Here is a 65,448-nt window from a genome sequence, read left to right on the forward strand (position 1 = left end):
TGGCAAATGGGACTAATTAGTTTAGGATATCTGGTCCACATGGATGAGTTGGACCAAAGGGCCTGTTCACATCCTGTACATCTGACTCCAATATACTATTTCTGGAGTAGCCAAGTTTCCCATCATTCCTGCTGCCACTTCCCCACGCTTGATTGGATTTTCTAGCGTTCTCCTACACAGGGCGATATTACTCCTCTGTTTATTCCACAGATTACCATTCTCTTGGTTAATATTTCAGAAGGAGTGCAAATATTTGCATCTTTTGCAATTGGAGACAGACGAGCTCCCCAATCTCTCTCTATTTTAACTACTTTATCTATTCTCCCTGGTCTGAGTAAATCTTAGCCACAAAGGAGAAGTCTGTGAAAAGATCGGGGTGCTATATTACTACTTCGCGTGTGATTAGGCTGTGCACTCCCCTTCAGCTCCTAGACTTCTCTTGGGATTTCCTTCACTACCTTAACTAATCCTACTGGTTTAGCCTCTTTACCACATCCTTTCTCCCAGTGCCTTCCTTAAACCACCAGCACTGTGACTGTGTCCCACTTTATTGCAGTGAAAATACGTGAGATCTTTCACCTCATTTCCACCCTCTTTGGTTTCTTTTTCACATGTGGTATATTGTTTCTAGTAGAGAAAGTGAGGACTGCAGATACTGAAGATCAGAGTCGAGAGTGTGGCGCTGGGAAAGCACAGCAGGTCAGGCAGCATCAGAGGAGCAGGAGAATCAACGTTTCGGGCATAAACCTTTCATCAGGAATGAGACTTGCAGGCCGGGGGGCTGAGAGATAAATGGGGGGGGTGAGGCTGGAGGCAAGGTAGCTTGGAATGCAATAGGGAGATAAAGATGAGGGAGAAGGTGATATATCAGAGGGCAGGGTGGAGCAGATAGATGGGAAGGACGATGGACAAGACAAGAGGGCGGTGCTGACGAAGCTTGGGACTGGGATAAAGGGGGTGGTGGGGAAAATGAGGAAACTGGTGAAATCCACATTAATCCTATGGGGTTGCAGAGTCCCAAAGCGGAAGATGAGGCCTGGAGGAGGAATGCCTCATATTCCACCTTGGGATCTTGCGTCCTGCTCTGTTTAACTCTTTCAAACTCAGAAGTCTGACCTGGTTGCTTTCTTTTATTTCTGGACCGTTATCTATAAGCTTCTGATACCAATTCATAGGCCCTTAAAATAGCCTTTTTTACTTCATATTCTCCTGACAGCACTGCAAACACTTATTGCACTACCTACCAACTTTGTTTGGATCAGCAAAACCCACATCATTTGTTTAGCCACTTTCTCAAGTGAGATGAAAAAATCTTCTACATTGCCTCAATTTGATGAAAACAATGCTTAGATATTTTTAAACAGGTGCCCACAAAACCTTTGGCTACAATGGAGTTGCTCATCATCACTATCCTCCTCACTAAACAAACCTTCTATCTTCATACCTATCCCTTTGAGCCAACTTTCCTGTATAATTACCAACTTCTGAAGTTCAAACATTTTTTTCCCTTTCCTTATTCTCTGACTGCAGCCTTTGAAGTTCACTTTCTAACTCCAGTTGTCTCATTTGCAATTTGATTTTTTTTCTGACTCCATGGCACTTATCTGCTTCTCGGGTACGCCTAAAGCTTGGCTAACTCCGTTAGTTTTCAGCTTGCTTATTATCCCGAGTTAAACCCAATTTTAGCCCATTTGCTAATTCCACAAGTGTCATCCTTTTCTGTCTTTCAAAGCTTTCTTTGCAAATTTGGGAAGTATTTTTGATCCCCAGAACCTCTTTAGTAATGTTAAGAGCCACTTCCTCACTTCAGATTTAACCAACAACATGCATCTAAAATTAAACTGATTTTCCACTTCTCATTTAAGTTTTATTTAAAGACCTAGGACATGAGTCCCCAGGTCTGTTTAAATTAGTTTGGACCTTCCACACCCTAAATCTGTCCAAATCCTGGACCTGAGCCCTAAGTCTGTTATAAAGTGGAGGTTGACCCCCATTTCAGGAATAAAACTGAAACACCTGAAGAGGAGCACCTCTCCCTACAATCTGTTAAAAGTGACGTAACCTGCTTCTCAGCAACTTCTAGTGGTTAAACAAAATTAATCCCTAACACTCACTTTAAAATCAAGTAACAATTCATTTACCTAACTCTAACAATGAACAAATTAACTAAACCATTAACAAACCAAATAAATCCCTTGTAATTACTAACTATTCCTCAATAAAACAAGGTTCTCATGGTATGCTGTTCCAATAAATACAAGTCCCTGTTGTCTCTTTATATCTTTGTGAAACTGGGATTTGAGGTTTGTCCTCATGTCCCTGTAAACTGTTTGAATGGTAGGGTTTGGGGCCTGGCTTTGCTGCTCCTCTCCCTTGTAAAATTGCTGTCTCTTGTATGCAGCTGTAAATGTAACTGTTTGTTGTAAACTGGGGGTTTTGTCCAACTGCCCCCTTCTTTTATACCCATGATCAATATTTCTTCTGATAGGATTGGTCCTATACTGTCAAAACAATCAGATTTAAATTTAATAGGTTTTTAGTATCTAAGTGCCTGGTTCAAATTGATTGGCTAAATTCAAAAACCTGTTGTCTTGGTAAAAACTGCTGCTTGGCCTGTTCACGGTATGGCCTTTTCATACAGTTCCTACGAGGGTGAAAGGCTAGGTTGACAGGAATAGGGAACCTCGGATGATGAGATATTGAGGCTTTGACCAGAACAAAGGTGGAGGTATGGCTCAGGTACAGGCAGATGGGATCAAGGGTATCCCTGGAGGTATATAGGGAATACAGGAGTTTACTGAAGAAGGAAATTAGGAGGGCAAAAAGGGGTACAAGATAACCTTGGCTGAGAAGAGTAGGGTGAATCAGAGGTTCTTTAAGTATATTAAAGGAAAAAGAACAACTAGATAGAGAATAGGAATCCACAAAGACCAAAGTGGACATTTATGTGTGGAACCCCAGGAGATAGGCGAGGTCTTCAATGAATATTTCTCCTCTGTTTGTCATGGAGAAAGACATGAAGACATGGGAACTTGGACAATTTAGTGGTGATATCTTGGGGACAGTCCATATCACAATAGAGGAGGTGTTGGATGTATTAGAATGTATGAAGATGGATAAATCTCTTGGTCCTGACCAGATATTTCCAAGAACACTGCAAGAGGCTAGAGAAGAAATTGCAAGGGCCCTGGCTGATATTTTTGCAACATCATTAGCCATGGGTAAGGTTGCGGAAGACTGGAGGGTAACAAATATTGTGCCCTTATTCAAGAAGGGCTGAAAAGAAAAACCTGAGAACTATTGACCAGTAACATCTGTGGTAGGTAAGTTACTTGAAGATTCTGAAAAATAAAATATAAATGCATTTGGAAAGACAGGGTTTCATTAGGAATAGTCAGCAGGGCTTCGTGCGTGGGAGATCCTGCCTCCCAAATTAGTTCTTTGAAGTGACCAGGAAGGTTGATGAGGGCAGGGCAGTAGACTTAGTCTGTATGGATTTCAGTAAGGCCTTTGATAAGGTTCCACACGGTAGGCTGCTCTGGAAGGTTGGATCGCATGGAATTCAGGGGGAGCTGGCAAATTGGATACATAATTGGCTCGATGGTAGGAAGCAGAGGGTAATAGTGGAAGGATGCTTGTTGGACTGGAGGCCTGTGACTATTGGAGTGCCTCTGGGTCGGTGCTAGGCCCATTGCTGTTTGTTATCTATATCAATGATTTGGATGAGAATGTACAAGGCATGATCAGTAAGTTTGCTGATGGCACCAAAATAGGAGGTATCGTGGACAGTGAGGAAGGTATCAGAAATTGCAGCAAGACCTTGCTCACTTGAGGAAGTCGGCTAAGAAATGGCATATGGAGTTTAATTTAAATAAGTGTGAGGTCTTGCATTTTGGAAAGTCAAATGAAGGTAGTAGTTTCATGGTGAATGGTAGGTCCTTAAGGAGTGTGGTGGAACAGTGGGACCTTGGAGTTCAAGCACATGGAGTCACAGGTAGACAGAACAATGAAGAAGACTTTTGGCACACTGGCCTTCATTACTCAGGGCATTGTATACAGAAGTTGGAAAGTTCTGTTGCAGTTGTGCAGGACATTGGAGAGGCCACACTGAGTATTGTGCTCACCTTGCTATAGGAAGGAGGTAATTAAACTGAAATGAGTGCAGAAGAAATTTACAAAGATGTATCCAGGACTCAGTGGTCTGAGTTGTAGGGAGAGGTTGGACAAGCTAGGGCATTTTTCTTTGGGGGGGGTGGGTGGAGTGGATTTTTACAGAGTTTATAAGATCATGAGAGGTATGGATAGGGTTAATGCAGGGTTGGAGAATCGAGGACTAGAGGGCATCAGTTTAAGATCAGAGGGCAAAGAGTAAAAGGGAACCTGAGGGGCAACTTTTTACAGAGGGTGGTACGCATACAGAATGAGCTGCCAGCGGACGTAGTTGAGGGGGTACATTAAAAACATTTAAAAGGCATTTGGACAAATACATGGATAGGAAAGGATTAGGAGGATATGGGCCAAGTGCAAGGAAATGGGGTTGGCGTTGATGAACAGTTTGGTCGGCATGGACCAGTTGGGCCAAAGAGCCTGTCTCTGTGCTGTAGGACTCTGATTCCATGAAATGTTTCAGTTTGTGCTCTCTATGTACTTGCATTCTAAATCTCTAAGCACAGAAAAAAACACCATCTTTTAAAGGACCAGGCCATGCTTTCCCCCTGAGCATTTTACAAACACCAAATTTTAACTTCCTGCCTCCCAATCTGCAATTACTCTGTTCAGCTTCACAACAATAGCAAGAAACGACGTAGGGGCAGATGATGTAGAAACTGACGGGGTAGTGTTGAGGAACCGCAAAGGTGAAAAAAACATAATAATCATAAGTTATGTACAAGTCTCTGAACAGTAGTCAGGATGTGAGGCACACCATACACCAGGAGATAGAAAAGGCATCCAAGAAAGGCAAGATGAGAGTGATCATGGGGGGGTGGGGGGATTTTAATGTGCGGGTAGACTGGGAAAATCAGGTAGTGGATCGCAAGTAAAAGAATTTGTGTAATGTCTGAGATGGTTTTTTTGAACAGCTTGTGGTGGACCCAAGCAGGGAACAGGCAATACTGGATTTAGTGATACGTAATGAGGCAGACTTGATAAAGGGAGCTTAAGGTGAAAGAACCCTTAGGAGGTAGTGATCATAATATGATTGAATTTACTCTGCAATTTGAGAGGGAGAAGCTGGAATCAGATATATTGGTATTATCGTTGAATAAAGGTAACATGAGGGAGGAGCTGGACAGAATTGACTGGGAGAGGAGCGAAGTAGGAACGACAGTGGAACAGCAATGGCAGGGGTTTCTGGGAGTAATTTAGGAGACACAGCAGAGATGCATCCTGAGGAAAAAGAAGCCCACAAAAGGGAAAATGAGGCAACCACGGCTGACAAGAGAAGTCAGGGACAGCAAAAGAGAAAGCATATAATGTAGCCAATGGCATTGGGAAGCCTACAAAGACCAACAGAGGACAACTAGAAAAGAAATAGGGAGGGAGAAGATTAAATGAGGGTAAGCTAGCCAGTAATATAAAAGAAGATTACAAGAGTTTCTTTAGAGATATAAAAGGTAAAAGAGGCAAAAGTAGATATTGGGTCGCAGGAAAATTATGCTGGAGCAGTAGTAATGGGGAACAAAGAAATGGCAGAGGAGCTGAACACTTTGTGTCAGACTTCATGGTAGAAGTTTTGAATAATATCCCAAAAATCCAAAGGAGTTGGGGGAGCAGTGGCAAGTATGAACCATCACCAAGGAGAAGGTGCTAGAAGAACTGAAAGGTCTGAGGGTGAATAAATCACCTGGACCAGATGGACTACCCCTCAGAGTTCTGAAGGAGATAGCTGAAGAGATAGTGGAGGCATTAGTGATTATTTTACAGGAATCAATGGAGTCAGGGATGGTCCCAGATGACTGGAAAATCACTAATGTAATGCCCCTGTTTAAAAGGGAGTGAGGCAAAACGTGGGGCATTACAGGCTGATTAGCCTTACCTCCGTCATTGGTAAAATTTTGGAGTCCATTGTGAAGGATGAGATTTATGAATACTCAGAAGTGCATGGTAAAATAGGGCAAAGTCAGCATGGTTTCATCAAGGGGAGGTCATGCCTGACAAATCTGTTAGAATTCTTTGAAGAGGTAACAATGAGTCAATGGATGTTATTTGCTGGGACTTCCAGAAGGCCTTTGACAAGGTGCACACAGACGGCTACTGAGTAAGATAAGAGCCCATGGTGTTAGAGGCACAGTAATAGCATGGATATAAGATTGGCTCTCTGGCAGAAAGCAGACAGTGGGAATAAAAGGGTCCTTCTCGGCATGGAAGCTGGTGACCAGTGGTGTTCCTCATGTCTCAGTGCTGGGAACCACAACCTTTCACTTTATACATTAATGATCTAGATGAAGGAATCGAGGCATTCTGGCTAAGTTTGCAGATGATACCAAGATAGGTGGAGGGGCAGGAAGTATTGAGGAGGTGTGGGAGCTTCAGAAGGATTTAGACAAGTTAGAAGACTGTATTTCATCTGCCACTTCTTTGCCCAATGTGGGAAAGTGTGAGGTAGGAATGCACTTTAGTAGGAAGAATCGAGGCATGGACTATTTTCTAAGTGGGCAGAAATCTGAAGTGCAAAGCAACTTGGGAGTCTGAGACCAGCATTCTCTTAAGGTTAACTTGCAGGTTGAGTTGGCAGTTAAGAAAGCAACTGCAACGTTGGCCCCTTAATTCGAAAAAACTAGAATATAAAAGCAGGGCTGTACTTGAGGCTTTATAAGGCCCTGTCAGACCACATTTTAGAATATTGTGAGGAAATTTGGTCCCCATATCTCGGGAAGGATGTACTGGCCCTGGAATGGGCCCAGAGGAGGTTTATGAGATTGATCCAAGGAATGAAAAGCTTAACATATGAGGAACGTTTGAGGACTCTGAGTTATACTCAATGGAGTTTAGAAGGATGAGGAGAGATCTAATTGAAATTTACAGAATACTGAAAGGCCTGGATAGAACAGACTTTGGAAAGATATTTCCATTAGCAGGAGAAATCAGGACCTGAGGGCACAGCCTTGGAGGAAAGGGAAGATCCTTTAGAACCATGATGAGGAGAAACTACTTCAGCGAGAGCAAACCTATGGAACGCATTGCTCTGAAGGCCAGGTCACTGAGTGTATTTAAGAAGAGATTGATAGATTCTTGATTGTTAAGGGGATCAGAGGTCACGGGGAGAAGGCAGGAGCATGGGGTTAAGAAACTTATCAGCCATGATTGAATGGCAGAGCAGACTCGATGGACCGAATGGCCTAATTTCTGCTCCTGTGTCTTATGGTCTTATGGGGAGGGAAGAACATAAATAGCAAATATCGATGCAGTATGTGGAGTTGGGGGAGTGAATATAAAAATTTAACGATGACTGAAAATCTCAGACGTTTTTGAAGTGTAGCCGCTGTTGCACTGTAGGAAACACAGCAACCAACTTGTGTACAGCGAGCTCCCACAAACAGCAATATAATAAAGACCAGACAATCCATTTAATGGTGATATCAATTGAAGTATAAATATTTGCCCTGGACAGCATAAAGAACTCTTCAAAATTGGGCCATGGGATTTTTACAACACCCTGTAATCTATTCATCTATTGAGAAAGTAACCAACTCAATTGGGTAGACTCACTGGCTCAGACATGTTGCTGATTACTCAAGTATCCTACCATGACCTTGGAGTTACTTCTGAGGTTGAGGTAAGAGTTTCCAAAATCAAGTGCAGGGTTAATGAATGGTCCTTAGATTGGAGCTGATGAAGATATGTACAGACTGGAAGTGTGCAGTGAACACCAATGATAACATGAACACCAATGATAACATGACCACCATCACAGCATTTCTAAACACAGGAGAGAGCTGGTTACTTTATCCAAACAATTCTTTCCGGGAGTCCTGGAGTTTACTCTCAGGCTTCTGTTCTTGGATTGTTTTCAAAATCAGCTCACGCAAAGAGAGCAAAAACAAGTTTGTGATAAATCTGTACTGGAGGCAGACTGGAGCAACACTCAACACTGTGAAGCAGAGATAATTCTCTCTCCAGCAGAACAAAAAGCAGAGGGGATTAAGAGAGACATTCAAATCCACGAAAGATTCCAACAGATCAATAGGAAGCACAGTCACCAGTGGCTGAATGATTAGTAGCCAGAAGATACTGATTTAAGCCCAAGTAACCAAAGAAATGGCAAAACCATCTTTTAAAGATGTTTTCCCCACCACAGCAAGTTATGAATTCATTGCCTAAACTTTACTGCCACTACTAAAATTCAGAAGATACTTTGATAAAAACATGAACGGAAATTCTTATGAAGGCTGAGGAAGGACAGGAACTTGGCATGAATTGGATTTCTCGTTTGAAGCGATGGCAGAGATACTTTTCTATTAACTGGTCATGGGATGTGCAGCATTTATTGTCCATTCCGAATAACCCTGCAGAAGGTAGTGGTGAGCTTCCTTCCAGAACTGTTGTAGTTCTGCGGGGTGTAGGGACGCCCACCAATGGAGGGAGTTCCAGGATTATCCCTGGGTTTTCTCAGAGACTTAGAGTCATAGAGATTTACAGCACGGAAACACCCTTCAGTCCAACTTGTCCATGCCGACCAGATATCCCAACCCAATCTCGTTCCATCTGCCAGCATCCGCCTCACATCTCTCTAAACCCTTCCTATTCATATACCCATCTAGATGCCTTTTAAATGTTGCAATTGTACTGGACTCCACCACTTTCTCTGGCAGCTCATTTCATACACGTACTAACCTCAGCATGAAAAAATTGCCCCTTAGGTGTCTTTTATATCTTTCCCTTCTCACCCTAAACCTATGCCCTCTAGTTCTGGACTCCCCAACCCCAGGGATGAGACTTTGTTTATTTACCCTATCCATGCCCCTCATGATTTTATAAGGTCACCCCTCAGCCTCCAACGCTCCAGGGAAAACAGACCCAGCCTGTTCAGCGTCTCCCTGTAGCTCAGACCCTCCAACCCTGGCAACATCCTTGTAAATCTTTTCTGAACCCTTTCAAGTTTCACAACATCTTTTCGATAGGAAGGAGACCAGAACTGCATGCAATATTCCAACAGTGGCCTAACCAATGTCCTTTTCAGCTGCAACATGACCTCCCAACTCCTGTACTCAATACTCTGACCAATAAAGGAAAGCATACCAAACGCCTTCTTCACTATCCTATCTACCTGCGATTCCACTTTCAAGGAGCTATGAACCTGCACTCCAAGGTCTATTTGTTCAGCAACACTCCCTAGGGCCTTACTATTAAATCCTGCTAAGATTTGCTTTCCCAAAATGCAGCACCTCGCATTTATCTGAATTAAACTCCATCTGCCACCTCTCAGCCCATTGGCCCATCTGGTCCAGATCCTGTTGTAATCTGAGATAACCTTCTTCGCTGTCCACTACACCTCCAATTTTGATATCATCTGCAAACTTACTAACTGTACCTCTTATGCTCACATCCAAATCATTTATGTAAATGACAAAAAGTAGAGGGCCCCGCACCGATCCTTGTGACACTCCACTGGTCACAGGCCTCCAGTCTGAAAAACAACCCTCCACCACCACCCTTTGTCTTCTACCTTTGAGCCAGTTCTGTATCCAAATGGCTAGTTCTCCCTGTATTCCATGAGATCTAACCTTGCTAATCAGTCTCCCATGGGGAACCTTGTCAAACACCTTTCTGAAGTCCATACAGATCATGGCTACCACTCTGTCCTCATCAATCCTCTTTGTTACTTCAAATAATTCAATCAAGTTTGTGAGACATGATTTCCCACACACAAAGCCATGTTGACAATCACTAATCAGTCCTTGCCTTTCCAAATATAAATATATCCTGTCCCTCAGGATTCCCTCCAACTGACCCACCACTGACCAGGCTCACTGGTCTATAGTTCCCTAGCTTGTCCCTACCACCATTCTTAAACAGTGGCACCACGTTAGCCAACCTCCAGTCTTGCGGCACCTCACCTGTGACTATCAGTGAAACAAATATCTCAGTAAGAGGCCCAGCAATCACTTCCGTAGCTTCCGACAGAGTACTAATGTCCATGTGATCAGGTCTGGGGGATTTATCCACTATTATGCGTTTCAAGACATCTAGCACTTCCTCCTCTGTAATATGGACATTTTTCAACATCTATTTCCCTACATTCTATATCTTCCATATCCTTTTCCACAGTAAATACTGATGCAAAATACTCTTTTAGTATCTCCCCCATCTCCTGTGGCTCCACACAAAGGCCACCTTGCTGATCTTTGAGGGGCCCTATTCTCTCCCCAGTTAGCCTTTTGTCCTTAATGTATTTGTAAAAACCCTTTGGATTCTCCTTAACCCTGTTTGCCAAAGCTATTTCATGTCCCCTTTTTGCCCTCCTGTTTTTCCTCTTAAGTATACTCCTACTGCCTTTATACTCTTCTAAGGATTCATTCAGTCTATTCTGTCTATACCTGACATATGCTTCCTTCCTTTTCTTAAACAAACCCTCAATTTCTTTAGTCATCCAGCATTCCCTAAACCTACCAGGGGTATGGGTGGGTTTCGCTTCGGCGGGTCGGTGTGGACTTGTTGGGCCGAAGGGCTTGTTTCCACACTGTAATGTAATCTAATCTAAACCTACCAGCCTTTCTTTTCACCCTAACAGGTGGATTCTCATTATCTCATTTCTGAAGGCTTCCTATTTTCCAGCAATCCTTTTACCTGTGAACATCTGCCCCCAGTTAGTTGTTGAGAGTTCTTGCCTAATATCATTAAAATTGGCCTGCCTTCAATTTAAAAATTCAACTTTTAGATCTCATCTATCCTTTTCCATCACTATTTAAATCTAATAGAATTATGGTCACTGGCCCCCAAGTGCTCCCTCACTGACACCTCAGTCACCTACCCTGCCTTATTTCCCAAGACTAGATCAAGTTTTGCACTTTCTCTAGTAGGTACATCCACTTAACAAATTCCACACTTAACACTATGGCAGTCCCAGGCTATAATTGGAAAGCTTAAATCCCCTACCATAACCACCCTATTATTCTTATATATAACTGAGATCTCCTTACAAGTTTGTTTCTCAATTTTCCTCTGACTATTGGGGGGTCTATAATACAATCCCAAGAAGGTGATCGTGCCTTTCTTATTTCTCAGTTCCACCCAAATAACTTCCTTGGATGTATTTCCGGGAATATCCTCCCTCAGTACAGCTATAGTGTTATCCCTTATCAAAAACGCCACCCCCACCACTCCTCTCTTGCCTCCCTTCCTGTGTTTCCTGTAGCATTTGTATCCTGGAACATTAAGCTGCCAGTCTTGTCCATCCCTGAGCCATGTTTCTGTATTTGCTATGATATCCCACTCTCATGTTCCTAACCTTGCCTTGAGTTCATCTGCCTTCCCTGTTAGGCCCCTTAATCTAGCTCAGTGTATAAAGCAATGCCAATGAGCTTTTCAAATCCCACTCTGGCCTGGATTGACCTATCTATACCACTCTGCTGCTTGTGAACCATCACAACTTCCACGACTCTTCCTAAACTCTGACTGCAACACTTTGCTACAGAGTAACTCCTCGAACTTGACCTGAGATCCAACAGCACAGCGATACTGAACTGTTGATTTTGTGTTAGGGGTCCAATTACACAAAATCAGTGTAGTACTAATGTCCTTTAAGGAAGGAAATTACCATCCTTACCTGGTCTGGCCTACACGTGACTTCAGATCCACAGCAAATTGGTTGACTCTTAACTGGTCTCTGGGTAATTAGGGCTGGGCAATAAATGCTGGCCCAGCCAGTGAATCTCATTCTGTGAATGAATAACTTAAAAAAAAAGTTATTTCTGCATAAAGATTGTTTTTCTTTCTCTTATGATTTCCCTCAGTCCAGTTACTCAGTTTATGATTTCTCTCGGATTTCTCTATGCATTCTAATCACACACAAGTAATGATAAGATCAGCACTCCGAACATCTTTTTCAGTCATACTTTCAGTCTCTGTCTGCAATCTTTTGAACTGTTCTTTGAAAAAACTGCCTGAAAGACTGAGTGAAAAGCTTGCAATAAGTCCCTCCACTATTTCTGGGCAGTATTGAATGTTTCTGCTGAGCAACATTTGGAACTACATGGTTGATAAATGTACCAGTCATGGATGGCTTGTTTGTTTAGCACAACACAAATGGATATAACTGAAGGACTTCATCACAGTATACTATCTGGAACTACTGATCTTCATTGCATTGGCCTCTCATCTTCATTAGTCATCTTGAGATGAATATCATTTTATATTTTTAACCTTATTTTTGAGGGCTTCATTCTTCATGGGAATTTGATACTCTTCCTTTGCAGTCGTAATTCGAACAATTACAAACCAATATATCACATTACTGGGCAAATGCCAGCGTTGTAACTATACTGGAACAGCTTGGATAGGTCACAGCTTGTTCTAGATTTTTATTAGAATGCGGGAAAGGGTCACCTGATGCTGCCAACTTGTACGGTGTGGCATTATCAGCTGACATCTTTCCTGCAGGCATCTTTATAGAGTTGCTTTATTTCTTTCTGGCTGAATATTTTAAGTGCAAAGTGATTCATGTTCTTGCTGATAAAGGACTGCTTTCCCTAAGCTAGATCTGCTTCCTTTTCTTTCTGTGATGTCCTCCACAGTATGACATCCTACTCTCTGGTTTGAGTTTTCTGCGAGATCTTCTGCAAACATTTTTTTTTTCAAAATGTTGTTTTTGTTCATCCTGGAATGTCAGCATAATGTCTTGTCTGTTCTCCCATTAATATGTTGAAGCTAATATTTGACATTTCAATACCTTCTGCACATGTTAATAACATAACATTCTAGAAAATATGCTTCTCCCTTCTTAACAAGTGTGTTCCATGTTGGGACAATCCTATCCGATGCAAATTGATTCAGTTGTCCAAACTCTCAGGATTCAGTTAGATCATCTCATCCTAGTCAAAACGTCTCCCTTTCCTCTGAAATCTGATGTTGAATCAATATTATTCAAAATATATTAAATGGGATCCAAAGACTGCAGCAGTTCAAGGTGGTCATCTTACAAAATTGATTGAAAGTTAGAAAATGTCACCTCACTATTTAAGATTGGAGGGAAAGAGAAAATGGGAAACTACAGACTTATTAGCCTTGCATTAATAATAGGATATATGCTAGAATCTATTGTAAAGTATGTAATAAATAGAGATTTGGATAATAATTATCTAATTTGGTATAGTCAACATGAACTTGTGATTGGGAAATCATTTTTGATAACCTTTTTGAGTTTTAGAATATAGAGCATAGAACATAGAAGAATACAGCGCAGTACAGGCCCTTGGGCCCTCGATGTTGCGCCGATCCAAGCCCACCTAAACTACACTAACCCACTATCCTCCATATACCTATCCAATGCCCTCTTAAATGCCCATAAAGAGGGAGAGTCCACCACTGTTACTGGCAGGGCATTCCATGAACTAACGACTCGCTGAGTGAAGAACCTACCCCTAACATCAGTCCTATATCTACCCCCCCTTAATTTAAAGCTATGCCCCCTTGTAATACCCGACTCAATACGCGGGAAAAGGTTCATACTGTCGACCCTATCTAACCCCCTAATCATCTTGTACACCTCAATCAAGTCACCCGTAAACCTTCTTTTCTCTAGTGAAAACAGCCCCAAGTGCCTCAGTCTTTCCTCATACGATTTTCCTACCATACCAGGCAACATCCTGGTAAACCTCCTCTGCACCCGTTCCAATGCCTCCACATCCTTCCTATAGTATGGCGACCAAAACTGCACACAATATTCCAGATGCGGCCGTACCAGAGTCTTATACAACTGCATCATGACCTCAGGACTCCGGAACTCAATTCCTCTACCAATAAAAGCCAGTACGCCATATGCCTTCCTCACCGCACTATTTACCTGGGTGGCAACTTTCAGAGATCTGTGTACATGGACACCAAGATCCCTCTGCTCATCCACACTACCAAGTATCCGACCATTAGCCCAGTACCCCATCTTTTTGTTATTCTTCCCAAAGTGAATCACCTCGCACTTAGCTACATTGAATTCCATCTGCCACCTTTCTGCCCAGCTCTGCAGCTTCTCTATATCCTGCTGTAACCTGCCACATGCTTCCTCACTGTCAACAACTCCTCCGACTTTCGTGTCATCCGCAAACTTGCTCACCCAACCTTCTAACCCCTCTTCCAGGTCATTTATAAAAATGACAAACAGCAATGGTCCCAAAACAGATCCTTGCGGAACACCGCTAGTGACGGCACTCCATGAAGAAACTTTGCCATCAACTACTACCCTCTGTCTTCTTCCATCCAGCCAATTCCTAATCCAAACCTCCAACTCACCCTCAATGCCATATCTCCGTATTTTCTGCAGTAGCCTACCATGGGGAACCTTATCAAACGCCTTACTAAAATCCATATATACCACATCTACCGCTTTCCCCTCATCAACCTCCTTCGTCACCTTTTCAAAGAATTCAATAAGGTTTGTGAGGCACGACTTGCCCTTCACAAAACCATGCTGACTATCCTTGATCACATTATTCCTATCTAGATGTGCATAAATCCTATCCCTTACAATTCTCTCTAAGACTTTGCCCACAACAGAAGTGAGACTCACCGGCCTATAGTTACTAGGGCTATCCCTACTCCCCTTTTTGAACAAGGGAACCACATTTGCTATCCTCCAGTCTTCTGGGACATTACTAGCAATCCCACAATCAGTGGATCAGATTTAAGATCTACAGTACTGCCACATCCAATCATGAATGGTGGTGGACAATTCAACAACTCACTGCAGGAGGAGGCTTCACGTGTCCCCATCCTCAATGATGGAACATCAGTGCAAAAGATAAGGCTGAAGCAGTTGCAACAATCTTCAGCTAGAAGTGCTGAATAGATGAACCATCTCGGCCTCCTCCAATGGTGCACAGCATTACTGATACCAATCTCCAGCCAATTTGATTCACTCCACGTAATATCCAGAAACGGTTGGAAACACTGTATACCGCAAAGGTTATGGACCCTGATGACATTCCAGAAACAGTATTGAAGGCTTGTGCTCCAGAACCTGCCACTCCCTTAACCAAGCTGTTCCAAAACAGTTACAACACCGGCATCTACCTGACAATGTGGAAAATTGGCCAGGTGTGCCCTGTATGTAAAAAGCAGGACAAATCCAACCCATCTAGTTATCACCCCGTCAGTTCACTCTCGCTCATCAGTGAAGTATGGAAGATGTCAGGGTATAGTGGTATCAAGCAGCACCTGCTCCTTGATGTCCAGTTTGGGTTCTGCCAGGGCCCCTCAGCACCTGACAGTCTTGGTTCAAACATGGACAAAACAGCTGAATTCCAGAGGGGAGGTGAGAGTCACAGGCCTTGACATCACTTTTTCACACAGAGGTGGTACGTGTATGGAATGGACTGCCAGAGGAAGTGGTGAAGTGGTACAATTGCAACATTTAAAAGACATTTGGATGGGTATATGAATAGGAAGGGTTTGGAGAGATATGGGCCAGGTGCTTGCAGGTGGGAATAAATTAGGTTGGGATATCTGGTTGGCGAAGGGTCTGTTTCTGTGCTGTACGTCTCTATGACTCTACAGTGTGACATCAAGGAGCTCTGGCAAAACTGGAATCAATGGATATCAAGGGCAAACACTCTGCCAGTTGGAGTCATACTTGGCACATAGGAAGATGGTTGAGGAGGTTGTAGGTCAGTTAACTCAGTTCCAGGACACCTCTGCAGGAGTATCCTTGGCCCAACCATCTTCAGCTACTTCATCAATTACCTTCTTTCCAACATAAGGTCAGAAATGGGCATACTTGCCAATGATTGCACAATGTTGAGCACCATTCACCAACTCCTGAGATACTGAAGAAGTCCATATTCAAATGTAACAAGATCTGGACAATATTCAGTCTTCGGCTGACAAGTGGCAAGTAACATTCGTGCCATACAAATGCCTGGCTATGACTATCATCAATAAGAGACAATCTAACCAAGGCCACTTGACATTCAAAGGTATTGCCATCACTGAATCTCCCACTATCAACATCCTGGTGTTACCATTGACCAGTAACTCAACTGGACTCACCACATAAACACAGTGACTACAAGAGCAGGTCAGAGATTAGGAATACTGTGGCAAGTAACGCACTTCCTGCCTCTCCAAAACCTGTTCATCAAATACAAGGCACAAATCAGGAGTGTAATGGAATACCCCCCACTTGTCTGGATGGATACAGCTCCAATAACATTCAAGTATCTAGACACCATCCAGGACAAAGCAGTCCACTTGATTGGCACTCCATCCACCGCCAATGCCCAGTATCAGCAGTGTGTACTATCTACAAGATGCACTGCAGAAATTCACCAAAGATCTTCAGACAGCACCTTCAAAACCCACGACCACTTCCATCTAGAAGAACAAGGGCAGCAGATACATGTAAACACCATTGCCTTCAAGCTCCCCTCCAAGCCACAAACCATTCCTTCACTGCCGCTGAGTCAAAATCCTGGAATTCCCTCCCTAATGGCATTGTGGGTCAACCCACAACAGATGGACTACAGCGGGCCAAGAAGGCAACTCACCACCACCTTCTTAAGGACAACTAGGGATAGGCAATAAACGCTGGTCCAGCCAGCAACATCCACATCCACAGATGATTAAAGAGAGTGATTGAGATGAGGATTTTATTTATTAACTCAAGAAAGTTGTGAATCTTTGAAATTCACTCCTTGTCCTGTTCTGGCCTCTTGCTCTTGGCCTCCCTCCCTCCCTCTCCTCCCCTTTCCCTCTGAACTCCCACATCCCTCCTCTCCCCCCCCCCCCGATCTTTCTCCCTACCCCCTCCACCTTTCCCCTTGCCCTACTCCTTGCCCCTTCCCAGCCAACCTCCACCAGAAATATGTCCCTCATCCCTCTCCACTCTTAATTCCAACTGCAGAAAGACAGAGGTATGGGAAATGTTCATCCTAGAGATCAGTTACTAGTGGTGTACTGTAAGGATCTGTTTTGGGTCCACTGCTGCTTGTCGTTTTTATAAATGACCTGGATGAAGGCTTAGAAGGATGGGTTCACAAATTTGTGGATGATACTAAGATTTGTAGAGTTGTGGATAGTGACGAAGGATGTTGCAGGTTACAGAGGGATGTAGATAAGCTGCAGAGCTGGGCTGAAAGGTGGCAAATGGAGTTTCATGTGGGAAAGTGTGAGGTGATTCACTTTGGAAGGAGTAATGGGAATGCGGAGTACTGGTCTAATGGCAAGATTATTGGTAGTGTGGATGAGCAAAGAGATCTTGGTGTCCAGATACATAGATCCTTGAAAGTTGCCACCCAGGTTGATAGGGTTGTTAAGAAGGTATACAGTGTGTTAGCTTTTATTGGTAGAACCATGATGTTATGCTGCAGCTGTACAAAACTCTGGTACAGTTCTGGTCACCGCATTATAGAAAGGATGTGCAGAGGAGATTTACTAGGATGTTGCCTGGTTTGGAGGGAAGGTCTCACAAGGAAAGGCTAAGGGACAGAGGCTGTTTTCATTATAGAGAAGAAGGTTGAGAGGTGACTTAATTGAGACATATAAGATAATAGACGCATTTTTCCTGGGATGGTGATGGCTAGCACAAGAGGACATATCTTTAAATTGAGGGGTGATAGATGTGGGACAGATGTCAAAGAGTAGAAGGGGTGTGGAATGCACTGCCTGCAACAGTAGTAGACTCGCCAAATTTAAGGGCATTTAAATGGTCATTGGATAGGCATGTGGACAAGAATGGAATAGTGTAGGGGTTTTACAGGTCAGCGTAACATCGAGGGCCGATGGACCTGTACTGCACTGTAATGTTCTATGTTCTAATTCACTTAAACTAATCTATATCCCTTTGTAGTCTCCTTGTATTCTCTTCACAAGTTCCTTTCCTACCTATCTTTGTGTCATCAACAAATTTTGGTATCGTATTTTTGGTCCCTTCATGCAAACCATTTACCCTGTATACAAATTGTAAAGAGTTCAGGCCCTATCAAGACTCCTGTGGCATACCACTTGCGAAATCCTGACAGCCTGAAAAACTCAATTATTCCTACTCTCTGCTTGGCAAGTCCAGTACTGTTGCAGGCAGTGCGTTCCATGCCCTACTACTCTCCGAGTAAAGAAACTACCTCTGACATCTATCACCCTCAATTTAAAGCTACGTCCTCTTGTGCTAGCCATCACCATCCGAGGAAAAAGACTCTCACTGTCCACCAGACAGTGTCTTAATTAAGTCACTGCTCAACCTTCTTCTCTAACAAAAACAGCCTCAAGTCCCTCAGCCTTTGCTCATAAGACCTTCCCTCCATACCAGGCAACATCCTAGCAAAACTCCTCTGCACCTTTCTTATAATGCAGTGACCAGAACTGTACCAAGTGCAGCTACACCAGAGTTTTGTACAGCTGCAGCATGACATTGTTGCTCCAAAACTCAATCCCTCCACCAATAAAATCTAACACACGATATACCTTCTTAGGTTCCTCAGTCATTTCTGACTCGTGATTTACAGCAACATCGGGGATGCACTAGTATCCTCCCAAGAGAAGAAGGGCACTCCTCCATCTCCAAGCTTTCCACCCTCTCACCACCCCGTTCCATCATCTTCTAGTGCCTCCATTCTCCAGCCCCTCCCCCTCCAACGGTTGATCGCTGGCCGTTGGAGTGGGAGGGTCCACTCTCCGTCCCCATGGCGCGTATTGCTAGCGCGCGGGTCCCTATGAGCGTCTGTCCAATCAATAGGGCGGACTGAGTTTGATTGATGGTGGTTAGGGTTCTGTTTCCGGTCTCTGGTCTGATTGACAGACACGCTGCCCCACTTCCGGCCTGCGGACTGGATTGACAGGAGGCTCCACGTTTACTCTTTGGAGCCCTCCGATCAGAAGGGCAATAGCCACGCCCCTTGGTCACCCGCCCCCCAATGGGGAGCGGCGGCGGGCCGTGATTGACGTGGCGCCATTTTGTGTGGGTATATCTGAGACGGGAGGGCACGGTCGCGGCTTTTCTTTCTGCGATCTCTGGTCTGCAATGGACGGGTAAGGAGATCCAACTTCTTAACCGCAGCAAGCCGTCGTGGTTTGTCACGCTACACCGAGGGTGTTGTGCCTCGGGCGGGAGTGAGAATGGGGAGGGGAGGGGGAAAGTAGGGTCTGAAGATCGACGCAGACGTCGTCGCAAAAGTCTCGGAAAAGTTGGGCTCGAGCGGCGAACTCGGGCTGCGCGGATGCACAAGGCCCGCGGGAGGGGGGAGGGGAGGGGTGGTAGTGCGAAGGAGTCTGTCGAGGGGCAGCGCTTAGGGGATCCTGGAGAGAGTGTGTGTGTGAGAGAAAAAAAAACTGGGAAAGAGACCCTGGTTGCCCCCAGTCTGCGCTCGTCTCTCCCCGATCGGAGCCCAACTCTCGGCGGGTTTCCGGGCTTGGGGCTGGGCTTCGCGAAATGGCGGCCGACTCTGGGTTGAAGCTCTCTCGCTCTCTCTCTCTCCCCCCCCCCCCCCCGGTCCGGGGTCGGCCGGTTTCTTTGCCGGGGCCGCCTCGCTCTCGTTGCGCTCGGGGCGGGCACGTGGCTGCTCGTCCAGCCCGCGCACTTTCCACGCTTCAGGCCCTGGCTCAGTCCCCGCTCTTTGTCTGTTGAGGTGCCCTCCCGGGTCTCCGGCTTAACTTGAGACGTAGTCTGCAAACTTTTTTTTTGATGTCACCGTAGTTCAATAGAAAGATTTCTGTCCTTAGAGCCGTGTGCAATTTAGGCATTGTATTGTTATTGGGGGATTAATTTGTTAAAATTTCGGTGCTGGAGAGTTTACATGCTTGGTTCCAGTTGTGTATTTTAGTTTATTTTAGGCCAGTTTCGCGGACCTGTAAGAAGTGCTCCCTATAGATGGAGTGTACTTATACAGTCAAGTCTGCGATCGGGGGGGGGGTTCCCCTTGAATCATCCTTTGGTTGTATGTTTCACAGTAGGTTTCTTTATAAGCGTTCCTACCTCCCGTCATGCGACCGAGCAGTTTACGAATGAGGAAATTGGCTTATAAAAATGACTCCACCCTTCTGGTATGGGCGTGCTTCTTTGCGATCGGTTGCACAACCCTTAACATTCCTGTGTCCTGCATAGACATGGCCGTCAGTCTGTGGGGTGCAGGGAAATAATGGAACTGCTTTCTGGTTTTTGTCATGAATTAAAGGCATAGTGCTAGGGCCCAGTAGCGGGAAGGTAGGTGGGTGCTGGATTTAGCCTGTTGTCCACATGGTTGTAGTCTTTGGTGGTAGACAATGGCTGATTTAGTTCCCTTTTTGTAATATGTAGCTTCGGTTTAATAAAAAATGACTTCCTATATGGTGATGCCACATTTGTATCCAAAATCATTTTATTTTGCGGAGTCTAAAGTACATCTGATCTGTATACCACTGTCTGTCCTCCTTAACCATGCTTTTTTCACATTATCTTACAATTATTCTGTTTGGATCACTGGCTCTAAAGGACATATTGTTCTTAAATTTAGTCAGAGTTGCACTAAAGGAGATGCAGTGAGTTCTGGGCAAATTATACTTCCAAATGTGAAAGCCAGCACCTGTGTAAGATGGGTTCTTACATTTGAGTGAGAAATGTTTGTTGTAAATTGATTTTGTGCTTTATAAATTTTAGTTATTTTTTTCAGGAGGTTTTGTTGACCCTATGATTAATTCCGTTTTTTAAAAGTAAAGCTTGTTGCAGCACTAGAGGTGAGGTAAATTTAAGTGTTAGGCTGACTGGCTATGGTGATGCCTGGTCCATCCCTTAACTTGAGGCTTTTATTGAATGCTTTGCTCTGTTCTTATAGCTCCTTTATATAATGCATTTGCTAAAAAAAATTCTGTTTTCTTCTACAGCATTGTCCAAGATATAACAGTTGGTACAAAGGTAGGCATTGTTGCTGTGACTTTCACACCTGATCCTATGAATGTTTGTACTTTCAAATGCGATAACTGTTATGTTTGGCTTCACTTACATGGATGTAATTACCTGTTTTCGTTTCTTGTTAGCTTGGATTTTAAATCTGTTCAGTAGTCACAATTTTCTAAAGTGGGAGTATTAGATTTTCAAATAATTCACTCCAGGCTAAAGGTATAACTGTTGTGTGGAATTTCTGATTTATTTCCTGATCTGAACTGATGGCTGGATGTTAATTGAAGATCTTCAAATCAGGTTCCTCTCTGGAGTCAGGAGAGAACGATTTCACATTTGATGGGGTCATCTAGACTTGAAACATTTAGCTTGCTGTCTCTCCACTGATGCTGGCTGTGTTTGGCTGGTTGTGATCTCCAGCATTTATTTTCAATAGCTTTACATCCTTAGTATCAGCTGTCTTTTCTGTTGGGAGATGGTCTCTACTTGGGATGCCATTCCCATTTCTGGTGAAACATCCAACTGCGTGAGGAGACACGTTACTCGGTTTCACTGGTATGTTTGCTTATGCTTCACCTTTTGACTTGAACTGAACAATAGCCTAGCAATGTTGCAGACAATACATTGGAGAGAGGTGATTTTGATGGTTTATATTTTATTTGAGAAAGCTCATCTGTTGATTCTCTTCCTTGAGAAAGGAGGCTTACACTGCTTTACAAACTAAAAACTTGCATTAACGATGTGAGTGAGCAGGTCTAAAGTTCGTTTTCAACCTATCTAGGGTTTATTGATGCTTCTGCAATGTGCTGCAACTGTCGTATCTGGCCATACTGCGCACACTCTTGATATTTCTACTTGTGCAAGTTTGTACCAGCTGGAAATGTAGCTGGAGAGTAAGGCTTGTTTTCTCCAAATGCCTTCGGAGGTGCGGGGAAGCCACTTTGTGGATTAACGTTTTGGACTCTACTGCCATAGTGTAATTATGTTGTAACAGACTGTGAATGTTGGCTCTTCTCAGATCTTTGAGTTTGTGCCCAGTTCAGTTAAAGTTTGCAGATAGTTTTTGTTTATTCAGAGCTCGGTGCTTATTTAGAGGACTGACACAAGCTAGTAAGCTTGCCTTTTATGAAGAGCTGTATGAACTCTTAAATGTTTTCTGTTAATTTTCACATGCCCCCCCTCTTCGCTGGGCTTGTCAACTTGGCATTGTTTTTGTTTAGGCATTGGTGCTGTAGAAATCAACAGGTCTTGAAGCAGCATCTGAGAGAAAGTTGATGTTTTGAGTCAGACATAACTCCTCTTTGTGGCAATTGTTTCTCCACTTTTTATTTCAGATTTTTAACATCTACAGTATTGAGTTTTATTAACCCATTAATCCATTCCATGTTGTGAATTGTTTTAAGAATTGTTCTGTAGCCCTTTGCATTTTAGATTCAATAAGATGATGGAATAAAAAAAGGGATGTTATCATTTTGAAGCTGTCCTTGTGGTATTTATAATATAACAAGCCACTTGGAACATGGTTTACCAGTAGTGATGCAGACCTTGATTAATGATATGCAATTGTAGTGATGGGTTTGAAGTCATTTAAGCAGCTGCTGTTTCATCTAACTAAATCTAGAGCTGGCAGCTGATTGTAACCCCTTGATCTGTTTCATGATGTCTGCTGTGACCTTTTGAAGAGTTTGAAATGGAGTTGGGTGTTAAAATGAACTGTGGTTGTGGATGCTGTCTGGTTGTAATTCATCAATGTTGTGATATTTTTAAAATTTTGTTTTAACTTTTGAGATTAGTGTATATTTGAAGGATAAAGCTGTGAAAGTGAGATTGGGATGAAACTGAGCATTTATCTTGAGCTTTCATTAATATTGAATGGTCTTCTGAGTAATTTGATGCTAGTACTGAGCTGGGCATCTGCTCTAATTTCAGTGACTTGTCTAAAGTTTGCAGGCAATATTTCTCCTGTGATGCTGTTACTGGAGCTCAAATTGGCATCTGTGCTGGCTAATTCCCAAATAAGTGTTTTGACCAAAATTTTGGACTTCAAGTGAGCATGGCATAGTGACTACTACTCTTCCTCATTTCATTTTCTCTCCTGCCGCAAAGGAGGTGGTTAAAGTTGAGATGGGGTTTGGAGAGGGAGACAACCTACTGTTAAATTAAGGGCCAGATATAGGCAAAATTCAGAACAGTAAAAGGCAAGCATGCAGCATTATGTAAAATTATTCAATTCATCTGCACACTGGAAGGATTGGATCAAGTTCTTAAGAATAAAGCAGTGCAGATGGAGTGTAGTTCATTGGTAATAATGGTCAGTACAGTAAAATAATTGTCCACAGATTTAAAAAAAAAAACAATTTGAAGAGAACCTATTTAAGTTATTTCTATGACTGGAATATTGATGCTGATGGACAGAACTGAAAAGATTGGGTAGAATAACTTGTCCTTTAGATTGAAGTAGTTGTCTATGATGTGCATTCTCCAGAGTGGTAGAGGATGGTAATGGTAGAAGAAAAACGATGCAGTACAGAAGGTGCAATCTTTTGCAAGATTATGAACCTGAAGGGCTTTTATTCACAATGTCAGTTTTCCTCCTGAGATGCTGCCTGACCTGCTGTGCTTTTCCAGCACCATTCTAATCTTGACTCCGATCTCCAGCAGCAGTACTCAGTTATTGAAACCTGTTCAATTAATGACACCCAACTGGCCTCGGGTGTTAGGGATAGGCTAAAGTTACTGAACTGACCAATGATATCCCCATTTTGTGAATTGATTTAAAGTTATAAATCAATGTAATTCTGCTGAGATGAAGAGTGTGTAAAATTGTGGGTGGTGGCAACTGAGGATTGCAGTTGACTAAGGATTAAAACAATCATAGATCTATTTTTTGACTGGGGGTACATGAATGTAGATTGTGAATTTTTACATTTAGTTCGTACTATTTGGTTCACTGTCATGAGGACAAATACTAATGAAATTGAAGCCATATGGTAGCTGCCATTTATTGAGGAAGAGTCTGCATTTTGGAGAAATTGTATGGTGAGGCAGTTGATTGGTGTTGTGATTTTTGGGGAGCAACTAATTAATGCTTGGATACAGATTCACAGATAATCGAGGGTGACAAGGCAGCTCTGATATTATGACTCAAAGCATAGGACACTTGGCTTTAAGTTGGATGTTTGAATATGCAACAGATGAATTATTGAGACTAATTCTGGGCTACTGATGTCCATTGGTGACTGATGCTAATTTGTTCTGCTGTTCAGAAACCTGGTTTCAGTGACAATATTCATTGCAGTTGTTTGCGAAGACATTCCTTTATTTAATTTGCAATTACCTATCCTGTTTTATGGACCTGAGATTTCAATCATTCCAGGGAGCTATGTTTCACATCCATCAGTCTTATGTAAAGAGGTGACTGTCTGGAGCTTGTGGCTTACAAGGTTCTGTCGCAGCAATGTGCTGTGTAAAATTTAAAAAAAAACAGCTTTGATGCAGGAGAAACTTTGCTGCTATATTGCTATTTGAAACAAATATTATGCAAAATGAGTCCTGCTTAACTAAGATTGTACATTTCCTGTTCCTTGGCACTATTATGCTTAATTGTAGCCTTGTCCAGAGTTTTCTGGCAAATGTCAAGCAAACACTAATGCTAAAATCTGGAAAGATGCATTTAACACCCTTGCATGCAATCAGCCAAACATCTGTTTCCTCTTTCAGAATGAGGAATTTATTTGAAGTTCCAATTTTTCAATAGTGTTTTGTATCTCTGGTTTCTGTAGAAATTTTTAAAAATACGAAGCATGTTTTGCCATATTGAGTGTTCATTTCACAGTGGATCTTCTAAATTAGGAAATTAAGTTAATTTCACGTAGATTGTCTTTTATTGCTTATTATTGTGAACCTAGTCACACTTCTACAGCATGCACTACTACAGAAACTATTTCAGACAGAAGTTGATCTGGATTTAATTTGAAAATTGACTGGTCTCAGTGCCAGGCTGTGAATGTATTTGAAATTGAAAGTTAAACTAGTGTATTTCATGTACAATAAGGCAAAAGTGTTTTGGTTAGCATTCAAAGAACTCTTGGAATTTTGAAGAGAAATATGCCAGCAAGGGTGTATTTGAGATGTTCCGCCTGGTCTTGAGTTGGCACATGTGCCAAAGTCTAATCTAGTGAGTTGATGTGATTATTAGAAATCGCCCAAAGCTATGTCTGATGTGCTTTGGGGGCATTCACATCCTGTTTTTGCAGCAAACTCATTTGGTAGCCATTTCCTTTCATTATTTGATCTCAGTACAGCTTTCCACAGAGGAAGTGTATAGGCCGCCTGTTTAGCAGGAATTTTTGTTTCACTCTACACACCTTCTCCCCTGTAACATTTTAAATAGGCATCAAATATCTGAAATGAATCTTAAGAGGAAACAAGTCTATATTAGTATAAATGAGATGCTGGGCAAACAAGGCAGTGTATGTTTATTTTCATTTGAGCTTGTTTTTTTTGTTGACTGAGCTTATTTAGCTGTCTTAATAGTTTCTAACCTGATATGAATTGCTTTTTTTCTTTTAAAGTACTAATTATGGTGATCCTTAAGCATAAACCATGTGCATTTGGCACAGTACATTTTAAATGCAGGGTTCTAAGTTGGTCCGATTTTGTTTTTGTTTCCTTTAGAGTAACTTTAGTTTTCCTGTAATTGGACACTACTGAAGCTGTAAAGTTTCAGTAAACAATTGATTCAGTCTGTTGTCATAGCAACTCCCTTTTGTACGTTCAGTTTTTTTGTTAGTGCCTGCCTGTATACTGAAATAGTTTCAAGGATCACGATTTTAAAAGCTTATTAATTTTTAAGTTTGGTTTGGTTAGCAGTGGTTTTCTAAGTTTTAAAATGTCTAATTGTCCCATTGAAAATGTGGAAGTGATATAGGCAAGCTGCATTGTACCATGTTTAAACTGCTTCATTGGTTGTAAAGTGTTTTGAGACCAGGATGCCAGTGTTACATAAATTTTGGAAAGGCTTCTAACTTGGAATGGATGTTATCATTGCCAGTGAACTCCATGAATCTCCTATGTCAGCACTGTCAAGATGCTGCACTTTTTAAAATACTAATTTTAAGGTCCTGTGTAAGGAAGTAGTAACTAATGGTCTACAACAAACACACTTTAGGGATGTGCAGAAATCTTCAGTGTTTCATCTGGATGTTTTCTTGTGCTGTAGGCTAACTTAATGTTTATAGGACACTTCCGTAGCATTTCTATCAAGGCTGTGGTTGCCATGTAAAATGGCCATTACTTTTTTAGATGTAAAGTTGGTATAGCACTCCATTTGACCTTTCAGTTATAGGTCACCAAACTCTGCAATCCAGCCTTACCATGCAGTCAGATCTGGGATTGAGGGTTGATCTTGCTGCTGAATTCACACAGATTAGGTTACTCCGAGTGTGCCTTGTTGATGCTCCCTAAAATCCCAGACATGGGTTGCAGCTAATCTAACGTCAGCCAGCAGCAGATAAATATTTCTCCCAATTTAAAAATTTGAGCAGGAGAGTTCCTTCCAATCAATTCAGAGCTTCAGTTGGACAATGGGGGTGAATATGGAGAGTATGGTCGGGTCTTTTGAGACCTGATGAACAGTACAGTAGGTGTCGTATGGTTGATGTCTTCAGTATCGTAGTGTAAATAATAGATGTTGACTATCACTGTTGTGATCCTGCCATCAAATTTGAGACATTGCTAGTATGAAACAAAACCCTTTCAATGTTTATTTATGATGCAGTTGCATTCAATTATTTTCCATAGATTGTCCCATCTTTGCAGAAGGGACAATCTAATGTGACCAGTACATAGTAGTTGCTCCCACATATATTTTGCTCGAGAATGTTAAGGTCTCTACTAACACCAAGTTATGTGCACTGACGGTTTTTTTTTTGTGAAAGTGTTGGCCCCTCTCCCAGACCAAGTATGAATTGTAGGGGCTCAAATTACCTTGATTTGGAGGAGCTAGCCTGGCACTAACTACTGACTGTTCTAGCTGACTAAAACATTACAATGTATCTACTATCAATATAAGGAAAATTTGGCAGTGACGTTCTTTGTCGTCAAGTGGTTTGCTTAGTAATTTGCTTTACAGGTAGGTGAAGTGTAGTGATGGGTAGGAATGTGATAGGCTTTTCGCTTGCCTGTCTAAGACCTTGATTGATGGATTTCCCATTTTTGAAGTTATCCAGTGTTTTAAAGAAGTTTTTTTTTACTGAAGGTGAGGAGGATTGCTGTTATCTTTTGACTCAGTGGTGTAACTTCATACCATGACTGACTGCTCTGCTGTGCTATAGCCTTGTGGCATAATTTAAATGTTTACTTTGAGCTGGTCACTTCCTGAGGGCAGGCATGTTAGATCCCTCTGCAGCTCTGATTATGCAAAAAAGCATTCCATTGTAATGGGTGCATTCTATGATTGAAAACCCCATTTCTTTGAGCGGGCACACTTGAATCTGTTTCTACTTAAATATAAATTTTTCTTCATAGCTAGAAAAGCTAAAGGCTGTTTCCTCTTGCCCTAATCAAACATGGACCATTTCTACCAATGGAATTGATGGATCGTTACTAGAAGTCTTGCAATGCTTAACTTAACACATTCCTTGTATTCCATTGGATGAGAGGTTGTGAGCTGACTCGGGCAGGTTACTGCTAGGGGACTCCGTAACAGGAGTCCATTCAGCCCAACAAGACTGGGTTAGCCCTTCAGAAAAATCCAGCTGCTGTCGTACTGAGCTTCTGTAGACTTGCAGGTTTACTTTCTAATACACTTTTTTGAAATTTGCTCCTGTACATCTCTAGGATCAGAGTGCATAGTTTAACTGCATGTAAAACTGACACCTGGTGAAGGAAGATTGAGACCTCTACACAGGCAGGTTCTAAGTAAGATCAATGCCTGCTATTGGGAGTCTATTAATGGGTATCGATTTGAGATTTAGTTAGTGCTAGTAGTGTCTAATTGGATGGTGCAACAACTGAGGCGCCAAGTCCTTGTTTCTGATGTTCTAACAGTTAGAGCTTCAAATCAGTTAATGGCTAGTAAGTGGAAAGTGGCCCTCACACCAAACACAATGCCTGGTTTACCACTTCATAACCTGTCAACTGCTTCCAGGCATCTGTGCAGAGAGAATTTAACCATTGCTTAATAAGTGATGCAGGATATAACTTAGTGACCAAGGAATAGATAGGGTAGTTCACTCTTGGCTGTTGTATTAAGTCACGAGCAGCTGATCACATGTGAACAGAAGTAGGCTTGATGACAATGAGAAATGGAGGGCATACTATGGTGTGGAACAGCTTTAAAATCAAAATGTAGAAGTGTAGCAGCTTCTGAAAGGAAAAAAAAACAAGGTTCTGGAGAAAAGTCATTAAGTGGAAAAAATTCTCATCCCCCTCCACAGGGAAGCTACCTGATCGGAGCTTCCAGCACTTTCTTTTCTTTTGGGAAACACTGCTTGGGGAGATGGAAAATTGGATTTCTCTTTTTTTTTTTGCAGCGGGGATCTGACGAGCTTCTATCTGCTTGTGCTACTAACGGTCCCTTTATCATGAGCAACTCTGCTCCATCTGGTGAGTACAGTAAGTATCTTTTAATAAACAATACTTTTTTAAGCTATAGATTGAGAGAAATTAGCCCCATGGCGCAGGGTTGAGCATGAAATCGATATCTCTGGTTGAAATGCTTTTTAGCTGAATTTTGACAAGTTAACTGTAGTTTTGTTTTTAGCAGTAAACTTGTTTGGGCTGATGGTTAATGAAAAACATAACCATGCCGAGAGAATGCTAGTGCCTTCACGTTGTCTTAAACCTTTCTAGCCAATGGCAACGACAGCAAAAAGTTCAAAGCAGAGAACAGAACGTCAGGAATCTTACCTTCTAGAGTCATTCACATCCGTAAACTTCCCAATGATGTCACTGAGGCAGAGGTCATCTCCTTGGGCTTGCCTTTTGGCAAAGTAACCAATCTTCTCATGTTAAAAGGCAAAAACCAGGTGGGTGACTCTTGACTTCTCCATACCTAAGCAAGTTCTTTGAAATGATAAACAAATGCTGCTTAAAAATGCCTAAAGGTAAACTTTCTATCTGGATTATTGATTTGAAGAGAACCCTTTATGCAATGATTTCAGCCAACAACAAATGGTTCAATGTTAATAACCACTAAGTTTAATAAGTAGCTTTTCAATGCCTCCACGCAGTCATGAGAAGACACTTGTATAATCCTCAAGTTCTAGTTTTGCTTTATACAGTTGCTCCACTATGCTCTGCACACTTGTGATTGTTTTAGAAGATTGTTGTATGTTTAAATGAATGTTTGCACTGCTGTTGAGATACCTCATGACATTTGAGTGGTGTGAATTTCTAATTTTCAGGCTTTCATAGAAATGAACACTGAAGAAGCTGCTAACACAATGGTGAGCTATTATAGCACTGTCACTCCATACCTGAGAAGCCATCCTATTTACATTCAATACTCTAACCACAAGGAACTGAAGACTGACAACTCTCCCAATCAGGCTGTGAGTACTCTTGATCTTTCTGTAGGATTAAGTGTACCTTGGTTTACTAATGACAGGCTTGAGCTCTTGAGTTTTGAGGAAGTTTGTACTGCAGCTGATTTACTTGCTGTCATGACTTAAGTGGGAAGGGGATGTCAAAGTTGAGCTCACCAGCTGTACAGATGTCTAAACACCTCATTTAAGCCAGAAATAACCACTCTGACTACGGTTTGATCAAATCAATTCAAACCTGGTTTCGTTGTTAAGTGAAAGTAACTAGTGAACGGCATTTGGCCTTGAGGCCACTTTTTTCCCCTCGACTGTCTTCTAGTGCCCTCAAAATCGGGCTTCTGATGAAGTAGTTTATTCGTGCGAATCAGGTAAATAGACAAGGCATGTGACAGTTAATAGATCAATGGTCTTTGAATGGACTGATGTACTGTGAGTATTGGTCAGTGTGTCGTTGCACTGCACTGTCTTCTGCCTCCTAACCTTTCCTGTGTGATAAAGGATGAAGCCACAAGAGATCGCTTGGAAAAGCTTGCCTATCTGTTTCTCTTAAGCTTTTTAAAACTAAGTCATGAAGTTCACATTTATTACGATGCCACTCCCACTAGAGTTGTCCATTTAGCATAGCTAACAGGGAGCTTCCTTAAGGTGGTTGTATTGCTGGATAAAATTTTAATACTTCCAAGACTCCTCCTATGTTACTTAACTGGGCATCTGTGCAACATTAAAACAAGAATAGGCTATTTTGATTTGTTCAACCTTATCATGTCTGATTCTCCTCCCCAGTACCACATCCTGGTGCCTTTTAAAAATTTAAAGGTTTATGACGTGGCTTCTATAGCTTTCTATGTTGTCTTCCTTGGGTCATCTCCCTGAATGACATCTGTCCTCCATCATTCTGAAATGGCTTGTAGCATATGTGGAGACTGACCCCCTTGTTCTGGCCCCCCTAGCCAGGGGAATATCTCTACACCCATTCTGTTTGGCCTTGTTAGAATTTTGAGCATTTAAATTCATGCTTCCCTTTGTTCTTCTAAACTCAAATGAATAAAACCTGGTCTGCCCACTGTCTTCTCTTATTACAAACCTCCCATCTCAGAAATCAATCCCTTGATCCTTCACTGCACTCTGTGTTTGCCAAGTAGAACTTTTAGGCATAGCGATCAAAATGTGTAAGAGTTGCAACTCCCAACATAAGTGTGGTTTCAGATCCTTTCGCTAGGACCATGAGAGAGGAACAGGAGGAGACAGTTTGTTTCCTCAAACCTGCTCTGCCATTCAGTGGGATCAGCTGATCGAACATTTCGCTTATCTGTTTTCATCACTCATAACTTCTTGATTAGTAGGGCAATCGAGGGTTATCTCATATTTAAATATACGCAAGGATTTTACCCCTACATTTACCTATGGCAAGGAGTTCCAAACTCATCTCAGCTTTAAATTGGTGTCCCATAATTCTGAGACTAAGCCCTCTGGCCCTAGGCCTTTCCATGTAGGGGAAAACATTCTCTGGCATTTACTCTATCCAGCCCCTTAATCATGTCTGTCTTAACCCTAATGAATAGGGTCCCAACCTGTTTAGCCTTTGCTTAATGGTGATTCTTTAGGGTTGATTGCAGACCTGTGGTGCTTTTGTTGTATTTTTTTGCTGTTCTCTCCTGCCTCATTGGGCCTGCTTTTTCTCTGCTCTCCTTTTTATGGGTTGGAATGCGTGAAGAATCAGAACTCTTATTATTGAGAGGCAACTTTTCATGCAGAGGGCGGTACGTGTATGGAATGAGCTGCCAGAAGGAGTGGTGGAGGCTAGTACAATTGCAACATTTTGAGGCATTTGGATGGGTATATTAATAGGAACGGTTTGGAGGGATATGGGCCAGGTGCTGGCAGGTGGGATTAGATTGGATTGACATATCTAGTCAGCATGGACTGGTTGGACCGAAGGGTCTGTTTCCATGCTGTACACCACCTTGACTCTATTGAGAGAGGCTGGTCAGTTCAAACGGCCTTCCTTAATTTTGGTTTATTGTAAACTGGAGACTGGCTGAAGACAGTTGTACCTTGAGCAGCAATGTGCATGATATTTAAATCAATGGCTTAACTTCCTGTTTCTTTTTCAGAGAGCACAAGCAGCTCTTCAGGCAGTCAATGCTGTGCAGACTGCTAACATGGCTATTGCTGGTAGTGGTGTGTCAGATAGTGCAGCTGGTCTTGCTGGTCAGAGCCCTGTTCTTCGCATCATTGTGGAAAATCTCTTCTATCCTGTTACTCTAGATGTGTTGCACCAGGTAAATCCTAATTCTCAAGTTTTCAATGATAATTTTTCACCCCTCAGGATGTAGAAATGATGAGAAACACGAACTGGCAGTTTGTATCTGAGGAGGGCATGTGTGGATGTTGAACATTGGGAAGTGAGTCTTGCCTGGTGGGTTGGGATACAGCAGCAAATTTGCACTAGATGGTTTGGACAGGGGTGCTACTGATGCCTTGAGTTATAAGTATATGCTGGGACTTCCACAGGAGTGTACAGTGTTGAGGAGTGACCTTAAAGTTCATAAAATCATGAGTAACTAATGGCCTGCAACGGTGAATAGCAAAGGTCTTTCCCTAAGGTGGAGGTGTTCAAAACCATGGGACATATTTCAAGTGAGGAGAGAGAGATTTCAAAAAGGATATTAGGGCAAGTTTTGTTTTAGTGTTTGGGATGGAGTGCCAGGAAGTGGTGGATGCAACTATAGTTAAAACAGTTAGAAGACATTAAGTACTTGACAAGGGAAAGGTTTAGAGGGATATGGGCCAAATGCAGGCCAGGTTTAGTTTGGGAACATGGTCTGCATGGACTAGTTGACTGCAGGGTTTGTTTGCATGCTGGATGATTGACTATATTGTAGTTTTTTGCTGTGCTTTACATATAGCTCAAACTACAATGAAAGCTTAAGTGTTTTCATGGGACCTGCGGAAAGCACAACTGTCCTGATTAATAAGGCCATCAAAATGAGGACAGTGTGGTTCCTTGTGAGCCATGTTAATTGTCCAGCATGGATGGCTTAAAGACCATAAAATGGTCTGGTTCCAAGGCAGGTATTACACTGAGTCTCTGAAGAATGATTACACCCGAAATGTTGACTTCACCACCTGATGCTGTCTGGCTTGTTGTGTTCTTCTGGCGTCCTGCTTGTCTACATTACACTGAGGTAGACAGGCCAGAGGATCTGCTTGGTTCTGTGCATGGTGACTCATTTTGATGCAAGAACTATGCAGCTAACTTAATTTTTTAAAAACCTTTTGAATGCTATTTGGATTTCAGATTTTTTCCAAGTTTGGCACTGTAATGAAGATCATCACTTTTACAAAGAATAACCAATTCCAGGCCTTGCTGCAATATGCTGATGGCTCCAGTGCACAACATGCAAAACTGGTATGTTAATTGTTCTCTGAACTGGGAGTTTTATCAATGCTGTCTGTGGCTGCAAGTTTTATTTACTCCAGGAAACTAATGAAAGTATCTTTAGATAGTAAAATGTTAGGAAAAGGCCAGTCATTGTGTTTTAAGTATTGTGAAAGTGGATGACTTTTGAATCACTTCATAAACTTTCTTCACCCTTTTTATACCTTTGTTCCCTTTTTTTGCATTTAATATTGTTGTTTGTTACTTGTGCACTTCATCAGTCCTTGTCAGTATGCTGTTTGCTGAAGGTATAGATTAAACCAGTTCCAGTCTTCACATGAATCTGCTGCCCTACAGAAAAACAATTAAGCTTATCTCCTCTTTCCCCCAATCTCGCAAAGAATAGTCTAATTCTACAGGACTTCAGCACCAGTAAATATTAAACATAGTATCTGTTCTTCTTGACAAGGCTGAAAAATAATGTGAGCTCATTGAATAATTGTTTTAACCTCCACATGCCCTCCTTCTAGGCCCTAGATGGACAGAACATCTATAATGCCTGCTGCACTCTGCGTATTGACTTCTCCAAATTGACTAGTCTTAATGTTAAGTACAATAATGACAAAAGCAGAGACTACACACGTCCTGACCTACCATCTGGTGACAATCAGCCAACCTTAGACCAAACCATGGCAGCCGCTTTTGGTAAGGAAGCCTCCCTACTAGGTAAATACATCTTCTGTGATTTTGCTGTTTGCTAACATTACAACAGTGGATTCATGTATGTTCAAGCAACTTTGTGCAGTGCTGTTTTTAAAATGTACCACATATAACCAAACTATAGGGGATTCAATGGGCTGTTTTCTACATATTTATTTATTTATTTATTTATTTATTGCTGGAATACTGAGTGATGTGGAGCAGTGAACAGTTGGAATTTCATCCATTTCTAGGGTTTAGAACTCTGAGGATATGGGTGAGGGAGTAGGAAATACATTTTTGGCTATTTCCTTGATGCTGTGAGAGTACATAATACTTTTTAGCAATATTCTCATTGTGAAGGAATGAAAAGATTTAGCTGAGCTGTCTTTAATCCACAAGACTGGATCCTCCCTGGTCTTGGTGAGGAACTAAGTACTCAAGGGATGTCTTTGTTTTCGCTGACCTTTTTGTCTACCTTGGTTATTGCTACTTCCAGAAAGCCACTGTCCATATATTATCAAGCTCTACTTGACAGCAGAACCTATATTTGCTTTTGGAAACAGTGTTCTGTCAGGTTACATTTTAGCCTGGAGAGTTGATTATTGTAGAGGTGTTGCTAGACAGCAGGGCCCCTGGTATCTTATGTCCTTTCATGGAACTGTACTGATAAATAGGTAAGCATGCTTCTGTGTTTAGCTGCTTAAGTCTTTGCAAAGTCAGTTTGAAAGGGCAGATCTGGAAATGACTAGATTATACTAGTTTTCTACTCGTAAAACTTAATTGGAAATTCCAGCGTGAAGACTTTTGGCTATTGATGTACTAGGCATGTTGATTTAATCTTAATTCTTGTGGCTACAAAACCAGTCATTGGGAAGTAGATGGCACGGTGAAGTATATGCTAGAATCAAGATCACACTCTAACAACAGCAGTCTCATTAATGTTTAACCTCCTGTCAGTTATCTGATTTGTTTTACAGGTTGGAACTTTCCTAGCTTAATTTGCATATTGGTTTTAGTTTCAGTAATACTTAAGTTCAGTATAACTTGTCTGTTGCTTAGCTGTCCAAACTGTACACTGGTGTTTGGACTGTAGCCAAAATACAGGATTGAATGGTGGTTTTCCCAGCTGAGTTTAATTTTCCACATGTTTAAATCTGTAACTCTGAACCTATAACTGACATTTGGCCTGTGCTATGAAATTCAAAACCGACCAACATGTACTTAACCAGAATTTTGCTGCTAAACTTTAACTGTGAATTACTAGCATTGCTAGGGTGTTTCGGCAATGCTTGTTTCAAAAGCTTGGCTGTAAGTGCTGCAAAATTGACCTGATAGCAGCTTAAGATTGAAGTGGAATTCTGCAGCATTCCTGAAACTTATTGACACTTGACAGGAGGCAGTGCAGGCAGAGAGATGGATTGTAAAAGCTATTTTTGTTACAAAAGTGCTTACTGACAGACTTGTTCTCTCGTCAGGTGCACCAGGTATCATCTCCTCGCCTTACGGAGGGGGAGCTGGTTTCCCTCCTAGTATTGCCTTCCAGCAAGCTGGTGAGTTGCTAATGCAGGAATTTTATTTTTGAATGGCCTTGTGTATTAAAAATCTTCTGTATTCGGGCCTAACATTCTTGAGTAGTCTGGAGTGCTATGAAATAACCCTGAAAGCTTTGAGCTCAGGTGTTCCCTAGATGAACCCTTTTGGACCAAGCTGCTTTGTGGCTTGTCAAAGTAATTCACTTCTATTGAGTGGCTTGTTGCATCTGCCTGTAATATGAGCAAGTGGAGATCTAAATCCAGACTTGGGAAAGCCACACATTCAAACTTGATCTTGCACTTCAGGAAGGTCATTTTATTAAAGTATACGGTTCAACAGGCACCTCTTCTATATTTTGAAGTTGCTTATTATTTGAAAACTTGTGTCTCTACAGACTTTCTCCAACATCCATCAGATTACTGTATGTACACTACTCATAGACTCTGCCTTATTGCCAGTGTCGTTCTGCCATACTATATATTCAATGTTTTAACTGCTTTGTTTACAATGGCATTTGTGCTGCTCAGATTTGGACAAAAGTTTGGGTACAATATTGAAGGAAATGTGCAACCACATTTGTGAATGGGCTAAATGTGGAGTATTGGGTGCAGTTTTCTGTGCTGGTGGTAGCTTTTTTCCTTTTGTATCTAATTAGAAATTATCTGTACCATCTTTCTATTGGGTTTCATATAGTCTTAACTTCACGATAGCAAGCTTTGTCCCTGTTCCCTTGCAGTGGGCAGGATGGTTTTGGGTCTGGCAGTCAGGCTACAGCCTAACTGCTGTAATTTTAACGGGTAGATTTGGATAGCTTAAGGACATTACTAAATCTGAACACTCCACATTGTCTATCTAATTACAGTGTGCATTCAACAAAACTATGTTATCTGGTGAAATGTTTTGTCTAATGACTTTAGTTTCTCATCAATAGGTTTGTCCGTCCCAGGGGTTCATGGAGCTTTGGCTCCACTTGGCATGCCGTCAGCAGCAGCGGCTGCTGCAGCAGCAGCTAGTCGTATTGGCATTCCTGGATTTGCCTCTGCAGCCAATGCTGTCCTGCTGGTTAGCAATCTGAATCCTGAGGTTAGTGTGGTGTCCTAGTTTTGTACTAAATGTCTCCTTCAGCTCAGTCCCCTTGTCTGAATCTTGGCAGCAGCTACCCCAGACATGTTTTAGATTGACTGAAGATGTTCTCTGGCTATCTCCTTTTGAACTAATTGGCTTTGAAAGTATCTCTCTTCTGTTCTCCCACCCTCCCCACCCCCTTAACTTAATAATGCCTTATTGTCTTTTGTTCAGCTTTATCTAGAAGCTTCTCAAATGTGATTTTTAAGAAGGAAATGTAATTTGACTAGTCATGACTTCTTTCCTTAATTCCCCACACTACAAATCTCTGGTCTTGTCAGTTTGTATTCTGTTGAAATTTGATTCTTTCAAATACATTGCTTACATTTTGCAGTCTTTTGCAGTTCTGTGCACTCCAGGTTTCCAATGGTTTTTATGGTTTGCAGGTACTGCTTTCCTGGCCAGTCTGGGTTTGACATCAGTAATATCCTAGTATAAACACAACAGTAGGTGTCTCTTCAGTTAGACACTTTGCAGTAATCTTGCATGCCACTTCTAACTGAATTCCAGAAGTTTAGGAAAATAACAGGATGAAGCAAAGTTGCTATTTGAATTTTGTAGCCTGTTTACTTTGCTGCCCTTCATGTACTGCATGTATTAAGATTTGGCCTTGATCTTATTTTTAGCATTTGGGTGGCTTTTAGTAAACAAACATCACATCTTAGTAGATGCAGCATCTGATGTGGGATCTGGACACGAGTCTTCTAACACATTAAATGACTTATCACAGACCAGCAAAGCTGAACCAATTGTGTGAATTTTTGTCTTGCGTTTCTTTTCCCTTTGTAACTGTTTAACATTGTGTGTAGCTAATATCCATTATTGCCAGCTTGTACAACCAACAGAGGCGATTACAACTATCCTCCTAGAAATAACTTGAAGCATGTACTCGAGTAATAGTCAATCTCGTGTAAAAATCAACCCCCTATTTCTGGCCAAAAAGCATGGAGTTTTCCATATCTCGTGTAAAAGTTGACCCAAGTTCTTCAGTTAACAGATCGCGATTTGCGACTTGGCTCCCCCACGTCACTGTTTTGAGAATTAACATAATTCATTTTCTTCATTCATTTGAGATCAATTGGGCTTTTGTATGACCTTTCAGCATGAATTTCAGCAACTCAAAAGTAGTGTCCATGTAATCAAACCCATAGGTTTAACTTTAAAATTGTCAAAAATTGCCTGTTATTTCAGTATATACAGTAGTTCATATACAAACTTGTTCTTGGCTTGGAAATAAGGGCATGCAAATATATCCTGTAATTCTTGATGCCAACAATTCTGAATGTATTCCCTCAGTTCCTTCAGTCTCTGAAGGGTTTCCTGCTTAATCCCTGCCTTTTTTCCTGATATGTCTTTGGTACTGGCTACTTGGTTGTAACTTTATCACACTTTGTTGCCATATGTTGTTACCCACATTACAATAGAATACATTTGAGAGCTATTTCTGGCCACAGCTTCCCATATGTTTAGAACTGGTTTCTCTGAACTTGTGTAGAATCCATTTTCAGGAAGTTTGTTTTATCTTGTCAATTCTCTATCGTTAAACCTAATTTTAATTTGTTCTTAATTACTTGGCTTAACTGTATATGAATATATTAGCATTCAGCCATTTGTCTTTGAGCCTACTCTGCAGGCTGACATGGTTTGAACTCAATTCTACTTTTCCTGTTTGCCCCACACCTTGGATTTTTGATTTTCTTTTTAATGCTGACTTTGACTTTCTTCTCAATGTCCTCCATCTCCACACCCCGGGGAAAAGAATTGCACAATCAGCACTTTTTTTTTTCTCCCATTCTGAAATGGGCGACCCCTATTTTTAAGCTGTTCCCTAGTTCCAGTGTCTCAGGGGAAGCATTCACCTTGTCAAGTTCCTTAAGGTCTTGTATTTCAATAAATCACCCTTAATTTTGAGTTCCCAGTAAATATAGGCCCACCCGGTGCAATATTTCCTCCTAACTGTTACATTCCAATGTCCAGTTGAGCTTTGTTCCAAGATAAACCTGCTTAGCACTGAGGCACAGTTGAAGTTGATTACTTGACTGTTCTACCAACGAAAGTGACACTCCCAATGTAGGACTTGGGATGATTCTGCAAGATAGGCTTGTAATACATCAATTTGTTATTGGTAACTAGCTTCTGATTTGTGTGTAAGTGACCGTCTCATCCCTGGTGGGGCAACTGTTTGTGTTGCATTTTGATACTGAATTAATTACATATGCCATTCCCCTTGTTTTCAATAATCCCAGTATTGTGTTCTAGCTATCTATTCAGTTAATTGTAGTTTGAGTGCTGTGAACTAACTGATTTTAGATGCACTATTATGCATGCTTGTTTTGTTTTATATTTTGAGACTTGCATCATTTGGCAACTCTAAGGTTGTCGGTTTTTAAGAGCTGTTGAAGTATAATCTGCAAGAGTCCCTGCTATATGCTTAGGGGAGTCTAACTTGCAGGTGGACTTCAAAGTAGGGAGGTATATTGTGGGATAAAATATAACACCTTTGAAGCTTGGATTCAGCTCTAGATTGAGCCCTGCTGAATCTAGCATAAATTGTAGGTTACCTTGATTTCTGTTTTCAGAAATTTTGAAACATTTGAAATTCTTCAATATCAATTTCCAATGTTCAGCTGAATTCATTATACTGGTAATACAAACTATGATGTCAAGCATGAAGCTGGATTTGAATTTGGGTGGGGACAAGATTCATTTTCACTAGCTGCTAAAACTTTTGCACATTTCAGATTTGAGATGTTATCTACAGCCTTTGAGCAGTAAAAGGATACAGTCTCTTTTTAACCTTCTGTATTACATTTTAAACCCTTTCCTTTAGCATGTGTTCCTCTAGGTGAAGCCATACAGCTTTTTATTTTATGAAGTAATGGAAGAGAATGCATTGATCAACCAGATGGAACACTACATATTTCTCATGTATACTGACCTGTTTTATGCTACTTTTTTCTTTCTTCCCTTCCCCATCCCTTTCTCCCTTCCCAAACTTGATGCGGATTCCTTTGTGAACTGACTGCACGGTCCCCATGCTTCCTGTGCTTCAACAATGCTCTTCGGACCAACCTGCCCCTCAATTAACCATCTTGAACCATGATCCATGAACCAATTCACCATTCTGTGGGAACCACCCTTCGTTATGGATGATTCGTTCCATCTTCGTTCTCCCTCGATTCCTTTCCTCTTCCTGTCTTCCGCTGCCTTGCTCTGCTGTCCTTCTAAAGAGAGTTACGCCCCAATGCCTCTTTATTCTTTTCGGTATGTTATCTTTAGCACTTTATTATCTGTTTTATTATTTCTTGTTGGAAACTTTATATTTGAAGTTTGCAGTTTGCTATTTCAATGCATAATTTCAGTTCAACTATAATTTGACATTAGTTTTATTCTTTGATTTTTGCATACATTGCTCAGTAATGCATGTTTGGGTGCTTTGCATGCCTTTGTAAATCTTTAAACTTGTATTGGTGATCTCAGTAATTTCTTTGGCTTTTAATTTAGCCTGACACTGAATTCCATTCTCCTGAGTGCTATGATTTTCATGGCATCCTAATTCTGAATTTAACTAGGATTTAAAATGGATACATTTTTTTTTTTTTGAAACTTGGTTGTGATTGGGTTGCATATTGAATTGGTATGGAGTAGGAGGACACCTGTTAACTTCCTGTATTTTCTGTTAAGGAGTGTATGGTGATGTGCAGCGTGTGAAGATACTTTTCAACAAGAAAGAAAATGCCTTGGTACAGATGTTTGACTGTACACAAGCTCAACTGGGTACGTCTCCACTAAATCAGCCAAGACGCGCTAATCCTGCTGTTTTTTGTACTAAAATTGATTTCATGAATTATATTTCACTTATTTAATATTAACCACTTTAAAAGCAGGTTGTGTAATTCTGCTTAAACTAATGCTCAGTGCTCTGCTTTTCTAATCCCAATTATTGAGTACCTGTTATTGAATAAACTAAATTATAGGCTGGAATAGAATGCAGTTGAGGAGAAGCTGGTCGTGTCTGCCTGCTCTCTGCTAAAGTAACCATTAGCCCCACTCCCCCCTCTTTGCCCTGTAGTTGCTTTCTTTTCAGATATATAACCAACTTAATTTGCAAGCCGTGCTGCCACCGTACTCTGGTATGTTCCTAACCGTTGCAATATTTTGTTCTATTTGCCATTTAAATTGGTGTTCTGTGGTTCTAATATTTTCTCCGTGGTGTAATTTATCTTTGATTGCAGCTAACATGATTTTTGAGCACCTTGCATATCCTCTTAAAGAACTGTTTTTGAATATTTTCTGGACTGTTTTTGCCTTTTTCCACATGTTTCCTGTTGTGCTCAGAACTTGATACAATGTAGTCGAGCGTAAATTTATGCTGTTTAAATGTTCATAATTGTTTCTCTATGTACCTGGGGTCTCCATTCTGCAACCCTCTATCTATTTTGTGGTGTTCTAATCTCTAATTGCTTCACCATTGTTGGTGTTGCTACTAAGTTCTAGAATTCTCTCCCCTTTGCTTTCCTCCTTCCTTTTCCAATATTGCTTCAAAGCCATCTGACTAGTTTGGCCAGATAAGTCATTTTTGTTGTGTGCTTTTTGGGACTTGCGTTACAGGAACTGTAACTTTATTCCATTCATCTTTGAACAGAGCTGATCAAGTCTGAACCCCACAAGGCAGTAGCCCATCTAGCATTTGCTTGTCTGACAGCCAACCTAAATCTACCTTCATTTGTTTAAACGTTGGTCTGTTTTATTTTTGACTTGTGTATTGTATCCCTGTTGTCTCAAGTTTAATTCTTTGACTTTCTGTAGCTATGAGCCATCTGAATGGTCAGAGGCTTCATGGGAAGGCAATGCGAGTGACTATGTCCAAACATCAGACAGTTCAGCTTCCCCGTGAGGGCCAGGAGGATCAGGGTCTGACCAAAGACTACAGCAGCTCTCCACTGCATCGCTTCAAGAAGCCTGGGTCGAAAAACTTCCAGAACATCTTCCCTCCTTCTGCTACACTCCATCTCTCTAATATTCCGTAAGTGACTGGTTTGCAGGTAGATGCTGAATAATATGTAGCTTAAATTTTATTATATCTGGCATTTAGTTTGGTTGACAGTTTCACCTCTTTGCACTCCTTTTTATATGTTTTGGGTCACCATGTCCTGCAGCTGTACAGCATTAGGCAGAGCTGCAGTGCACAGTCTGGGCCAGTCTTGGGTACATATGCCATGTTAAATGGGATGAATTGAATTGAATTAGCTCTAGAATATGTATTGAATTGATTTTGTTTGGGTCATCTGTGAAGCTTTGATTTTTTTTATTCCAGACCATCTATAACTGAAGATGATCTGAAATTGCTTTTCTCAAGCACAACTGGCATGGTCAAAGCATTCAAGTTCTTTCAGTAAGTTTTGATGTGATTTTATCACTGGGATTATACCTTTTGTGACCTTTTTTCTGTTGAGCACTGTATGACTTTAGCTCCGTCTTTAATATTGGAATATTGCTTTGTGACTTTTAGGAAGGATCGCAAAATGGCTCTTATCCAGATGGGTTCAGTGGAAGAAGCAATCCAGGCTCTCATTGACCTTCATAATCATGACCTTGGAGAAAACCATCACCTCAGAGTTTCTTTTTCCAAGTCAACTATCTAAAGCTCTGATGTGGACTTCCAGCCATTCTCTGGAGTCCTGCCTAGCCTATGGGCGCAATGATTATCCTATTTCAGAGACACCACTAGACCTCAAAAGCAGCTACATAGCTGAAATTACCCAAAAGTGACCATAGTTCTCTTTCTTAAAAAAAAACTGCAATGACATCCTGTTTTATGGTAGCAATGCTGCCGGTTTCAATCCGTTTATCACAGATTGGCTTCTGCTAGTGTTGCTCTTGATTCAGCCTTTGAAATTCTTCTAAAAGTTTACAGGTTGCAGATTTTCTTGGATCATTCAAGCCTGTGCATCTAATATCAGGTTGTGTAATAAGCCTTTTAATTCTTCCCCTTTGGGTATCCATACCACTATAATACAGAAGTGTGGATAATTTAAACATATATTCTACTTTCATTTAAATGATTATCCTGTGCCTTATGTCTTTATAACGAACCAGGGGCCATTTTATAAATTGTCTGTTTCTGGTTATGTGCTTTATGGTTTGTTTTTGAGCAATGTTTTTCTGCTTGTTTGCTCATTGATGTTATTACTTACCCAATTTGCAGGAGGTGTATAGAGTGTCAGTGGAGGTGAGGAACTGGATGGAATTGGCCTGTAGTAGCTTTGAATTAGTAAGACTATCTAAGCTACAGTTTTGCCCATCTAATTTTATAGTTTAGATATATTGGCCATTCTGCTACTGCCTTTGGGGCAGCAAGTGTTCTGGACACCAGTTTTTATCTCCTCCTCCTTCACCTCTTTTTCCTTTTCAATCTCCTTTTCCCACCATTTGGGGGTGATTAATTACTTTCACCTACCTGGTGGCCTTGCCTTTAATCTACAAGTTTTTCAACCATAGCAGAGCTATGCTGTTGAATATTCATTTTAACCAATTGAAGCAGTGTAGATTTGAAGGTTGCTACAGCTTGAGCGGCTGTAATATTTGTAATGCAGCAGTGTTTAATTTCAGCTTGATAGCTTAATGAAGTTTTCCTCTAAACGAAATGACCTAGCTCTGTGGCAGTTTAGGTACCACTTAATCTAGTTTAATACCGATGCACAGCCAACAAATTGCATAAATTTACATGCTGCTTTTTGTCCACCCCACATGCATCACCCAGTTGTTCGTGATGAAATGTGAATCTGTCAGCCTCTACCCAGAAGGGCTCTAGATACCATTGTGGTCTTAGTGATGTGCAATACCCTCTGGTGGGAGCTTTTTCTATTCCTCCTTTCCAAAAGAAAATAGTTGTCCAGTAACCAGGAACAGTCCCAATTTTAAATGACCTAGGCTTGTTGCCTTTATATTCAATAGCTTGTATGTATCTTATAGTTGAGGGTGTTTTATTATCTTAGTTGATAGAATGTGCATTTTCTACTTGTATTTTGTTTAGTAAGATTTTTGATTTTAATCTGTTTTTGAGCTGCATTTCTACTCTGTACACCTACATTAAGTGAGATTGGCAGTAATGTCATTGTCCTGCCGTGTGCTCCATCACCTCACTGACTTAAGTCAGCTGACGTTCTGGCATGGTGTGCAATTATTTTAATTCTGTTGTTAATTTGCTTTCATTTAATTTTGCTTTTGATTTATATATTCATTTTTGGGTTCAAATGAAAACAGATTTGTATTGTTGATCTGTCTTTGGCCACCTAGTATTTGATTCCATTTTTACCCTGCCTTGTTCCCTTCTGCAAATGTACAGCATTGACAAAGAGGTTCCCACAGTTTTGTGCTCACTGAAGTACTTCTGATTATGTACATGTCCATAATTTGGCTATTTCTGACCCTTTATCAAGCATTTAACATTGGGCTATGTGCAAGTACTTTATTGATGCACTTAAGTAAAAAGGCATTGGTAGAGTTTTTTTACAGTATGATTCAGCAGATAAATTAGCAGGAACACAGTGGGAGTAAAATGGTGGGTTTCCAGAAAGTTGGAAGTCTGCACAGTAGTGTGGGATAGATTAATGTTCCATTTGCAAAATGAGTATTCAGGTAGAATAATTTCTTAAGCTACCTGTAAGATTTTTAGTTCTATGGGGAAAGTTTTTATTTACAGATGTTGCTTTCGGTCTGATTAGTAATTTCAGGTTTACGTCTAGATTTTTTGACATGCTCTAGCAACCCTATAGCATTTGAGGTCACCTTGCTGCAGAATCTAACTTTTTTTGAATGGGTAAGGGCACTTCTGCTTTAGTTGTGTAGCTTGCAAATTGATATGGTAAGAGTAACTTGACATGTCAAGCCCTTCTGGAATGTACTGAGCCCCACCACCACCTGGAAACTACCATCCACTCCTGTAAAATCTGTAGGCATTTGACTTAAAACAAATGTTTTTGCTGACCAATCATTTCCCTTTTTATCGAAGTGTGATGAATCTCTTTCTTGGTGAAAATCCACTTCCCAAACATTCCGTAGTTTGGGCTAAATGCTGGAGTTATGGTAGACATTGATATGCTTTTGCCTGATGTTGTGTATGGGTGCTCATTAATGACCATGTTAGTGATCTTGTGCCTGAACTAATGAGCAATAGTTTACTTTAAGAACAATGTTCTGATTTGATGCATGTCAACTGCTTAATGGATTTTTTAGGTTTTCTTCAGGGTTTTGTGGACCAAAGTTGTTGTGCCTTCTGAAGTCTTGGTTCTTCACGTTTTGTTATTCCTCTTAAAGTCCTCAAATGTGGTGACTGTAATGCATTATCTACCTAGACTGGTAGTTGTATGATTAGGGGATTCACTGCTGGTCAATCTGTGTACCTTTAAAATTGTTGGAGGAGCTGCCTACTCAATATGTGCAGTTTTCAAACTAGTACAACTCCACCTGTTTTTGTCTTTGGTTTCTTGAAATAGTCCCTCTTTTTCAGCTGTAAAGAATGTTTGAGGAAAAAGGTGTAAATATTCATAACTTTTTTACCTAGAGAGGCTAAGGGGAACAAAACCGGTTTTTATATGGAAGCATTGTCTTGTATATTTTGATTAAAAAAAAAACAGCTGTCAGGTTTCATATGTAAAGGGTTTTTCAGAAAACAATTCATCTTCTATTGAATGTTTGTAATGCAAAGAGAAGATTAAAAGATAATTTTCTAATGAATTTGTAGCTGTATGAATCCATTCACCAGTGTACCACCATTTCAGATTATGCCATTTTATTTTACAACCATTAACAGCTCTGGCCAATGTAGTACTTGCACCTTCAATAAACTGCTTCATTCTTTATTTTCTGATCTTTTTGTGTCTGATTGCTGTTCCTTTTATCTAAATATTTCAGCTTGACTACTATTTATAACTATCATCAAAGCTACTAAGGGCTTATTTTAACAGCCCCATGTTGGGAAGAAAATGCATTGCTATTTCTGTTTGAGTTTCCTGTTTTTCACTTAATTGCTTCTCAAATTTAAACTGTAGTTTTCCTAAAGCAGCGGTAATCTTTTACAGTGATGCACCTTGTTTGGCCTTTCTCTCCTGTCCTGTGATCTGAGAGTATATCTATCTGTCTCACTTCAGAAGGCTTCCCCCCCCCGCCAAAAAAAACTCCACTTTTACACACCTTGCTGACTGTTGGAAAGCCAGTTTAGTGTGAATATTCAGAGTTGATTCTTTAATGACCTAGCCTTACTTGGTAGACATTTTGGCAGATTTGTAGCTTACACTGCAGTATATCAACTACTTTCTGGTCCCATTCTGCAGTTTTAGATCAAGGATGTTGCAATTTATGCTAGGAGTTGAACCTAGCTGAAATTTATTTGAAGTATGACTGGGGCCAGGATAAAGGTAGGAGTGGAACATCGAAAATATTGTCTTTTTTGGCAGCATTTGCAGAAAGTTAATGTTTTGATTCTGGTATGATATTTCCAGGTACTGCTAATTTACTGACTTTCTCCAGTATTTTCTGAATTTGTCTGCAGTATTTTTGTTTTTGACTTTCATCGCTAAATCATTATCTTTCTCCTGCAGTACTACTTCATTAACTCAAATAATGCAGGTTGTCTCATTGGCCATTTTTCAATCTTCAAAGGAAGGTGAACTAATTCTATTTGCTCCTGCAATAATGGAAAACCAAGGTTACTTCTCCAAGTTGCCCCAAAACCAGAAATGTAATGTACATCTTCAATTTTGCTCAAATTAATTGTGGTAGAGTCAACCCTTGCATGGAGTCAAGAATTCTCCTTAGTATCCATTTGTCAATTTATTATAAATGTTCAGTCTATCTGCCATTTTTTGGTACAGTTCCTGTGGAGCACCATAAACCAAAAGGACTAAATGTAATGAGGGTCTCTCAAATGAAAGGTTTTTGTATGTAACCTAATACTGCATAAAAACAAATTGGGGCAAATTAGTGCAAACTGTAAATCTCAAGAGCAGAAGAAGGACTCATTGCAACATTCGTATCACTTGCTGTAAAATGTTACACTCTGCAATCTTATCTTTTCAACATTGGAAAGTAGATTTCACTTTTTGGAAGGTGGCACTGTGGCTCAGTGTTTAGCACTCTGCTGCCTCCCAGCGTGGTTTCCTCTAGGTACTCCGGTTTCCTCCCACAATCCAAAGATGTCCAGGTTAGGTGAAATTGGTCATGCTAAACTGCCCATAGTGTTAGGTGTATTAGTCAGCGGGAATGGGTCTGGGTGGGTTGCTCTTCGGAGGGTCAGTGTGGACTGGTTGGATTGAAAGGTCTGTTTCCACACTGTAGGGAATCTAATCAAGTGCATCTTGGCTTGCCTGCAATAGCTCTGCTCCCATTTTGAAATCCAACCCAAGATTGAAATCTTACAATTAGTGTGGCATTAATTGCCAATTATTTCCTAGTTTCACTCAGTTATCTTAATTTTTGGGCTTCTCGTTCTAGACTCTTTAATTTGTAATCTAGGTTTAAGAAACTTGGGAAATTAGATCAACCCTTTGGGCTCCAGTACATTCAGAGATTGTAATAACACTTGAATGTTATATGGAACATTTTTGTTCTGGTCCTATGTAGTCCCATTTTCAAGTATGTTTACATATGTCAATTCCTGCTGTCCTTGAACTGAAATTTCAAACTTCTAACTTCCACTCTTCCCTTCATTTACATAGTCATATCTCGTTCCTACTGTGAACATTTTGTCCTAATTCTCTTGCGCACTCCAGTGCAACACCATTGTATGCTTGATTAATACTAGTTAAATTAAGTACTTTCAGACTTGACTTCTGATGGAAGGTCATATACCTCATTTCTCTTAGCTATGCTGAGTATTTTCAAGGCAGGTGAACTGGGAACCTAGCTACTTATCAGCTGTGAATGTACAAGCTAAATATTCTTGTAAAAACCAAAGGTTGGGGCCAGGGCCAGAGCCCTGGATCATAGAATCCCTACAATATGGAAGCAGGCTACTCTACCCACCAAGGCCACTCAGACTCTGCCCTATCCCTATAACCCTGCATTTCCCATGGTCAATCCACCAAGCCTGCGCATCTCAGGACACTATGGGAAATTTAACATGACCAGTCCACCTAAGCAGTGCATCTTTTGATCTGTAGCCCCCACAGACATGGAAAATGTGCAAACTCCACACAGTTGCACGTGGCTGGAATTGAACTTGGATCCCTGGTGCTGAGGGGCTAGAGTGTTAACCATTGTGTTGCCCTGGATGTCAAGGGATGTAAAGTAGCATTGAGAGAGGGGTGAAAAGGAACCAGTAGAGGGTTCATTACAGCATGTTCGTAAAGGGGTATAGAAAGTATTGTGATAGGATATCAGTGAAAGTTTCAAGCAATTAAAGGATGTTTTAGAAGCAAAAGTGAAATTTTGTAAGTATTCATTTTTACATTTAATTGCATTCTGTTAGTTTAAACTCAGTGCAATGCATGGCTTAGATTAGTTTGCTGATTTCTGTTCACTCAACTTCTGCACAATATATAATGTTCTGAACATAAAGAATTAATTGAATTCTATTTAATCAAGGTGGTGAGGGAATTTATAACTGAAGTCAAGAGTTTCTATAAAACAGGTTTACAACAAAATTTGAAATAGGTATATCTAGTAGGACGCGCACATTGCTTTGAGAGATCATTCTGCAGTCCCAGTTTCCATGAGAAAGTTGATGCACTTAAAGAACATTGATTACTCTTGTTGCTACATATTCTGTTGAAAAATGCTCTATAGCATGGGGCTGACCCCTCTCTTTGCAGTAAAGGGCAAGAGTCCAGACAGCTGTGTTGCATGCCAGGTTATGGCACATTTGCTCAGGTACAAGAGGACCTGGAGGATGGGGACTAGTTTATCATGTTCTGTGTAGGTATCAAAGACATAGGCAGGGTAAGGAAAGGTATGTTGGCAGTATGAAGAACTAGGCATTTTTTTTAAAAAGCCTCAAAGATAATTTGAATCTGGGCAGTTCTGTTTCCCTACACCTGAAGCATGTTGGGACCAGTTTACTAACCAGGTGATTGCTAGAGGTAACTGATGACTTTAAACTCCATAGAGCAAATTTGAGAAGATGTGATGTATCAGTGAACAGTAAGATATTATCTGATAATAAAAACGTAGCAGAAAAGGATAGGTGGTACAAATGATTAAAACCGAAGGTTAGAGTTTTCAAAAATATAGCAAACAGGCAGAACTTAAAGGCTTTATCTGAACTCAAAAGCATTCAGGATAAAACATATGGTGCAAACAGAACTGAACAAGCATGATCTTACAGCCACTACAGAAATAGGCTGCTGGATGTGATAGATTTGGATCTCCATATTGAAGGGCAATGTGAGATGACCAAACTAGAGGGAACTGAGAATTAGAAGCAGGTTGGCTCAAGATGAGAAATTATAAAAGGAACAGCCCCACTGAATAGTAATCAGTCAGATGCAGTCCAAAAATGTATTGTAAAAGCAGTGTACTGTATTTGAAATTTGAACAAAGCTGGTCTGGCAGCTTCTATGAAAAGAACAGTTGCATGATTTGAGTAAATCAGTAAAAGTAGCTTAGAATGCTTTCAGGTTCATCTTAGACCAACAAATGCTGCAAATTACCATCGCATTAGCTGGTCAAACTCTTCTAGATCATGTCTCTGCTCCTTGTGTGGTTCCCTCTACAGGGGAGGCAGGGTGCCTGCTTGTGGAACATTTCAGAACATCTCCAGGACCTGCGCACGAAGCAACCCCACCTCCCACAGTACAAAGATGTACTAGTTAGGTGAATTGGCCATGGTAAATTGCTGTAGTGTTCAGGGATGTGTAGGTTAGGTGTATTAGTCACAGGTAAATGAGGACTAATAAGATAGGGGAATGGGTGTGGGTGGGTTGCTCTTCACAGGGTCAGAGTGGACTTGAGCCAAAATGGCCTGTTTCTGCACTGTAGGGATTCTATGATTCAATGAATTTATTAATGACTTTTTGAGGAAGTAATGTGCTGTGGATAAAGGGAAAACTGTAGATGTACTCAGCTTTTTAGAAGGTGTCAAAGATTGCAGAAACTGAAGGCAGTGTAACATCATAGAGCAAAGATGGTCAGGATGTCTCTTTCAGTTTGGCAAATGTAAGTATTGTGCCACAGGGATCTATGCTGGAGCCTCAACCTTTGCAAATATATGCAAATGAAAATATCTGGTATATGGGAAGGTGTGACATCCATTTTGGTAGGAAGAATAAAAGCTATCTAAAAGGTTTTTAGATTGCAGAACGGAGATGCATGTATTGCACAAGATTATGCAGGTATAGCAAGTAATTAAGAAAAAAATATTGTGGTTTGTTGCAAAGTTATTGATGCAAAATTAAGTTATCGTTTGACTCTGCAGGGCTCTGAGACTGGAGTATTCTACCCGATTTGATAGTTTTAATGAAGGAAGAATGTAAATACATGGAGCAGTTCAGACTATGGATAGGTTGGTCAGGAAAGGTTGGTTAGAGACAAAAAACCTGCAGATGCTGGAATCCAAAGTAGACAAACGTGTGCAACATTTCCTGAGTACGCAAACAGGAGGCTTGACAAACAAAGCAAGCTGGACATATCAGGTGGAGGAGTCGATGTTTTGGGTATAACCCTTCAGGATGGGGTTATACTAGGAATGTTGACCTCTCCTCCACCTCATGCTGCCTGGCTTGCTGTGTTCTTCCAGCCTCCTGCTTGTCTATTCAGGAAAGGTTGGACATGCTAAGCTTCTAACCATTGAAGTTCAGTGAGACAACCAATTTTGATTTTTGATTTATCACGTGTACCAAAGTACAGTGAAAAGCTCTCTTTACAAGCAGTGCAGGGAGATCATAGTAAACAAGGATGTGCAGATCAAAAAGACTTAAAGGTCCTTGGGTTACATTGCACAGGGCATGTGCGAGGTGAGATCAGTGCTGGCACGATGAGCCACCTTTTGAGGCTAGCGAGTCTGTTCTTCAGTCTGATATTGGCTGGGAACCTGATCCCGCTTCAGTCTTTACCTTCTGCCTGACAGGTGGTGGGAGATCATTACTGGGGTGTGATGGATCTTTTGGCCGCTTTGCCATTGAAACCTTGACAATGCATGTGAAAGAGATGTTTCCTCTTGGAGAATCTAGACTTGATTGTCATTTAGGATAACAATGGAGAATTTTTTCCAAATCTTTATTATTTGCAGAGGGAGGCTATTTGGTTCATTGTCTGAATGAACATCATGGCTTGGTGCCATTCCCATGCTTTTACCTCAACATTATTTCTGTATTTAAGTAATCCAACCTCCTCTTGAATGCCTTAATTGAAACTGCCTCCATTGTACTCAGGTAGTGCATTCCAGATCCACTTTGTCAAGTTTCTTTACTGCTGCATTTACCTCTTTTACAAATCACTTTGGATCTGTGTCAGAGTAATACAGCATGGAAACCACCCTTTTTAACCCAACTGGTCTATGCTGACCATTGTGCCCATTTTGGCTAGTTCAAATTGCTTTAGTCCATATGTCCCTTCCAAATGTTTTTTAAATGTTGCTATTGTGCCTGCCTCAACATGTCTCTGGCAGCCCATTTCATATACACACCGCACTAAAGTTGCCGCTCCTCAAATCTTTCCCCTCAAACTTCTAGTTTTCAATTCCCCATCCCTGGGAGACAAAGACTATATACATTCATCCTATCTATGCTGCTTGTGCTTTTATATACCTCATTCTCCAACATTCCAAGGAATAAATTCCTATCCTGGCAACATCCTCATAAATCATCTTTGCATTCTTTCAGTTTAACTAGTCTTTTTTTTTTAGTAACAACAGGATGACTAAAACTGTACACAATACACTAAGTACAGCCTTACCAGTATTTACAAAATTGTAACTTAACGTCCCAACTCCTACACTCCATGACCAATGAAGGCCAGTATACTAATGATTTTTTCATCACCTGTCTTCCTGTTGTGTTGCTTTCAAAGAACTATGTACTTGTACAATTAGGCCCCTCTGTTCCACATCATTCCTCAGGACCTTGCATGTACAAGTCCTACCTTGGTTTGACTTTCCAAAGTGAAATATTTGTATTGAGTTGCATTTGCCAATCCTCAGCCCACTTCCCATCTGATCAGGTTCCCACTGTAATTTTTGATAATCTTCCTCTCTATCAATGATACCACCTAATTTTGTATCATCTGCAAACTTATTAAACATGCCTTGTACATTCACAAAGGTCCCAACACCCCCTGTGAAGCACACCCCAGCCATCACAGGCCTCTAGTCTGAGAAACAACCTTCAACCATCGCCATCGAGGCTATTTTGGATCCAATTGCGTAGCTCTCCCTGGATCCGATGTGACCCTGTCATTTTCTTTTGCTAAAACATGTGACTAACCTTGTGGTTACCCTTAGTTGAGTGACCTTGCACCCATCAACCCACTGTTCCCCAGCCAGAAATCACCTGTACTAGATCTCATCGCAGGTGTACCTGTTCGTGGTCTTAGAGTACAATATTATAGCTGTATCCCTAACTTCACTAATGTGCAATGGTTAGTAACATTGTGTAATATAAAAGGGCCCATAACACGCAATGATAAATGCTGAAAGGTGGGTGTCAACGCAAGTGGGATAATCTATTTTGGATCAAGAAAAGTAGAGATCTGAATTTCTTTCCAAAGTTGGAAGCAGTTCCTGTGTTTAAGGTCCAGTTCATGTACATATCAAAATTGTTATAGGTACAAAAATTATCACTTCATAATATAGTTGGATGATTAAATTACAAATGGTTTGCAGTAATACAATTCCTGGTTAGTCCATGTTCTAGGCATGACATGGTCAAGTTTGTATTGGCTGGCTGGAGTGCAATGCAAATTCATCAGAAGCTTACAACATCTATGGTCAGAATCTAAGGAATTTTGGAAAATCATAGCAAGCTCTTCCATTGCCTCTGCAACTAAATGTTTTAGGACCCTGCAGTGCAAGTCATTAGATATTAGATATTTTAGATTTTAGTCCCTTGTGTATCTCTAATACTTAATTCTCTGGCACTAATGTCTTCAATTTTCTGTCTTGGATAGCCCCGAGGTTATCTAGTGATTTGGCCATACTTTTTCCTGCCCCCCCCCTGCACACGCACACTGCACCGCGTGCACACAAAATCGGTCCTTCTGGTATCTATGCTCTATTTAGAATCAGATGTATGTACAGTAAGGAAACAGTTTTGTCCACCTCATCCATGCCAGCGAGAGATCCTAAATTAATCTAGCCCCATTTAATTGTTATATTTGTGTTTGGTTTATGCTCCTTTTTCCCTGTTTTCAACTTTATAGTCCTGGTAGTGTTTTGCTTTCCAAAAATTACCAATCCTCTGATTTAATTGCTGTTGATTACAATAGGCATCTGTCTATCTTTTACATTATAGTGTTCTCGTGCTCGCTCTCTCTTGAGCCTGATCTGTCCCATACTGGTTTTCAGATTCCGAAGTCAAGATAATGAGTGGTTTGGAGGGTTACTTTTCCCATGTATCTGCTGCCCACGTTCTAGATGGAAGTGGGTGTGGGTTTCTGAGGTGCTGTCTTGGCATCTCCAATTGCTGAGGTGCATTCCATAGATGGTGTACACTGCTGTAACTGAGGGCTGGGGGGGGGGGGGGCGGGCACCATATCAAAAACAATCAAGCAGGCTGCTTTGTCTGGGATGGTGTCAAGCGTCTTGTGTTGGGGCTGCACCCATCCACACGAGTAGGGAGTGTTCTATCCTACTCCAGACCTGTGCTTTAGGGAGTGAGGAGGAGAGTTACTCACTGCAGTATTCTTAGCTTCTGACCTGCACTTGTAGCTACTGTTTAGGGTGAGTCCAGTTGAGTCTCTGATGAATGGCAAGTCCCTCAGGATGTTAATTGGGGTGAGTTAGTGATGGTAACACCATTTGAATGTCAAGGTGTGGCAGTGACATTCCATCTTATTGGAGATGGTCATTAGCTGGCACTTGTGTGATTGTGAATGCTACTTACCATGTGTTGGCTCAAGCAATTTTTGCAATTAAAAATATTGTTTCAGTTTCTGAAGCGTCAGTACTGGTGAAGTGATGCAATCATCAATGAATGACCCCACTTTTGACCTTCCTGGAGAGAAGGTCATTTGAAGAAGCAGCTGAAGATGGTTGAGCCTAGGACTCTACTGCAGAGAGATCCAGCTGCTGAGATGACTGACCTCCAACAACTATGACCATTTTGACCTATCAGGCACAACCATCAGAGCTTCATAGAATCATAGCATCCCTGCAGTGTGGATGCAAACGATTCCACCCATCAGTGTGAACTCAATCAGACCCAACACCTATCCCTGCATTTCCCATGCCAAATTCACTTAGCTCACACATCCCTGGACACTGGGCAACTTCTAGTATGAGTGTGTGGCACTGGAAAAGCGCAATGAAGAACTTGCGTTTGAAATGTTGATGCTCCTCAGATGCTGCCTGACCTGTGCTTTTCCAGGACCACATTCTCAACTCTGATCTCCAGCATCAGCAGAGTTCACTTTCTCCCAATTTCTAGTATGGCCAATCCACCTAACCTGCGTCTAGTTGGACTGTGGGAGGAAACCAAAGTACCTGGAGCAAAGTGATACAGGCATGGGGAGAGCATGCAAACTGCACAGTCCCCTAAAACTGAAATCTAACCTGAGTCTCTGGTGGCCTTGTTAAGAGTTGGTACTCTCTCCCCTCTGGAATTCAGCTCTTTGTCCACATTTGAACCAAGACTGTAATTATGTGCCCCAGCAGAACTCAAACTGAGTTTCAGTGAGAAAGTAGTAGAGGCTGTATTCTTGATCAGAAATATTTCAAACTCTGCATTTCAATACTACTGGCAAGGTACATAACTTCCAAAAAAAATCTTAACTGCTGGGGTCTGCCTTCAGCATTTATCTACTTACTGTGGTAATTGTGTATGCAATTCCAGAAGCTAGCTTTCATGTTCAGTTGATCGAGAAGTTTGAATGAAGGCATTTCTTTCAATGGGAATGGAGTATAGCAATAGGGACTGAAATAAAACAAAACTGCAGATGCTGAAAATCTGAAGCAAGCAATAAATTGCTGGAGAAACTCGGCAGGTCTGGCAGCATCTGTGGGGAGGAAAGCTCAGTTAATGTTTTGAGGGATGTTAGATTAGCTGTGCCATTGTTGAATGGTGAAGCAGATAAATGGCCTACTCCTGCTCCTTTATTTTATGGTGACTTAAACATGAATGTGGAAGATTATTTAACAGGAAGTCGGTGTCAATATAAAATCATAGGTCTGGGTAATATATTAGTATAGATTAGCAATGGAGTTGTGCTGTTAATCGCAACCTTTTTTTAACCATCGTCTTATTTCTACAATCTTTACAAGCAAATTAAACATTTCAAAAATGTTTTCCCTCAGCAGATGATGTAAACATTAGTTTTACAATTTAATGTCAGTTCATTAATTCTTCCAGTCCTTGGGCAAACTTAAGCTTTTATTTTAAGATTAGATTACTTAGTGTGAAAATAGGCCTTTCAGCCCCACAAGTCCACACCGACCCTCCGAAGAGCAACCCACCCAGACCCATTCCTCTACATTGACTCCTTCACCTAACACTACGGGCAATTTAGCATAGCCAATTCACCTAACCTGCACATTTTTTGGACTGTAGGAGGAAACCAGAGCACGCGGAGGAAGCCCATGCAGACACTAGAAGCATGTGCAAACTCCACACAGTTGCCTGAGGTGGGAATTGAACCCGGGTCTCTGGCGCTGTGAGGCAATAGTGCTAACCACTGTGCCACCTATAATATTTTACATCCAAATATTTTATATTTGGGGACAGTTATATTCATTCCCATAATATATTAAATGGTTGTAACATAAGACTTCACCTAGAGTCTTGTATTTCAATTTTTAATATTTTCAATGAGGGCTAGTGGATTATGATCAGTAAGTTTTTAGCATTTCCTTGTCAGATCTGGACTTCAACGTATTGAAAAGCCACTTAAAGTCCTAGAGATGTACCAACACGGAAACAGACCCTTTGGCCCACTCAGCCATGCTAACTAGATATCCTAAATTAAACTAATCCCATTTGTCAGCACTTGGTCTATATCCCTTCAGACCTTCCTATTCATGTACCCATCTAGATGCTTTTAAATGTAACTGAACCATCCGCCACTTTCTCTGGCAGCTCATTCCATATTCACCACCCTCTGCCAAAGAGTTACCCCTTAAGTCCCTTTTAAATCTTGCCCCCTCACCCTAAACATATGCCCTCTAGTTCTGGACCGGACCCCCACAACCCCAGGGACTTTGTCTATTTTATACTATCCATGATCCTCGTGATTTTAAAAACCTCACCCTTTAGCCATCCAGGGAAAACAGCCCCAGCCTATTCAGTCTCTCCCTATAGCTCAAACCATTCAATCTTAGCAATAGCCTTGTAAATCTTTTCTGAACCCTTTCAAGTTTCACAACAACTTCGCTGTAGGACGGAGACCAGAATTGTGCGCAATATTCCAAAAGTGGCCAAGCCACATTGGCCAAGCCAATGTCCTGTACAGCTGTAACATAACCTCCCAACACCTCTACTCAATGCTCTGACCAATAAAGGAAAGTGTATCAAACGCCTCCTTCACAATCCTATCTACCTGTGACTCCACTTTTCAAGGAGCTATGAACCTGCATTCCAAGGTGTCTCTGTTCAGCAACACTCCCCAGGACCTGACCATTAAGTGTATAAGTCCTGCCCTGATTTGCCTTTCCAAAATGCAGCATTTATCTAAATTAAACTCCATTTGCCATTCCCTAGCCCGTTGGCCCATCTGATCAAGATCCCGTTCTACACAGGCAACCTCCTTCACTGTCCACAATGCCTCCAATTTTGGTGTCACCTGCAAACTTACTAACTGTACCTCCTATGTTCGCATCTTTTAATCTCAATTCCTTACTATGGTAGAGTATTTGAGCGGTTTAGTTTCTTTAAGAAATTCCTTACTATTCCCAACATCTCATCCTCTAGTAAGATAGCACTCGTGGATAAATTGGGGACAGCCAACAGTGGATCATCAATCAGGACTACCTTTACCTTCTCCAATGCTGCTGGGCATTCTGCTGACCAGGGCACCTTTATTTGTTTCTTCACAAATTTGTTAAAATTACAGCTATCGTTCTGCAATTACACACCTTTCCAGTCTAGGAACCCATGTGTTCCTAGAAACCTCATGATTTCTCATTTAATTTTAAGAACAGAGAATTATATTAGAGCCTTCATTTTGGCAACGCTTGTGCTTCCAATACAATATCTCCCAGTTTTCTTGCTTTTCCACATTAAATGATTAATTTAGATTCCCTACAGTGTGGAAACAGGCCCTTCAGCCCAACAAGTCCACACCAACCCTCCGAAGAGTAATCCATCCAGACCCATTTCCCTCTGACTAACGCACCTAATACTACGTGCAATTTAGTATGGCCAATCCACCTGACCTGCACATCTTTGGACTGTGGGAGGAAACCAGTGCACCTGGAGGAAACCCACGCAAAATGTTAAAACTTATTACTAAACTAGTCAACTATAATTGCTTAAACAGATCTTTAACTTGTCTCCTATATTTTGCCTATGTATAAACTGTAACATCTAAATAAAGTGCACAATTACAAATTTCAGCTGACTTGATTCATAAGCCTCTGGAATGTAACTGGGGCATTCTTTAACTTTTTTATGGGTGGCACAGTGGTTAGCACTGCTGCCTCACAGCGCCAGAGACCTGGGTTCAATTCCCACCTCCAGGCAACTGTCTGTGTGGAGTTTGCACGTTATCCCCGTTTCTGCGTGGGTTTTCTCCGGGTGCTCCGGTTTTCTCCCACAGTCCAAAAATGTGCAGGTTAGGTGAATTGGCCATACTAAATTGCCCGGAGTGTTAGGTGAAGGGGTAAAAGTAAGGGTTGCTCTTCGGAGGGTCGGTGTGGGCTTGTTGGGCCGAATGGCCTGTTTCCACACTAAGTAATCTAATCTAATCGTGTTAACACTTGACATTTGGTGTAACAACGGGTTATACCAAAGTGGATATTTCAATGTTAATGGTATGTGCTAGTAACTCCAATGGATGACTCTTAGAAAGAAATGAGGCACTGTCAACCCCATCAAAGCACCCTTGCAATCATGGACTTTGGTATGAATCAGTCTTTATGATCATATTCACCTTTCTTTAAGAAGTAGAGAGTTGAGATGATTCATCTAATTTAGGAACCAATTCTCTGGGTGAGCATTAGTTGTTTTGACTAGGTTCCATCAGATGATTTCCCAGCATGTCCTGAATATCTGTTTCCCCTTCAACCAACCACTTTTCTGGGCTCGACCATTAACAATGTTGTATCAGTCCTGACTCTTCCACATTCATGTCATGTTTTGCTAATGTAGTGCATCCAGGTGTATCTTTACAGATTAGCTCTGTGCTCTCACAAGATTCTCCCATGGTCCTTTCTCCAAATATGAAAACATAGAAGCACTGAAATAGATTAGATTAGATTACAGTGTGGAAACAGGCCCTTCGGCCCAACAAGTCCACACCGACCCGCCGAAGCGAAACCCACCCATACCCCTACATTTACCCCTTACCTAACACTACGGGCAATTTAGTATGGCCAATTCACCTGACCCTGCACATCTTTGGACTGTGGGAGGAAACCGGAGCACCCGGAGGAAACCCACGCAGACACGGGGAGAACGTGCAAACTCCACACAGTCAGTTGCCTGAGGTGGGAATTGAACCCGGGTCTCAGGCGCTGTGAGGCAGCAGTGCTAACCACTATGCCACCGTGCCGCCCAAATAGTTAGACACTGTGTAGCTAGTAAAACCCAGAAGAGGTTCACTTTGAGAACTAACTACCTTTCGTACCTCACTCATCTCTGCCACCCTTACCTTCTGAAACACTTGTTCCTCCTTATCCTCTTCCCTACGATATCTTTTCAATGTGTTTAAGTGACATAACTGATTCCTTTTCTGATGATCATATTCTCAGGATCATGAACGTGACAACTTGATTCCCTGGAATCTATTTCTTTAAGGGCAGTTCCAGCTGGCGTGATAGTGGAAAAGCTGTGCATTCTTATTATGTGATAGTGACACAGATTATAGGAAAGGAATTGCAAAGAGAGTTAGATCTTTAAAAAGCTGGAATTCCAAGGAAAGGGAAGTAAAAGAAAAACAAATTTAATTTAAAACAAAACAATACAGCATCAACAAGCTCAACCAGAGGTTTGGAAAAACCTGGAAGAAACCAGCTCTTTACTTAATCCATGGGTCAGTCAGAAGAAGCTTAAGGTATCTAGACTTTGCCAAAATCTGAAGAGAATGACGTGGAAGCAGTTTTTGTCATTTGAGAAGTTAGTACAGAATCATAGCGATGTACAGTGCTAGAAAAGCTAAAAGGTCTTAAAATTGATAAATCTCCTGGCCCCGATGGGCTACATCCTAGAGTTCTGAGGAAGGTGGCTGAGGAAATAGCGGAGGCGTTGGTTGAGATCTTTTCAAAAGTCACTGGAGTCAGGGAAAATCCCAGATGATTGGAAGATCGCTGTTGTAACCCCCTTGTTCAAGAAAGGATCAAGACAAAAGATGGAAAATTATAGGCCAATTAGCCTAACCTCGGTTGTTGGTAAAATTCTAGAATCCACCATTAAGGATGAGGTTTCTAAATTGGAAGAGCAGGGTCGGATTAGAACAAGTCAACATGGATTTAGTAAGGGGAGGTCGTGCCTGACAAACCTGTTGGAATTCTTTGAAGAGATGATAAGTAGGTTAGACCGGGAAAACCGGTCTATCCAAAAGGCCTTTGATAAGGTGCCACACGGGAGGCTGCTAAGCAAGGTGAGGGCCCATGGTGTTTGAGATGAGCTACTGGTATGGATTGAGGATTGGCTATCTGACAGAAGGCAGAGAGTTGGGATAAAAGGTTCTTTTTCGGAATGGTAGCCGGTGACAAACGGTGTCCCGCAGGGTTGAGTGTTGGGGCCGCAGCTGTTCACGTTATATATTAATGATCTGGATGAAGGCACTGGGGGCATTCTAGCGAAGCTTGCCAATGATACGAAGTTAGGAGGACAGGCAGGTAGTACTGAGGAAGTGGGGACGCTGCAGAAGGATCTAGACAGTTTGGGAGAGTGGCCCAGGAAATGGCTGATGGAATTCAATGTGAGCAAATGCGAGGTCTTGCACTTTGGGGGAAAAAGAATACAGGCATGGACTACTTTGTAAACGGTGAGAAAATTCATAAAGCCAAAGTACAAAGGGATCTGGGAGTGCTAGTCGAGGATTCTCTAAAGGTAAACATGCAGGTTGAGTCCGTGATTAAAAAAGCGAATGCAATGTTGTCATTTATCTCAAGAGGGTTGGAATATAAAAGCACCGTTGTGCTACTGAGACTTTATAAAGCTCTGGTTAGGCCCCATTTGGAGTACTGTGTCCAGTTTTGGTCCCCACACCTCAGGAAGGACATACTGGCACTGGAGCGTGTCCAGCGGAGATTCACACGGGTGATCCCTGGAATGGTTGGTCTAACATATGAGGAACGGCTGAGGATCCTGGGATTGTATTCATTGGAGTTTAGAAGATTAAGGGGGGATCTAATAGAAACTTACAAGATAATACATGGCTTGGAAAGGGTGGATGCTAGGAAATTGTTTCCTTTAGGCGAGGAGACTAGGACCTGTGGACACAGCCTTAGAATTAGAGGGGGTAAATTCAGAACAGAAATGCGGAGACATTTCTTCAGCCAGAGAGTGGTGGGCTTGTGGAATTCATTGCTGCAGAGTGCAGTGGAGAGTGGGACGCTAAATGTCTTCAAGGCAGAGATTGATAAATTCTTGATGTCACAAGGAATTAAGGGTTACGGGGAGAATGGGGGTAAATGGAGTTGAAATGCCCATCAGCCATGATTGAATGGCGGAGTGGACTCGATGGGCCGAATGGCCTTACTTTCACTCCTATGTCTTATGGAAACAGACTCTTCGGTCCAACCCATCTACACCGACCAGAGATCCCACCCAAACTCGTCCCACCTGCCAACACCCGCCCCATATCCCTCCAAACCCCTCCAAATGCCTCAAGAAAACAAATATTCAAAATAGAACTCATCTACTCACTATTGTAGTTTTACAGCAAAGTTACACTTAAAATATACACTTTGCTGCTTCCGTTCTGTGAGCTCTCCCACACAGGTTCCTCCAAGGTCAGCTGTGAATTTTGCTGTTTGTTAATTTTTGTTAGCCTCACTCCTCTGTCCAGAGGTACTTGAATTCAAACAGCAGAGACAATAACTGTGTCAGACAGCAGTGCAGGTTTCTTTCTCTGACCATGTGGTCACTACCTTTGTCTCTCTTTCTCCTTTTTTTAAAGTGCTGTTGTTTTAATCTTCCCTTCCCCAGAGTTCCAAAACAATGCAACTACTTATAAAACCATAATTACTCTCCTGGAATTTGAGGAAATCTTCCAACACCTTTAATACTTCAAAAAAGAAGGAGCAGTTCTTGCAGCCACAACTTTTCCCCGTCCTCCATCTTGGATTACTCAGAATCCTAGTTGGTTTTGGGAAAGTATCTTTAATCCTAATCCCCAGTTTTGACAACAGATTACACTCAAGCATTAATCTGCTGGTAGCCTTTGAGAATGCTGCCAGATCAGTTGTGTCATTCTAGAATTTTCAGTCTCTATTTGGAAGTGTTATCTTCAATCTTATCTTTGTTTCTAATCTAGGAATTGTTGCTTTTACTGTCAGTGGAGTCAAAATTTCAGTTTCACTGGCACATCTCTTTTTGGCGAGATGACATGTTTGTCTCCTCAGGTGGATCACGTACCTACCTATTTCTCATCTGCGAGCTACCCCTTGGTACCAAGTTGGAACATAGAGTCATAGAGATGTACAGCATGGAAACAGACCCTTTGGTCCAACCCGTCAATGCCGACCAGATATCCCAACCCAATCTAGTCACACCTGCCAGGACCTGGATCATATCCCTCCAAACCCTTCCTATTCGTATACCCATCCAGATGTCTTTTAATGTCATAATTGTACCAGCCTCCAACACTTCCTCTGGCAGCTCATTCCATACACGTACCATCCTCTGTGTGGAAAAGGTTGCCCCTTAGGTCTCTTTCCCCTCTCACCCTAAACCTATGCCCTCTAGTTCTGGGCTCCCCGACCCCAGGGAAAAGACTTTGTCTATTTACCCTATCTATGCCCCTCATAATTTTGTAAACATCTATAAGGTCACCCCTCAACCTCCGCTCCAGAGAAAACAGCCCCAGCCTGTTCAGCCTCTCCCTATAGCTCAAATCCTCCAAACCTGGCAGCATCCTTGTAAATCTTTTCTGAATACTTTCAAGTTTCACAACATCTTTCCGATAGGAAGGAGACCAGAATTGCACACAATATTCCATCAGTGGCCTAACCAATTACCTGTACAGCAGCAACATGACCTCCCAACTCCTGTCCTCAATACTCTCACCAATAAAGGAAAGCATACCAGATGCCACCTTCACTATCCTATCTACCTGCGACTCCACTTTCAAGGAGCTATGAACCTGCACTCCAAGGTCTTTGTTCAGCAACACTCCCTAGGACCTTACCATTAAGTGTACAAGTCCTGCTAAGATTTGCTTTCCCAAAATGCAGCACCTCACATCTGAATTAAACTCCATCTGCCACTTCTCAGCCCATTAGCCCACCTGGTCAAGATCCTGTTGTAATCTGAGATAACCCTCTTTGCTGTCCATTACACCTGCAATTTTGGTGTCATCTGCAAACTTACTAACTGTACCTCTTATGCTCACATCCAAATCATTTATGTAAATGACAAAAAATAGAGGACCCAGCACCAATCTTATGGCACTCCACTGGTCACAAGCCTCCAGCCTGAAAAACGACCCTCCACCACCACCCTCTGTCTTCTGTCTTTGAGCCAGTTCTGTATCCAAATGGCTAGTTCTCCCTGTATTCTATGGGGAATCTTGTTGAATGCCTTATTGAAGCCCACATCGATCACATCTACTGCTCTGCCCTCATCAATCTGCTTTGTTACTTTAAAAAACTCAATCAAGTTTGAAGTCATGATTTCCCGCGCACAAAGGAATGTTGTCTATCTCTAATCAGTCCTTGCCTTTCTAAATACATGTACATCCTGTCCCTCAGGATTCCCTCCAACAACTTAGGATGGCACAGTGGTTAGCACTGCTGCCTCACAGCTCCAGAGACCTGGCTTCAATTCCCGCCTCAGGCGACTGACTGTGTGGAGTTTGCACATTCTCCCCGTGTCTGCGTGGGTTTCCTCCGGGTGCTCCGGTTTCCTCCCACAGTCCAAAGATGTGCAGGTCAGGTGAATTGGCCATGCTAAATTGCCTGTAGTGTTAGGTAAAGGGTAAATGTAGGGGGTATGGGTGGGTTTCGCTTCGGCGGGGCGGTGTGGACTTGTTGGGCCGAAGGGCCTGCTTCCACACTGTAAGTAATCTAATCTAATCTAATCTAAAAAAAACTTGCCCACCACCGAGGTCAGGCTCACCGGTCTATAGTTCCCTGGCTTGTCTTTACCGCCCTTCTTAAACAATGGCACCACGTTAGCCAACCTCCAGTCTTCCGGCACCTCACCTGTGATTATCAATGATACAAATATCTCAGCAAGAAGCCCAGCAATCATTTCCCTAGCTTCCCACAGTGTGCTGGGGTACACCTGATCAGGTCCTGGGGATTTATCCACATTTGTGTTTTCAAGACATCCAGCACTGCCTTCTCTTTAATATGGACATTTTCAAAATGTCACCATCTATTTCCCTACGGTCTGTATCTTCCATATCCTTTTCCACAGTAAATACTGATGCAAAATACTCATTTAGTAACTCCATCATTTTCTGCGGCTCCACCGAACGGCTGCCTTGCTGATCTTTTGAGAGGCCCTATTCTCTCCCTAGTTACCCTTTTGTCCTTAATGTATTTGTAAGAATCCTTTGGATTCTCCTTGATTGTATGTGCCAAAGCTATCTCAGGTCCCTGAGTTGCCCTCCTGATTTCCCTCAAGTATATTCCTACTGTCTTTATACTCTTCTAAGGACTTACTCGATCTATCCTGTCTATACTGTAATATGCTTCCATCTTTTTCCTTCATGAAATTTCTGTCATCATCCAGCATTCCCTATACCTACCAGCCTTTTCTTTCACCCTGACAGGAATATACTTTTTCTGGATTCTCATTTCTGAAGACTTCCCATTTTCCATCTGTCCCTTTCACTGCGAACATCTGCCTCCAATCAGCTTTTGAAAGTTCTTGCCTAATACCGTCAAAATTTGCCTTTCTCCAATTTGGAACATTTAGATCTGATCTACCCTTTTCCATCACTATTTTAAATCTAATAGAATTATGGTCGCTGGCCCCAAAGTGCTCCCTCACTAACACCTCAGTCACCTGCCCTGCCTTATTTCCCAAGAGTAGGTCAAGATTTGCACTTTCTCCAGTAGGTACATCCACATACTGAATCAGAAAATTTTCTTGTACACACTTAACAAATTCATCTCCATCTAAACCTTTAACACTATGGCAGTCCCAGTCTATGTTTGGAAAGTTAAAATCCCCTACCATAACTACCCTATTATTCTTACAGATAGCTAAGATCTCTTTACAAGTTTGTTTCTCAATTTCCCTCTGACTATTGGGGGATCTATAATACAATCCTAATAAGGCGATCATCCCTTTCTTTATTCCTCAGTTCCACCCAAATAACTTCCCTGGATGTATTTCTGGGAATATCCTCCCTCAGCACAGCTGTCATGCTATCCCTTATCACAAATGCCACTCCCCCTCCTCTCTTGCCTTCCTTTCTATCCTTCCTGTAGCATTTGTATCCTGGATCATCAAGCTGCTAGTCCTGCCCATCCTTGAGCCATGTTTCTATAATTGCTATGACATCCCAGTCCCATGTTCCTAATCATGCTCTGAGTTCATCTGCCTTCCCAGTTAGGCCCCTTGCATTGAAATAAATGCAGTTTAATTTATTAGTCCTACCTTGTCACTGCCTGCCCTGACTGTTTGACTCACTTCTGTTCTCAACTGTACCAGTGTCCGATCTCTTTCCTCACTATCTCCCTGGGTCCCACCCCACCCGCCTTACTAGTTTAAATCCTCCCGAGCAGCTCTAGCAAATTTCCCTGCCAGCATATTAGGCCCCTTCCAATTTAGGTGCAATCCGTCCTTTTTGTACAAGTCACTTCCTCAGCCATGCATTCATCTGCTCTATCCTCCTATTCCTGCCCTCACTAGCTCATAGCAATGGGAGTAATCCAGATATTACTACTCTCGAACCTTCTTTTTAAATTCATACCTAACTCTGTATTCTCTGTTCAGAATCTCAACTTTTTCCCTTCCTATGTCATTGGTTCCAATGTGGACAATGACTTTTTGCTGACTCCTCTCCCCCGTGAGAATATTCTGCACCGTCTCTGAGACATCCTTGATCCTGGCACCAGGGAAACAACACACCATTCTGCTTTTTCTCTGCTGGCCAAAGAAACGTCTGTCTGCACCTTGGACTAGAGAATCCCCTAACACAATTGATCTCTTGGAAGCCGACGCACCCCTCGTTGCATTAGAGCCAGTCTCAAAAACAGAAACTTGGCTGTTCGTGCTACGTTCCCCTGAGATTCCATCACCCCCTACATTTTCCAAAACAGCATACCTGTTTGAAATGGGTATATCCACAAAAGACTCCTGCATTAGCTGCCTACCTCTCTTACCTTTCCTCGAGTTAACCCATCTATGTGACTGTATCTGAGACTTCTCCCCCCCCCCCCCCCCCCCCTTCCTATAAAACTGCCATCCATGACATACTGTTGCTGTTGCAAATTTCTCATGGCTTCTATCTGTCTCTCCAACCGATCCATTCAATCTGATAAGATTCACATCCAACAGCATTTATGGCAGATATAATCTGCAGTAACCCTTAATCTCTCTTTGAACTCCCAAATCTGACAAGAAGCACATATATCACTGCAAGGGCCATTTTTGCTCCTTCACAATCTACAGATCCAGAAAATAACACCATCTTATTCCTCGACAAACACTGCCCCA

General features: G+C 41.6%; 1 protein-coding gene across 8 annotated transcripts; it reads left to right on the forward strand.

Moving 5' to 3' along the window:
- Positions 1 to 19,101: 19,101 nt before the first annotated feature.
- On the forward strand, positions 19,102 to 45,168 carry LOC122565153 (polypyrimidine tract-binding protein 1-like). Of its 8 annotated transcripts, none has more exons than XM_043720836.2 (16): positions 19,102 to 19,173; positions 21,001 to 21,031; positions 28,552 to 28,633; positions 28,871 to 29,046; positions 29,425 to 29,571; positions 31,677 to 31,844; positions 32,864 to 32,974; positions 33,475 to 33,670; positions 35,122 to 35,196; positions 35,574 to 35,600; positions 36,111 to 36,262; positions 39,535 to 39,568; positions 39,989 to 40,081; positions 41,114 to 41,330; positions 41,622 to 41,699; positions 41,817 to 45,168. In XM_043720836.2, the coding sequence occupies exons 1-16, from the start codon at positions 19,166 to 19,168 to the stop codon at positions 41,947 to 41,949; spliced, it is 1,728 nt and encodes a 575-aa protein (XP_043576771.1). In that variant the 5' UTR covers positions 19,102 to 19,165; the 3' UTR covers positions 41,950 to 45,168. The 8 variants fall into 8 exon arrangements, with proteins under 8 accessions (XP_043576771.1, XP_043576772.1, XP_043576773.1 ...); XM_043720837.2 differs by having other exon boundaries at positions 33,475 to 33,649; XM_043720838.2 differs by lacking the exon at positions 35,574 to 35,600.
- The last annotated feature ends 20,280 nt before the right edge of the window (positions 45,169 to 65,448 follow it).

Source organism: Chiloscyllium plagiosum, unplaced genomic scaffold (assembly GCF_037043375.1).
Source record: "Chiloscyllium plagiosum isolate Xiang-an unplaced genomic scaffold, Cpla_swu_hap1 HiC_scaffold_28, whole genome shotgun sequence".
Classification (NCBI taxonomy): domain Eukaryota; kingdom Metazoa; phylum Chordata; class Chondrichthyes; order Orectolobiformes; family Hemiscylliidae; genus Chiloscyllium; species Chiloscyllium plagiosum.

Excerpts from the sequence above, each read along its gene's own strand:
- LOC122565153 (XM_043720836.2), top strand. Across the intron at positions 35,601-36,110 it reads CCAACATCCATCAGATTACT|GTTTGTCCGTCCCAGGGGTT; the intron begins GTATGTACACTA and ends TCTCATCAATAG. Across the intron at positions 41,700-41,816 it reads AAAGCATTCAAGTTCTTTCA|GAAGGATCGCAAAATGGCTC; the intron begins GTAAGTTTTGAT and ends TGTGACTTTTAG.